Here is a 72,089-nt window from a genome sequence, read left to right on the forward strand (position 1 = left end):
TTTATGTGTAATGTATTCAACAACGATCATTGGGAGATTTATATGAGAGTTAGTGACATATTGTACAGACACCTATTCTATTACTTAAGACTATGTGTTGACCCTTAAAAGTCCTTGATTATATGACTCTATTGCTCTGAAGTCCATAAAAAATCATAAATAAGTCATCTAGTATTTATACTTATAATAGTAATTTAATATGTTTTTGCTCAGTTTGGATCATTGGTATATACATTAGGTTTCTTTTTTCTCATTATCATATCATACGTTTAAAGTTGTCAACAATGTCGAAAAAAAAGACAGAAAACAAGAATGTGTCCATAGTACACGGATGCCCCACTCGAATTATCCTTTTCGATGTTTATAGATCATATCATAGGGAACATGTATATTTAATAGTTCCAAGTTGATTGAAATTCAACTGTATCAAAAACTACCTTGACCAAAAACATTAATCTAAAAACTTTAGATCTAACAGACGGACAAACAAACGAACAAACGGACGCAAAGTCCAAAAAAACATAATGTCCATAAACGGGACAAACAAATGTGTATTTCATCTCAATTTCAATATTTTAGGACGTAATTAAGTCTGTCCAATACGAACAAAACATAAACTTCCCTGTTTTCCTTCTTTGATATGCATTGCCTTTTCGCCAAGCAAGATTAAAAGAGCTCCAGGAAAGACTGGTCGACACAAATACAGATTGAATCCAATAAAAGTCTAAATCAAACATTTGCATGTTTTACATTCTTAAGTTTATAGATTATTCTAAATGTATTTATCAGTGACACAGTTCTTTAACAACGTGTATGCATTATTCTTGCACCTACAATGTAAGTAATTTACTTCATTTCATACTGGAAGAATAGACTAAAAAAGTACGAAAAAGCTATAAAAATCATCGTTAACTTTAGTGGCAGGCAAACTGTTTCTTATCTTCTTTTGCCGTCGTAAACTGTTTACTTTATTTCTTGATCCTAAATCTTTGACATTTTAAAGCACCATAGTCCGCACATACTTAACACATCTTTCGTTGTCACATAAGACTCTTTAAATGATAGAATATCCTTTCCTTCATAGAAACGTCGCCCGAATGCAGCTGCATAAGACATTTTACATAAATGTGGTCCAGTTTTAAGTCCAGATTGATCAAGGTGGCACTCATACGAACAACTAAAGAAACAAGATAATTCTTCTGAAATTGAAAGAATAAGAAAAAATCATGAAATAAATGTTTAAGTTACAACCCGTCAAATTATTAATAATAAGCATTTTTTCCCCAATTGTTGGTACCCGATGACGGTTATCTTATAGAAAAATCTGAATAATACAGGTTTGTTACTGTTTGTTTTTAGGGGTCATGCTCATATTTGTTTTAGATAAACAAAATGTTAACCAAAATACAATTATAGATTAAAACAAAGAAAATAAAAAGTAGTGTGCTCAACAGAGGCTTAATATAAAAAAAAAAATAATGAGACACCGACAAAGTCATGGACAAAAACTCAAACAATAGTCTTAAAACACGACATAAAAACACACTGAACAATATGAACGTTAAGAAACAAGTGTTCATTTAAGAAGATCTTTGTTCAGTCCTATCAAAATAAGAAGATGTGGTATATGATTGTCAATGAGACACGACTCTTCACAAGACACCCAATGACACAGAAATTAACAAATATAGGTCATCGTACGGACTTCAACATATAAAGTAAAACCCATACCGTATAACCAGCTTTTAGACTAAATGGCCATGGTCACCAAAGAATGTGAATATAAGTTTAAACTAGTCTTAATTTCGCAAATGCCATCCACTTTACTCACCTTTTTTGTAATTCAAAACTACAGCTAATGCAATTACCAATGCAAAACAGACAAATCCACAGGTCAGGTGACACATCTTGTTTCATACTATAAGAAATATGTATCTCATTAAAGTGTTGGTTTCTGCTTAATATACTCGCTTTCTAACTTAGTCCTCCTTTCCCCTTTTAATTTTCCGTGTTTCATATCGATACTCTTATAATTTCACGTGCTTGTCCAGCATTTTATTATTAAAAAAGTAAGTCAGGACTAATACAAAGACTTAAGGGTCTTTATGTCCATAAAAATGACTGCATGATCTCCAAGAGTGGCTGAGTAATAACTACTGGTATTTATTTCGTAATATTTCTAGTGCTTTGATTTTCTCTACTTTTATTTTCTGTGCAGCGTTTTTGTGATATTTATTTCATGCACGCGTTTCCGTGTTCGGAACCCGGCCCCTTTACCATCCTCATACATGCAAAGCCCAACATAAAAGTAAACTTTAAAAAAAGATTTTAATTTAGTTATACCTGCAATAAGCTTAATTTGTATATATTTCAACGGTAAAAATCAGTCAGCCACGTGTGTGATTGCACAGAACAAAAGAAGATCAGTCAGGCTTCAAACCAGGTCAATTGTTTTCGTATATATATGTGTACCTAGTTTGGATGGATAAAGCTTCCATAAATCTGAAAAATTGCAAAACGTGTTTCGAACACTCCGTACTTTAAATTTGCATTGTAAAGCAGGAACATACATTTGTAAAGATCTGTTCAATATTCACTTGAATGCTGAAAATTAAAACGCAAACCTGTTTGTTTCAAATAAAATGAAGTTAAAGTTGCAGCTGTTTATAGAGACAGCCTTTCTGAGTTCCCTGTTCTACAAATGTTCAAAAAACAAAAACACACACATACATACATATACACATGTATTCTGCATAGTACATAACTAACACACGTATTTAATTTCATACTTACAAATCAAATCGATTGTAATAAAAACCGTTCCGTTTGATGCACTTGGATGAAAACATGTAATTTAACTGTTATGCTATGTATTTGTTGACTTGTTTTGCAAATGATTTGTTCTGCAAAATAAGGGTAATCCGTTATTTGTTAATCAGAAATGCAACGTTTACTGATAAACGTATTCTACTTTCTGTTCAAAATGGATATTATCGAATACCGTAACGGATGTTTGTATATAAGCCATAAATTTAAGAAAGTTATATTTCGGGCTATAAACCGGAATAACCGATATTGATTTTCATTCGTAAAATAAAGATAAACATTTAGGTAACAAGATGCAATATATAACAATTGATTCTTTGATCATTATTGTTTACTTAGAGTACAGTGGCTAATATTTCATGCATATTCAGGACGATTTATAATATTATATGATTGTTGGATTCGAATAAAGTTGGAAATGTGTTGCATTATTGTTGTTTTTAATTCTTTTGCTGCATTCTATGACCTGTTTGCGGGTTTTTTCGTCCGCTAGCTATTAATAGACACGGATGCGAGGTTTTTGTCCGCACAGTGTTGTATATTGTTGCGTGATATTTTTTGCCGCTTAGTTTGAACACTTATGCCTGGGTTTTGTACGCATAGTATTGAACACTGTTTCGTGGCTATAGTCCGATTAATACTATATACTGATGCGTGTTTTTTTTTCGCACAATACTGGACACTGATGCGTGTTTTTTTTCTCGCACAATACTGGACACTGGTATGTGGTTTTTTCGCAAAATACTGGACATTGGTGCGTGGTTTTTTTCGCACAATAATGGACATTGATGCGTGTTTTTTTCGCACAATACTGGACACTGATGCGTGTTTTTTTCGCACAATACTGGACACTGGTGCGTGGTTTTTTTCCGTCTAGTATCTGACATTCATGCTTTGTTTTTATCCGCACAGTATTTGACACTGTTGCGTGATTTTTTGTTCTTATAGTATATAGACACTGGTAGGCCGAGAGTGCCTATCGCATTTTTCAAACATTTGTTTTATATGTGAACTTTTGAATCTCTGAATATTTTTTTTTCCTAGATTGAAATTATAATTAACAGCATATTAGTCGATTTACTTGTATACTTTAATTTAACAAGACTACGCATCCTTTCATCGTATTTTCCATTAATGTACCTTGACCTGAAAGTTTTGTTATACTTAAACTCCATTTTATATTTTGTGTCTTAAGTTTGATACATCTAGAACAATTATCATTATGCGTTTTCGGATATTTAAACATTTGAATCCATAAATAACAAATAGTGACTTTGAATATTAAGAGAACAATTGATAACCAGATAGTGTTTCGTCAAGTTGTACTTGAATTTGTTACTGTAATTGAAGTCTATGACTATGGGATACACAAAGAAAACCAGAAAGGGGATCCGGAGTGTATCACTTGCTCCATCTGTGCCTTTCAGTCAGAACTTAAATTTCATCTTCCCCCCTACGAACGCCGTGATTTGCCTTAAGTTAAACATCTTGATGTGTAGGAGTAGTCAATTATATCCCCGAAAGTTTGATCACACTAACTTAAAGGATAAGTCATAGAAATTCTTGGAGTGAAGATAAACAAGGAGAAATGTTGCCGACTTTCTTGAGGGGAGGACAGCTGACAATTTTGAGGATCCAGATATTTGATTGATACATCGGTTCAGAAGTTAGAAAAACAGATTTTCCCCAAAAGAACTTAATAGAATCTACTAAAGTGAGAGATAAAACATCTGGTTGTAGATAGTGTTGGGGTCTACGGGAATGCAATTTGAACACTTGCAAGAGGTGGACATGGAGGTTCGTCACTTGACAAGCACGACAGGATAGACATGGACAATCTTTTTAAAAGCATTTCACCCTAGATATACATAGGCAGTTCGTTATAATGACCGACACACAAAGCTTTGAACGAGCATGCATTCACAAGTGCAAAATGTCTTGTGCGCACTTGAAAAGTTAGTGTAGCATTTGTTACGCTGCAATTATGATACAGAAACTTGAAGATGCAGCACGAAAATCAGATAGGATCGAGAGAAAAAGTTACAGCAGATTCCAACGAGTATGAAACTACAGTAGATTCTTTGGTTAGCTTCCTTGCTAGCTCAATCATGAAATCATTATTAGGTAAGGTACACAAGTCTTTGGGTGGAGTCAATAGTTAAACAAAGAACCAATCAGAACTGGTGACAGAATAAAAACATTGTAAAACTAGTTTTACAAGTTAGTTTAAAAATGAGTTTTCAATCTAAATTTAAAATTAATTGATAATTTTGAGCTACTCACAAGCATGGTGTAGGTGTGTTTGATTTGCCAATTTTATTTCAATCAATTACTCAGTTCATTTATAAATCCAGTTACAAATGTATGTGTATATACTTTACAATGGTACAATCTCGGCGGGAATAGTTTATGACCACTTCTGTAGCTTTGAATTACGAATTTTTCAAACTGCAATAGTATAAAAACAGCAAAGATAATGAATAATAGAGATGGGCCATTTCGTACATATACAAAGGGGAAACTTCGAGCAAGCATTATTATTTATAGTTTCATTGCATTTAAAAGTTAAACGGGATTTTGTGGCAAATAAACCTAGATTTTTGTAGAAACTCCACAGATATTTTTATAAAATTTTAATCATAGATTACTCACTTGATTTTCTATGATGTGCTATCGTTTATTGTTTACACAAAGTCCTAAACAACCTTTAAATTAAAAAAAAAGTCACGAGAGTCGAGCGCACCCTAGAAGGTGTACTTGAATTGGTCCATATCTTTATTTGTTTAAACCAATTTCTAAATTCATAAACTTGTTTTAAAGAAATCATTGCTAGCACTGCTTGCAATATCCTCTATCTATCAAGCACCAAATTGCCAGCTATGAGAGTACAAGGGGAAATGCTGTGGATTTTCTATAAAAGTTCCATTTGTTTAGCATTGAATCAACACATGGGTACATCCTCCTTGAACAAAACATAAACCGTAACTCCGCTTCTCATTTATTGTAATACAAATAATTTTTTAATTCATTCAAAGACTATTATAGGAAATGAAATTCAATTTGCAAAGTTGTTAAGGAAAACCTGTTTGTATGAAACATACATATTATAAATAGGCCATTGATATGAGTGTTTTCATTGGATGATGAATTGGTGCTATGCTCCTCCAAATTTTAAGGTAATAACCATTTCATGGTTGAGCTAGTAAGGAAGCTAATCAAAGAATATACCTGTATCTTCATACTCGTTGGAATTTGCTGTAATATGGGTAGTAGTCAAACATAACGAGCTCGAGGACGGACAAGTACAACAAAATTTCAGCAAGGGAATTCTAATTATAAAGGAAGAAATTTAAATTCAGGTCAAAAGATGAAAAGCCAATTTGTCATTATTGTCATTAAATAGTCCACATTAAACGGTACTGCGATTCAAAATGTAGTGTATTACAACAGCAGAGTTGAGGTAGACAACATGGTTGAAATAGGTACGATCTCCAGACCAATTGTGCAAATAATAAACTCTCATTTATTAGGGGGGGGGGGGGTTGTTATTAACTTAATTACGACAAAGTGTCATATATTTAACTTTTGAATAAAATATAGATAAAAAGAAACATATAAATTCCAGATTGTTATGTCATCTGGTCAGTCTTTTATTACTACTATTATTATTGAAGATGAGATAAGTGTTAATTCTGAAGTGTCCATGCATACAAAAACTCGGTTGCTACCATTGGAACTGATTTAATGAAACAGATGGGAATACTAGTGATTGGTTTGAAAGATGAAACTGCTTACTGGAACTACTATTAATATACATGAAAATTGTGTTATATAAAGTTCTTTGTTCTGGGTTAATTTGACTCATTTAGTTGATATTTCAGCTAGGTCAGAAATGATTTGTTTAAGTCGAAAAAATGTAAAAAAGTAAAACGAAATGACTGGAATTGTTAAAATCAAGGGTCAAATAACTGCTAAATACAATGTTATACCGACTCAAGCTTGAGAAAAAGTACTTCACAACGACATTGCGTTAAAAGTGTTGAATCCAACATCAGTTCAAATATTCCACACACAGAATTGAGGCATTTGAGGAAATGAATAAAGTGTGTTAGATGATGGATTTAGTTCAGATAATGTAGTTCGTATTTCTTTATTCTTAAATATTTGTGTGAATATTCATTCAAAGAAAGGATGTAGGAAGTACAAATTGATTTGGGACATTTTATATTTCATTTTTAATTCATGGAAGGTAAAATTAAGTGAATTGTTAATCGACTTGCGGGATATTTTTTCAAAATTGAAAATAAACAGTGATGCAGCTGACAGCTCTCCAGAAGTTATGTATGTTGACCTAACTACAGTGATGTTGTCTCAAATGAGAAAGGATATTGACAATAGTGATAGAAGTATGATGACAACCCGAGATAAGATGTCCATACCCGGTTTTCAGGTTAATACAAATGCAAATTAAAAGCATCGAATGAACCTTTAACAATGTGAATTTCATCATTTATGGTATTCATAGTAATATTTAATTTCTTAACTCATCAAAGAAAGAGTATTAAATAATAAAAAAAATAACAGAAAAATAAACGAGAACATATTACTATTGTTATATATCATATCAGTATTTCTTACACAACTATAACTTGTACTGAACATTTTACACAACATATTACACTTTGTTTTTTAGATTTGGCAGCGTATTTTGTTTACTATAGTTTTAGATCCTAAATCTTCGGCATATTAAAGCACCATAGTCCGCACATACTTTTCGTTGTCACATAAGACTCTTTATATGACAAAATGTTCTTTCCTTCATAGAAACGTCGCCCGAATGCAGCAGCATAAGACAGTTTACATACATGTGGTCCAGTTTTAAGTCCAGATTGATCAAGGTAGCAATCATATGAACAACTAAAGAAACAACATAATTCTTCTGAAATTAAAAAGATGAGAAATTATTGTAAAAAAAAGGTTTTAAAGTTAGAACCCGTAAATTTAAGAATTTTATTTCCCAAATTGATGGTACCCGATGACGGTTATTCAAGAACAATCGGTATTAATCAGGTTTGTTTCTCTTTGTGTTTAGTGGTAATGCCCATAATTTTCTCAGAGAAACAAAATGTAAACCAAAGTATAATAATAAATTAATATAATAATAATAATAATAATAATAATAATAATAATAATAATAATAATAATAATAATAAAAAGTAGTGTGCTTAAAAGTGGTGGGGTATAACAAAAAGGACAAATAAAAAAGACATCGACAAAGTCAAGGAAGAAATTTTAACAACAATAAAACACGACCTACAGAACTAGTATTTTCGATCTATAAGTTTGACTGTCTCTCTGGTATCTTTCGCCCCTTGTTCCTTAATAAAACACTTAACAATATGAACTTAGCAAAACATAATATTTCGTTACTTTAAGACTTTTATCTCAATATATACTAAGTAAAGTACTTTGCAATTCCATTTTTGGAAACTAATTTCATTTGTATTTATTCGTGTGTTTTTTAGTTCTTATTTCCGATGTGCATCTATGATATTACTGTGTAAACATAACATTTATTTTCATTTTACTTCTTATACACCATAAGGATATCATTTGTTCAAAGCAAACACTTTGGAACTGTGCATGTTTAATACTGACTTTATAATGTTGTAGACAAAGTGTAACTGTACCAGATGTCGTCTACGACTTATTGATTTTAACTTCGAAGGTACTAATTTAAAAGTAAAGTCCTTGATTATGTTAATATCAAAAGGCCCCGAAATGACATATATTGATTCCTAGCCCGTATTTAAAAATTAAGCTTAAGACTACATGTTAAAAACAAATCTGAATATAGGTTTAAAAAAGTGTTAATAACGCATATAGTATCCATTGTACTCATTTTTGTGTAATTCAAAACTACAGCTATTGCAGTCACCAATGTTAAACAGACAAGACCACAGGTCATGTGATACATCCTGTTTTATACTAAAAGAAATGTCTATGATGAGTTAATATATCTTACAAAGAAATATTGGATTTTCCTCAATATACTAGCTTTCAAACTAATTACTCCTAAATAAAAAAAAGGTACAGTGTAGAAAGAAGTCGAAAGATACAAGAGGGACATCCAAACACTAGTATCAAAAATAAACTGGTAACGCCATGGCTTAATAAACAAAATACAAACGTATAAAAAATAGTGCACAAAACACAACATAGAAAACAAAAGACTTAGGAACAGAAACTCTACAAACAAACCTGTGATCTCAGGTGCTCCTGGAGGGTTATCAGATCCAGCCCCACATGCGGAACCCATCGTATTGCTCATATCAGTACGAATCCAGTAACAAATTTAATTCGGTAGATGGCATTCGTGAAATGGAGACGTGATTGTAGTTGCGATATGGCGTCCATAAAATTTACGAAGGGATACTTTCAACTTCACCATTTGGAATTCATGATTAATTACTACAATTTGCACTGAGCTAAATTCAATCCTTTACTATATATAGAAAATATAAATATGACTCGACTATTTATACTTTTAGAAAATACGCTGTGATACCCGATGACAATTCGGGAAATTCCTAATGGACGGACCTGGTAATAGATTTCAATATTGTTTGAATAACTGTTAGTTGTTGAGGCTTGTATAATTTCCTCTTCACGAATGTATGTCGTATATTTATATAAAAAAAAGAAGATGTATTTATATGATATTATGAGACAAATCTCAACAAGATTCCAAAATGATACAAAAATTAACAACTATAATAGGTCACCGTACGGCCTTCAACAATGAGCAAATCCCATGCCGCATAATCAGCTATAAAAAGCCCCGAAATAGCAATGTAAAATATTTCAAACGAGAAAACTATAAACCGCCTTTTTTATGTAAAAAATGTAGTTGTTCCTTAGCAGTTCGTTAGGCTATGTTTTATGTTTCATTTTACATTTAAGTAACCATTTTTTGCTTCTCTTTTTATCCATACATGCATACGCCAAATATAAAAGTTAACTAAATTATTAGATTTGAATTTAGTAATGCATACAATTAAGCAATATGCAGAACTTGTATAATGATTCAATGCCAATGGTACACATCCTGCAGAAACGTGTGCAATTGCACACAACAAAAGAAGATAAGAAAAGTTTCAAATCAGGTCAAGTAAATATTATCTGTTCACTTGGACATGTTGGATAAATACAACTTACATAAATCAGACACAAATACCAAACGGATTTCAAAAATTACATATACTTTTGATTCTCCAATTGCATTGTAAAGCAATTACTGCATTACCATGATTATCGAATTGTTTAAATACTCACTTGACTTTACTATACATTAAATGTAAACTTATTTGTTTTAGACATGCAAGATGAAATATGGTTTTAAATTGCGGCTACCAGTAACGACAGTTGCGATTGCATTGTTCAAGTTATATAATACAAATAAAAACATAACACTGGCTCTCGGAACAAATACCTCTAAACACACACACACACACACACACACACACACACACACACACACACACACACACACACACACACACACACACACACACACACACACACACACACACACACACACACACACACACACATATATATATATTTATACACATACACAGACATACAACATAACTAAATTGATAAACAACACAAGTATTCAAGTCAATACTTACAAAACAGATCTATTCAGTTTGAAGTACCACGATAAGAACCTGGTATGTGCTATGCTGCGTTTACTATGTTTACTGATACATAGTTTTGTACTTTCTTTAAACAGGGAGTATTATTAAACATATGTTAAATGCGGATGTTTATATATTTAAAGCCATAAATTTAAATGAAAGTTATGTTCTAATTCGCCAGACTTAAACGAACATAAATTATTTATACAATAAAACTCAACACATGTATCAGAAATGAGCTCTCCTTGTGAGGGTAGCATACTTTTATTTACGAATGTAAATCAAATATTCAATCAAACAGTTCGTTTCAAAGCCATCCAAGGCTTGAAGCACACAACGGATTATTCTCATTATTGAGACACTACTAAAAAACAGTCATACTGGCTCAATCACAGTCAGCCATCCATAATATATACAAAATATACACCAATCTACAAAACAAGAAATACAAGTTAAATAAATCATTGTAACTAAATTACTGCTTTCATCATAAAAAACAATAGATGGTCTAGTTGATAGTGGGTGGGGGTGGGGGATGGGGGGGGGGGGGGTAATACAGGCAATGCAGAAGTACGGCGTATGTTAACCGGCGTAAGGCAGAACTTCGAATAATAACATTATAAATTTCATTTAATTTATATCAAACAACAAGCACAAGAAACACGAGCCAAAAATCATACGATACCTAGAATACCTGTTTTTAAGTCGCAATGCGACAAAATATTGTCCAATGGAATATATTGTAAACATTACAGGTATTCTAAAAACACGTGTTGATGTAAACAATAAACAAACACACGTGTTTTACCAAAACAAATACATGTGCTCCCGTACTATTATTAAATATATTTATGTTCTAATTCGCCAGACCTAAACGAACATAAATTATTTATACAATAAAACTCAACACATGTATCAGAAATGAGCTCTCCTTGTGAGGGTAGCATACTTTCGAAAGTTACAAAGAAAGAAAAGGTGGGGGGGGGGGGGGGTCATATACCAAGGTTTTTAGAAACTGTTAATTTTTCTGATATGTTTTCCTGAACATACCCATCTTTTGCAGTTTCAGAAGCCCATCTTCCATGTTTCTTGAATAACCTGTCATTTAAACCAGCAGAGGCTGCAGCCGTCGCACCACCTGCTCTCAGACTGTGTAGACCAAATTTAGATTTTTCTAGACCTAAAGATCCAAGAGCGTCTAACAACAACTCTCTCGCCCTTGTATAAGATAGAGGAACATTTCCCCTTAATGCATAAGTGTTAGTTTTCTTACGAAAAGATACTGCTCTAAAAATGTATTCATTAGAATCGATTGCTATGTTAGCTTGTGATAAATATGTGTGTAGCATAGATACCGGACATGTTATAGAACTAGTCTTCGCAATAAATACTCTACTACCTTCTCTGTGTTGGTCTGTCTTACTTTTTTCGATAAATAAAGACACATAAGTAGAATAAAACTGTATATCTGATCTTTTCAAATTAACAAGTTCGGAAAATCTTAGAAATCCTGCATAACTTGTAAGACACATACAAGCGATTCTTCTATGATTTAAATTGCTGAATTTGTTACCGTATTTTTGTACAATCTGGTACAGAATTTCAGGTGTAATAGGCTCTTTCTTTTTTACAATGTAATGTCCGATTGACCTATGAACTCCCTCTTTAATAGATGTACATAAAAAAGAATTACAAGGATCGGCAAATCCGGCTAGTTTATGTGACCAACTAATTTCATAGTAAGCTCCTTCAACAACAGATGCAGATTTGTGTTTTTTACATAAATGAATCAAGTATAACGAAACATCGTAGTCTGATGCTGGTAAAGATTTAAGAGTAAACGAATTACACCATCTACAGAAATTGTTAAAGGCGTACCTGTACTTCTTTCGCGTATTTGCAGCTCTAGATTGTAGACAAAACTCTGGAAGACACTTTGCTAAATTTTGTAGGTGCTGGTGTTGTGTAAGAGTGTCTGATGACCACCTACCAACGCTGAAAATATCTGAAAAATGTAAAAATTCAAACAAATAGTAAATAAAAAAGTATAAACATGGCACATGCATTTCATATATAATCATTTCTGACCTTGCTCTGTACTATAGCCTTGTCAAATTTCTAAAAAAGACCTCGCTATCATTCTATAGCCTTGTCAACGTGTTTCATGTGTATATCACAGAAAATCAAAAACAGTTATGTACATATTGTACTTAGCTTAACTGCTAAAATATCAGAATTAAATTTCTTTGAGCCAAAAATGGAATTCTTGTTGTTCCCTTGAAAAAATATGCATTGCTCACTTGAAAATTCAATGACTTCCAATACATAATGACGAAATTCCATGTTTTTTCTAAATAATATAGTCCAAAACGATGAGGACGGCCATTTTGGTACTATCAGGGTACCTTCTGCTTTACAGAGTACTAAATGGTTTATACTTTTAGAAACTAAATCAATTGGAGGTACTATCCAATTATTTTCATTTTTCCAATTTTGTGTAAAAGCATCAATAGCTTCACTCCCGGGATTCCAAAATTTTGAATTAAATCGCTTCAATTTTGAATTAGCAAAATTGGCAAATCTATCAACGGTATAAGGACCCCATAGATTATCCATGAATTCGAAAAACTCCGGAGATGTTTGCCAGTCATCTATATCTATCATTTTAGACAAAAAATCAGCTCTACAATTTTCTGATCTAGGTACCCATATTGGTTGTACAATGACTCGTTCCTTTGAACAAAATTTAAAAATGTCATATGCGAAACACTGTAAATGCATTTTTGTGCTACCTCTATTGATTATTTTTACACAGTTTTGATTATCTGGGTGCCATTTAACAGTATTATTTTTTAAAACAGATTTAAATGAATACAAAGCTAATTGAATAGCCCTTAGTTCTCGCCAAGTCGAACTCATGTTTTTCTCATACTCACTCCATGTGGAATGAAAAACTTTTTCATTCACTTCTACAGTAAAAGCACCTGCGGCTACATTACTAGCATCTGAATACACCACTATGTTCGGTAAGGTGTCATTCACAAATTTTTTCTGATTAAGATTGGTCAAACTGTCTGACCAAAATCTCAACTCTGCTAATACACACTCAGTGTAAGCAATATCTAAAATACTATCCCATGACTTTCTGTTCTCAATTGCAAAATATAAATGCCTCGTCATCAGGCTAGTAACATTTCCCATAACTGGGGACATAGAAATAATTCTACCTGTGAACTGTGCTAACTGACGAGCGCTTATAATGGGAATTTTTTTCAAAATATTGTCAAGCGATTCTTTTGCATCATTTAATCTACGTTCGGACACTGCTAAACTAAAGTTTACCGAATCCCAAATTAATCCGAGCCATTCCAAGCGTTGAACTGGATCAAAGATAGATTTTTGTTAATTTATCAAAAACCCAGCTAATTCTAATGAGGACTTTATGAATTCAGATATATTTTGACATTCTGAATAACCTTCTGACATACCTAAACCATCATCTAGATAAAGCACTATATTTACACCATTTTCACGCCAGTATTTAACCATGGGTCTTAAACATTTTGTAAAAATGTAAGGCGCTGAACTTAAACCAAAAGCTAAAACTGCAAAACAATAAAACTTTCCGTTCCAAGAGAAACCTAAATATGTATGTTGCTCTTTGCAGATATCCAAATGAAAATATCCAGATCTTAAATCAAATTTTATCAGGTATATATCTTTCTTAAAAAATTGCTGAGCGACTTTCCAATCTTCGAATTTTATTTTATTTTTCAAAACGTAACGTTCAATTCAGATAGATCTAATATCAATCTCTTTTTCCCTGACTTTTGAATGGCAACACTTAATGGATTTACTACAAAAGGCTGGAATGGTACTTCGTGTACGCATCCGTTTTTCGAAAGTTCGAGAACAGCTTCGTTTACAAAATCAGTATTATCAACTGCAGATTTATTATTGCGGAATTTCATAGGGGTGGTAAACTCACAAAAGAAATCATATATCCTGATTTTATAGTATCAATAATAAATTTGCTTGCTCCAATGTGCTCCTAAAATGCTACATTTTTCGATAAACTACTTTTCTCATATATGTTATGATGGTATGATACTAAACCCCTAACGGGAAGGATTGTGCCTGATGTTCATATGATGAAATCATAATCTTTCAGTCAGTTTAATTGAAGTCTGGAGCTGGCATGTCAGTTAACTGCTAGTAGTCTGTTGTTATTTATGTATTATTGTCATTTTGTTTATTTTCTATGGTTACATCTTCTGACATCAGACTCGGACTTCTCTTGAACTGAATTTTAATGTGCGTATTGTTATGCGTTTACTTTTCTACATTGGTTAGAGGTATAGGGGGAGGGTTGAGATCTCACAAACATGTTTAACCCCTCCGCATTGTTGCGCCTGTCCCAAGTCAGGAGCCTCTGGCCTTTGTTAGTCTTGTATTATTTTAATTTTAGTTTCTTGTGTACAATTTGGAAATTAGTATGGCGTTCATTATCACTGGACTAGTATATATTTGTTTAGGGGCCAGCTGAAGTACGCATCCGGGTGCGGGAATTTCTCGCTACATTGAAGACCTGTTGGTGACCCTCTGCTGTTGTGTTTTTTATTTGGTCGGGTTGTTGTCTCTTTGACACTGTCCCCATTTCCATTCTCAATTTTACTTTTGACACCTTTGGCCAATTTTGAAAAATTAACTTTATCAAAATACTTCACATGTTCTAAAAGTATATTCATGTGCCCATGCAACAAATATTCATCTACTAAATTAAGATACTTATCTTTTATCTTATGTGGCTGGGTTGTTTCTTGTTGTAAATTGCTTGCTGCTTCTATTGGGACAGTTTGTCCTCCAGTGACCGAACTGGTGGCATTCATAGCACATGTCATAGGAAGTGGCCTCACGGCGACTGTTCCTCCGAAAGGGCTGGTTGTACTGTTGATAATACATATCTGTAGTATTAGTAGGAGGTCTGGAAACAGTAGCTGAAGGCTTAGTGTAAGGTTTTGTACGACCCTTCTTCTCCTTGATGGTTTTGAGTGCTCTGCTTTCAGCTTGACGTAGTCTTTTCTCGTCATCGGAATCTGATGCTATTTCGTCACTCTCGTACTCAGCAGGAGATTTATCGGCTATTCTGATGAGCTTATTTCTTTTGTTCAATTTTAAGATAAGTCCAGAAATTAAATTGATAGAAACGAAATCTTCCGGCATAAGACGTTTTTGCAGCTTATGCAGGTCAGCAAGGACTTCGGAATTGAAAGTAAATTGGATTTGGTTACCTTCACTCTTTTGTTTCACAGAAGCTTCCTTTTTCAACTTGGTGGCTAGGGAGTCGTTGCCCGACACTAACTCGTTCTTCAGTGCTGAAATCTTAGAGTCGAAGTACGACGTAATCAGTTGAAATGTGCCGTCACTTATCTGTGGCTGTGATGCTCTTTGTTGGGTTGCTGTCGACGGTACTGGTACTGGCAAACTAGAACGTGCAGCTTCTCTGTTAAGAACTGAAGGAGTTGAGGACTCGTGTAGTAACAATTCGTCTTCGTTTTCGGAACGGTGGTCTGTCATTGTGGTAATACAGGCAATGCAGAAGTACGGCGTATGCTAACCGGCGTAAGGCAGAACTTCGAATAATAACATTATAAATTTCATTTAATTTATATCAAACAACAAGCACGAGAAACACGAGCCAAAAATCATACGATACCTAGAATACCTGTTTTTAAGTCGCAATGCGACAAAATATTGTCCAATGGAATATATTGTAAACATTACAGGTATTCTAAAAACACGTGTTGATGTAAACAATAAACAAACACACGTGTTTTACCAAAACAAATACATGTGCTCCCGTACTATTATTAAATATATTTATATCGGGTTGTAAATCGAAAGAACCGATATTGACTTAAGTACATCTTTTAAAGTGTATAATATGAATAAACATTAAACAATATGTAACAAATGTTGATTGGTGTTTGTCTAACGTCCAGTGGCAAATATTTCATGTTAAGAACGATTGCGTTTGAAAGTAGAAGCATATAGTAGAAAAAGGAAGAATTAAATTATCACATAATATTCAAGATGTACAGACAATTGTAGCGTAATACCGTCGACTATAAGGGTTTGTTGTTAAACAAATATCATTGCTAATAATCTTTTCGATAAACAAGTACCCGGCCACGTTCACTCTGTGTAGTGTTTCTATTTGTATCCATCTCCGGTATCCATCTGATGAGTTAATATATGCCTTTTTCAACTAATTTTTATAGCTCATTCTTACGTTGTACTTTAACACCACTGTCCCAGGTAAGGGGGGTAATTGGGGTCTCACTAACAGGTTTTACACCGTCACACTCTGTATGTATGTGCCTGTCCCATGTCGGGAGCCTGTTTGTTCATTTTTTGTAAACAGATTAATGTTGAGTTCACATGCATTGTGTGCACACAAAAAATGATAAGGAAATGCCTTTTCCTAATCAGACATCCGGATACGTCACGCGGTAAACCTGTCACCGAGAGCAACAGAAACAGTACCATATGTTTAAGATCTGTAACGAATATCGACATATATACTCGTCAGGGTGAACATGGTTTACGTGCAAGACGTTCTCTATTTTAAGCGGTACTAAGACGTAGGCATCGACTTGCAATGGTCCAATGGTGCCACTTAATAAGGATCTGGGCATGCACAAATCAAGTGTGAACAACCAGGTCAGTAAAATATATTGTATAGTCAAATCAAACCCGTTCAAACATTTGAGGATATGATAATCATATTTTTAGAATTTGTTAGCCTTAATGTAACCAAAAAGTCAAATATCTAACTTAAAGGTGTTTTCATTCTAAAACATTATTCAATCAAAAACTATCTGATTGGAAGAATGTTCTTTTTTTGCACTTAAGTGTAAATGATTAAAGACATGCATTATAAAAGTCATATATTGTGTATGATGATTAAATATATAACAGGGAACATTCATAAGGATTGTCATACCCCTAGCTGTCAAATATTTGGGTTTAAGCGTTCCTGACGTAGGTGAATAAAATTAACGGTACCAATGTTCTTGCACCAGATGCGCATTTACAAGTCTCTTCAGTGATGCTCGTGGCCAAAATATTTGAAATCAAAAGCTTTTATATAAGATGCAGAGCTATAATCCTAAAGGTCCAAAAAGTATAGCCAAATCCGTAAAAGGAATCAGAGCTTTGCATGAGGGAGATACATTCCTTAATTTATAATAATTTCTATCATTTTGTAACAGCAAATTTTTATAACACAAAAAATCCGTATTTTCATGCCAGTACCGAAGTACTGGCTAGTGGGCTGGTGATACCCTCGGGGACTAAGAGTCCACCAGCAGAGGCATCGACCCAGTGGTAGTAATAAAATTAACGGTACCAATTTTCTTGCACCAGATGCGCATTTCGAATATATGTAAAACAGCTTTCGATGCACATACTTTATGAAGTTATATCTATCAATAAATTACACTGCATTTGACCGAGTTTTGTTTGTTTGTGTTTGGCATACTGAAATCTCCAATATGATTGCTATTTGGAACATGTTTGCATACGTACGACGTATACTTTATACTGCATTCAGACAAACTATATATATGTCCAAATTTTAAATGTTTTTACTCTTCACAGGTGTCTTTAAAATCTTTGTTAACAAATAATGCTTTCATTGAGTCTAGATGTTTTGTTTATCAACCGGTAAAAGTTCGAAGTAAATTTGTTTAATACATCTCAACTGCATCATATTTTGCAGTTTTGGGAGAATTGGATATGATCCCATGTTCTGTAGATGACATTAAACTTTGTGTATGCTTTTGGCATCATGTTGTCAATTCAAATCCAGACAGTTTGATGAATACGATTTACTCATCAGGTGATAATAATAACTCAGATTGGTATAGTACAAATTCAAAGTGAAATTGTTATTTGAAAAATTTGTATTTAAACATGTCTTGGAAAATCAGAATACATTTAGTAAAATATGTAAAAATCGTACAACTTTTGACCCCTATGTAAATTTTAAGTTAAAGTAAATTACACTTTAACTAAGAATACACAAAGCTATTTGAGGAATACATTTTCATAATATTTCAGATATATTGTACCATCTTTCAATAATCGTTTAGACATTCTATTTCATATTTCGAAGTACTGATTATGATGACAGTGAATGTTGCATAAAAGGTATTGATAAGATGTATTTATTCAGACGTTCACTAACTTGAGTTATGTTATGGAATATATTATATATACTGTATTACTTATATCAAAAGCTGTTCCTCCTCGGTCAAAAAGATATACAGAGAGAAAAAGTATTGAAACATTACAAGATTTTATATACATGTCTTTACATATTTTTTTATATTCTGTATTGATATATAATTGATTGTAATGATTAATGGTTGTTCTTTGTTTGTATGTTGATTACAATCAATATTTTTGATTTTATATCAATAAAATCTTTGACTTATTATCCTATATTTAATATAACATTTATAATTGTCAACCCGATAACATATTAACTTTTACATTGATAACAATTATCTACCTTGATGGCCTTGTCCTGCACAAGGAAATTGAATACTATTTTTAGCAACGAAATCAACACAAAATGTCAAATGGTTTTCCGAAAATCGTATATATTTATTTTGTTAACAGCTGATTTTCTCCTATTCATACCAGGTAAATGTGTTTTACTTATTTCAATGTAATTCTTATATAATGACATATTCTTGTTGTCAAATACTTTATTCTGTTAACGTTTTTTTTTTTTTTTTTTTGGTTTTTGCAATAAGTATATTATTGTTTTAATGACCTATTTGGATGTTGCAAAGTAAAATGTTGGTATGTTTCAGATGCCTATATTCAAGTCTGTTTTACGCTTTATGATGTCAAACGGTAAGATTAAGTTTATGTTGATAATGTTTATTAATATATTATACGACGCATATGTTTATTTAGTTGTTAACATTGATTCATTTTCACGAGGTCGTGAAGTATAAGGACATAATATTTTCCGTAAGTACTTACTTTCAGTTGATGTTTTTTGACAAATATACCGAAACTGATCTTAGTTTACATTACAATGGGAAATGTTTAGATATATATTCCTAACATCGAATAAAGGATAAAACAAAAAGACATTTAGTTTTGCGAAATATTATTACCTGACAGTATCGATTAAATCGATTAAAACATAACAGTCAAACCAATCTCATTCAAGTATTTTTTGATATGATAATTATATTTTTAGGGTTATTTATGAATATTATAACCAAAAAGTTAAAAAGATCGATCAGGTGTTTTCATGTTTTACATTTTGTACAATCTCAAACTATCTGAAGTGAAAAATAAAGCTCAGGCGGATAACAGTATATGGTAAAGTGTTTTTACTGATATACGTAATACGAAATGCATTAAGAGTCACATGTTTTCTATGATTATTACAGTACATGTGTATTATGAATTGAATTGATGCTTTGCATATAAATTATTTCAGATGATAGTCTTGAAAGTCTAATCAAAGGTATGTTGTTATATGTTAATATTTGTTATTTAAATTTAGCGAATCACATGTGGATACTCAGAAGTTCTAAATATACGTTAGAGTATTTACAATCCTAATATCTTTCCTCTTGCCTTTGATTTTGTTAACTTTTGTATACTAGTAATTACAATATTTAACGTAATTACAATATTTAAGCAACACGACGGGTGCCACATATGGAGCAGGATCTGCATACCCTTCCGGAGCACCTGAGATCACCCCTAGTTTTTTGGGGGGTTCGTGTTGTTTATTCTTTAGTTGTGTCATGTGTGCTGTCATTTGGTTGTCTGTTTCATTTTTAGTCATGGCGTTGTCATTTTGTTTTAGATTTACGAGTTTGACTGTCCCTTTGGTATCTTTCTTCTCTCTTTTAACAAATGACAGATTGATTGATTGATCCCGTTTTGCTTCATATACAAAAAATACCAACGTAGATTAAGTTATCTCGTTTTAATAAATCCACTCTATCAATAAAAATATATGATTCCTATCATGATTTCTTTGAATTAGGGCTGTTACTTACAACATGTAAATGGAAACGATCAAGACAATGGTTTCAAGTGGTAATGCTCAAGTCATTTTTTCGAATATATAACGGTTGCAATTACTACTTGGAAGATAGTTGTTGGATATATTTGTCATATATGACCACGGATATATTTCAAGTATCGCCCGGAGCACCTGCAACCACACTGGTGTTTGGTGGGGTTCATGTCGCTCGTCTATGAGTTGTTTTTGTAGCGGGTTGAATAATGATGTTTGACTGTAATGCTGTTTTGTGTTTTTTATTGCTCTGTGTGCTTTCCTTGAAATAATGAAATTTGAATGTCATTTGATATATTCCTTCTATCTTCAAAACTCATTTAGGACTATTGGTTTCGATATTTGAATTGCTTTATTAGTTCATGTTTACATCGATATGACTATAAAATGACTAAAATTCTATCTGTTGGGCACAATTTTGCAGCTACACTATATATACCAATAGTAGTAGTCTCTGCATATTAATCGAAAGAAAAGAAAGAAATCAACAGTTGGTGTTTATGATACTCGAATATGTTGGATCATAGAATGAATAGAACATTTCTAGTAGAACGATTCTGATGTTAATTTGTGCAGGGTTTAGTTCGGATACTATATATTAGAAATAAACGGTTCTGTATTTGTCAGATTCATTTCTTTAAATAACCAGTCCTGTTATTCGATATACAAATTACTGTATTTCGCTTGATTACATTCATACATGGCACAATTGCCATTCAACGTCCAGTATCTATCATCAATTGATTCAATAAGTAATTTACCTGTTTAACGTAACCTTTCATGTTCTTCAAAAACATGTTTTTCAGCATTTTGAAAATAACGCTTTGAGTTGAAAGACATTCTACACTTTCAGGCACTGCACGCATACGGATAAGGCAAAACTTTCGCTGTCTGAAAAGGTTTCTTGGAACTACAAATATAAACGAAATTATTGAAACATCATATCGAGAACAATTGATAGATCACGATATATACCAAACTATGAAAAGTTTGCATGGAAGTGTTCTGCAATGTGAAAGCATTCTTAAACGAGTGTGTGAAACAGACGAAGCAAAATGTTGGAAATTTCTGAACCTTCTTTCAGGGTTTAATATAAGGACATTGCTAACACCAGGTAAAGTAATCTAATTCAATTAAAGCCGTCAAATAATATAATTGAATATTTGATGTTGACTTTTGTGAACTGGAATCATTTAGGAAGGCATAACGTCCGATTAAAATCTAGCATAGAAATGCATAAATAAATTAAATATATACGGAAGGAAAGATGTTTTCAAAAACTCGTTATAATGAAACCATGTTGAATTAGAGCAAAAGATTAATTGCACAGATAATAGAAAAGATGAATGTGTCAAAGGCACAAACACCCGACATAAGAGCAGAAAGCAGCCCATTGCCACCAATAAATCTTTAACACAGCAAGCAAATCATACATCCTTAGCAGAGCCTCAAATAATCCTTTTACAATAATGTTTACATTTTACTAGTTCAGCTGAATTGAGGCCACACTAAACTCCACAAAATTATTCAAACTTAAATCAACGCACAACACGGACAAAATTCAGAGGTTCATGACTTGGCCATTCGCAAAAGAAGTTCGCATCGAGTCCGATATTGGAACATATAACAGTACGGAAGGAAAGATGTTTTCTAAAACTCGTTATAATGAAATCATGTTGAATTAAAACAAAATATTAATTGCACAGAGAATAAAAACGATAAATGTGTCAAGGACGCAAACACCCGACATAAGAGCAGAAAGCAGCCCATTGCCATCAATAAATCTTTAACACAGCAAACAAATCATACATCCTAAGCAGAGCCTCAAATAATCCTTTTACAATAATGTTTACATTTTACTAGTTCAGCTGATTTAAGGCCACACTAAGCTCCACAATATACAAATTCATCAAAATTAAATCAACGCACAACACGGACAAAATTAAGAGGTTCATGACTTGGCCACTCGCAAAAGAAGTTCGCGTCGAGTCCGATATTGAAACATATAACAGTAGAAACTTAGTAAAATGACAATGATAACATATTTAAAAAAGGACTGCTAGCAGTAACCGACATGCCAGCTCCAGACCTCAATAAATTATTTAAAAGATTATATCTTCCATCATGTCAAAATCTATTACAAAATTTAAGTGCAGGTCAACTTGACATAGTTCAGATTGTCTTTTTGTCTTGTCGGTAATCAATAAAATACATTTATATAAAAAAAAAAAAAAAAAACCGAGCGATTGCAAGTTTGATTCATAATGCAGAAACATAACATGCAAAGTAAAATACAATATCTTTTAAGGTGTTTTAAGTTTTTAAGTGATTGGGTTGGGTAAGAAGTGGGGAAAGGCTATCGCGGTTTTTGTTTATGCAATCCATTTATTTTTTTTTACTCTCCAACAAACGTTTGTTTTTGTTTTAGGTATAGTACAATATATAATTATACTCAAATGAAGATAATATGTGATTTGATTAACGTAGTTGTAATTAATTTTTTTAGTTCATTTTATTCCCAGATAATGCAATTCCCGAAGAGGCAAAGCAACGTTATCAAAATGTGACCAAAAGCTGTCTGCGGCAACACATAGAGTATATAAAAGATCAGTTAGAAATTAACAAGACCCTGGATACAATGCTTGAATACGACGTAATAGCGGTCAGCGACCATGACGAGATCCAGCTGTCAAAAGGTCGTAGGAAAAAGGTCGAAACGTTCATTAACTGTGTTTTTAGAAAAGTACAAGTGGATTGGATTCCAAAATTTCTGTTTGTTTTGGAACATGAAGGATATGCCAGTTTAGCCGAACAATTAACAACAACACGACCTATTACACCTTTTCAAGGCAAGCTAAATTGCAAAAGTTTTAAATGCATGATCTTTCAATTTGTTATCTCGTCGACGAAACAAAGCTAAAAATTCCCAGTTTATTAGAAAAATTTTCCTTCGAAAATATATTCTACTTTAACACTAAAATAATATTTAAGAAAACACTATTTAAAACTTTAAAACTTTTAAGCAATATGACAAACACTGCATCTCGGATTAAAAAAAAATAGTATTGTTTGATTTTTAATCATCAAAAGATGAAAGTCTACTGTTTTTTGTATTTGCTTTCGTTTGGATGTTTGATATGCATCGATTTATGGTATATTTTTATTGATTTGTTGATACCTTCTCAAAGTTGTTTGCATTTGGGTATTCTCTTGCACAATTTACTGATCTTCCGACAATCATACCGGTAGACGGGATTTTTTTTGAAGACCCTTAATGACCAGATCAACATGTAGTGAAAATGCAACGTCAATAGAATTTGATTACACAACGTCATTAGCTAAACAGTTCCATAGCTGCAACGTCAACTGCTTATGAAATTGCTGAATGCCATTTTGCACAGATTTATACTCTAAACGTTTCGCCAAAGAATCGACTGCAGAAAAAAACATTTAAAGCCTTAAAGTTTCAACTGCATATTTGCCAAAACCAATTGTAATGGGTGGAACAACGGTAAAATCAGAAGGTGCAAAACAAAAACCCAAAACGCGGCGAACAGAATTGGTTGACCTTCCTGACAATCATTTTAGCCTTTGTTACAAGCAATCATTGCTGTTGACGGTGACACGTTCATTGGTAAGGGGACATCAAGGTTTCAGTGTATACCGGAATATTTGAATGTTGAAAATGACGTAATCAATTCAACTACCGAATTTGCATTTTTTTTTAAATTGAAGTAATGAAAGAACTTTCTGTTCATAAGTTTGTTTACAATAAGTGCATGTTGGAAATTGAGAATTGAAAAGAATAATCTAGTGTTGCGTTTCTAAAGTCGGTCAGTATATTGGGTCAGCTGCAGAAAAAAAAAACAGCTGTCAGATATCCTTTAGATTGCCGATCTGAATTAGCAAAATGTGGAATAAACTAAATGTTTCGGACACGCGTTTCTTTTTTTATATTCTGAATTATTTACTTTTATACGTAAAATCGTCACTGATAATAGAACAATATGCTACTTTTAAAAAATTATAGATTTTGCGCAATAAATATCAACAATTTTATGTTGTCGATCGTCTGTCTCAATGACGTTCACCTAACATTTTCCTTCATTCAAAATGCAAACACTATTCAACCCTTTCTTAAGTATTGTGTTGTTTTTTATGTTCATTCAATTTTATACAAAAGTGTCAAACGTAGCCGTTATAGTAATTGACTTTAACATGTTTATAGATCTCTTCATTCCAAGTGGGCAAACATTAAGATTAACTGCTCGTTTAAGAGCGCTTCCAGCAGACACTGAAAGAAGCTTGCTTGCAAATGACGGTGGTCTTCTCGATCAAGCTGTTCAAGACGTATTTAACAGTCCTCTTCTTAATTTAAGAGAGGGGTCAATATATCTCTTACTCAACATTTCAAAAGACAAATCATTTGAACTACGACAAACTGAAACCAAAACGATGACAACCTTTGTAAGGAAGATGCTTCAAAGTGACAAAGTAAAAAACAGCATTACAGAGAAAACTTCTGTTCTGGTAGAAATTGATGAATTGGATGAAGATACATTTCTAAATGAAACTTTTGGTAAGCAATAACTACACGTTGAAAAGTTTGTATACATAGAATTGATTGGGAAAACCCTTATGCTGACCTTTAAAATATATTTGCTTTTCCTTCATTATTCAACATACGTCCTGCCTTGAAATTTTTTTTTTATATGAACGTATTGGCATGTAATCATATGTTTTGCAAAGAGCTTTTGATTTTTTTTTCATACTTATACATGTTATCATTAACATGAACTTTATTGAATTTTGTTACTTGTTTATTTAGTGTTCAATAATATAATCACGATGTTATGTCTACCAAGTAGTTTTTAACGCACAAAAAAAATGAAATTAGGGATAAGTTCTTACATACCGTAAGAACTGCCAGAATAAACAGTTTGCCATACAACTGTTCTAAAACCGTAAACTATGAATGTTTGCTGGGTAGAACTGACAGAAATATATCTAAAATAGAACTGTCAACACAAGGTTTTCAAAAAGAACTGTTCAAAATTGTTGTTTGGTTGTACTGTCTGAATTAGTTTACAGATCTATACCAATAGTTTTATGCTATTTTACTGTAAAAGATGGTGGATGTTATCTGCGATACATCTTATAAAAATGCATATTGCTTTTTTTTTTATGTAGATGAAGAGCTGGTTTTGACAAATGTTGGACCAAAGTATGCAACAGATTGTTCTAGTAAGTAACATAATGCAATGAGTTCAAAGTTGAGCTTTTTTGTACCTCTAAAAAGTTGTATTTGAAAGTAAAGTCGAATATGTTCAATACCCAAATATGGATAAATATTATAGAATTAAAACATAAAATGTTCTCTCAATTATTGTCAAAAGAGAAAATGTAGATACCAATTCAAATGGACATTTAAACATTTTAGAAATACAAAAACTTTGCGTAATATCGCCATGACAAAAAAAATATATATAGTAACTGTTGTTCTCTTTGATCATGTTAATATTTTTAGAAAATCTCTTTATTTTTTATGAAACATGATTAAATAAAATCAGCAAAACGTAAGAATTATTCATTAGTAAGTAGCAATGACCTTAAAGTAATAACCTTATGAAAAGTAGAACAGCAAATATACAAAAATCCAAAGAAAATCCATAACGCGCGTCTGGCGTAAATATAAAATTTCATCCTAGTATCAATGATTAGTTTTTGTAATCAAATGCAATAAATGCTGGACTTAAACTTTTTTCGACCTTGTTTAACCTGAAATTCACATTGTAGGATGCATTCAAAAGACAATTATAAAAAACTATGATATGATATTGGATGAGATCGAAACAGATGCTATTACAGAAACCTTGAATAAGACGGAAACTGTGCCTGATTTTATTCAACACAAGTGTTTAGACAATATTGGTAGTATATCAAGAACACAAAGAGCTGGTATTTTTCTTCAATATGTTCTTACACGCGAAGATATGCTTATAACATTCATGCACATGTTGACTGAACGCGAGGTAGACGTAGAGAGACAAATGTGCCCTGAATGTAGTGGAATGCACGTGAAGCGTAAGTGAGAGAAGTTTTTAATTTGCATACAAAATAATTAAAAAAATAAAAATATATGTCAAATTAAAGAAAACAAAAACTAATTTGTAATGGAACATGGCATATGTATAAATGTCCTTTTGTGTTAATATTTTACCGTTCGTGTTGTTCATACATGCATCGTCAAAAATCTAACGGGGTATAGTGTTGATTTGTTGTCTTTAAAAGGCACAAGAGGTATGCATATTTTTATGATTTGATATGTTACCATAGCCTAATGACTATATTTTTTCGATATTCTCGATCGAACTATTCCAAAAGTGTTACTAATTGTCGGGTTATGGCTTTCAGTGAATAGTTTTCCAACTAGAAAACTGAATTAGATGTTCTTAGTTTTTATAGTAAGCAGCGGTCATACATAAAACCTACGAGTAACACTTTATAAAAATGTAACCATAACGCTTCTTTGGACTAACCTTCACCAGGAATGAACAATATCATACCGTATATGCCGAAGTTGTTAAGGTTATTGAATACGTGAGAAGCTATAAATGATTTTTGACCAAAAACACAAAAAAGATAGAATAGGATAATTATCCATCTTATGGAATTCGAATCTTTGATTCTCATCAACAATGAATCATAAGGCGTTTTAACTTTTGTTTTAGATATACATGGCACATACATGAAGTGAGTATATTAGGGGTTATATGTTATTATAGCATAGACATGTAACATTGTTTTTACTCTAAAAAATCCTTATTTTAAAGATTCGTCTGGAGACAAGCTGAAGAAAAGAACATTTAAATTCCAAATAGAGAAAGATGAAAATGGTAAGAACATGAAAGTATATTTCGTTTGAAGCATTTTTCTTGATTTACATTTACTATAAACGTTCAGATAAATTAATTTCAATGACTTGTAAAACGGTTAAAATATGAAGATAAAATGAAAAAGAGATGTTATCAAATGATGGCACAACCAACCAAAGGTCGCCTTTGCATTAAGGAACATTAACTATATAATTTTATTCAGAACCACGAAAATATAATACCATTTTCTTTCTAATAAGAAACAATGAATATCATATATAATTTCACGCTATGTAATATTTTCTGTATTTGTTATAACTGAAAATTAATGACAAATGATATTTGATTGGATGAGATGATATAGTCTTATACGACATTATAATATTCACGATGGTAAACATTGTCCAAAAATAATTCCTTCAGTTGTGTGGGAATTGAGTATAATGAAAATTAGTATTATCTTAATACGTACCTGAAAGTCACATATAATATGTGTAACGAAAGACTTTTTTTTAATTAAAACACAACGAGTGCTAAAATACTTCCAAGAAAGGGCAAATAAAATAACATCCAACAAAGAACACAATCGACAAGTAATGATCGAGAAAGTAAAACAAAAAATAACATTATAAGGTATTAATCATTTATTGTGACACTTGGTGTATATTGATGTTTATATTTCTATAAAAGTTAATTAGAAATATTATTATATATTGTGTGCTGTATATCACTGACTTTCTTAAAAACTTCCATTCAATTATCGAGTCGGAGTGAGTATAAATGTCTTGAGTAGTGTTGCTTACACATCAGTATATACAAATTATTATCCAGTACCCTGTGCAATGTATACGTATTTCCTTTTGTGGTTCAAGTAGTAATAGTTGACAACGATTGATGTTTATCATTCTACCTCCATGCGAAGTTCTTTTGTTGTGTTTATATTTATTATTATTTCATATACCAGTTCAGTGTTAAGTGCAATAAATTTTCCATTATATATTCTGTATACTATTTTTCAGGCGAAATTATCGTGCAGTTTATTGATACATTTCATGAAACTGGTGAACTAGATTATGGGTAAGTATTCTTATATTTCTTGTTTTGTTTTTCTTGAAACTTTTAAAATAGTTTTAAAAAAGATTTCAGAATTAGATATACGGACCACGGTTGCTATGGATGATTTGAAATTTGTTTTAAATTTTGGCAGAGTTCATTAAAAGCTACTAGTAAAATGTTCGAGGATATTGAAAATAAGATATACCAAATGCCGAGCTTCTAGAATTATTATACTCTCTTCTATAGACATGGTAAACAAGACGAATATGTTCCAAAGGAAGTTACAGTTGTGGCAGCTATTGACATTGGGACAAGCTACTCAGGATATGCATATTCAACTGTTAAAGCCTACCAAACTGACCACTTAGATATAACATGTAATCAATCATGTAGTTCTGGAGGGAAACAGCTTATTTCGTCTAAAACTCCTTCTTGTATTCTTATGACACGAGACAAAGAATTAGTTTCCTTTGGTTACGACGCAGAAAAAGATTATGAACATATAATTGTTGAAGGGAACGCAGACAACTATTATTTTTTCGACAAATTCAAAATGGCTCTTCACAAATCCAAGGTATTTATTCACCACGTTTTTAATGTGTTAGATCAGGAAATGTAGCAATTGACAAATACAGTTTGACTATACCTTTTTAAATACTAACCGGATAAGAGTAATAAAAACCCGTATTTTCTTACAATGATCATGTTGATATGTTTAAAACAAAATGCGCTCATTTTCACATGTATTCAACTTAAAAAAAGTTCCAAATGCCATCGTTTAGTTGCATACTTTTTTCTTAATTTATCTTAACAAAAAGATAGTGACAAAGCACTCTGCTATGATAATTGTATGCGTGTTTTGTACATAACCAAACTAATCTCAACATTGTATATAAAGCAGTAAAACGTCTCTATATCGATTAAGAAGGGATTGTGATTATAGTCTTGTGACAGATCGATCTATCGATAGCATGTATCACGTTATTCTCTTTGTCGTATTCATTGTATACATTTATATTTTTTAAATTCTGTTATTCAGGTCGCACCTGAACAGATCGAAATCAAAGATATTCGAGAACAGACAATTGCAGCTATAGATGTATTTCCGTTGGCTATTAAGGCTTTGAAAGAGGATTTTGAACAGCATTTAATTGAAAGAATAGACTATTCTCAGGAGAATATTTATTGGGTTCTTACAGTCCCTGGTTTATGGGATTTCAATGCAAAAGAATTCATGAGAAAATGCGCAGAAAAGGTTTGCTATACGCTTGTTTATTTGAAAACATAATGAAGTTTATGTGATTGTTTTAGGTTAATTTTCAAATTGTATAGAAGACTGTTAAACCGGATAACTTACCTGTGGCTTTCTGCACTGATTTTTACGAATTCGTAAAGCCGTGTACGTAATTAATGTTTATAATTAGTTGAAAATACTTCTTATTCTAAATATGATGTACTTTTTATTAATTTGGTTTTACGGGTTGGCATAAACAAGGGACAGCTTTCAATCGTTCTTGAACCAGAGGCAGCATCGGTATACTATTTAAACCAATGTGTTGCAGCGAAAACTAACAGTGAAGAGAAGTATATGGTTATTGATATTGGAGGTTAGTAAAAATACCTAGTTATCACAGGTACCAGGATTATATTTTAATACGCCAGACGCGTCTTCATAAGACTCATAAGTGACGCTAAGTGACACTCAGATCAAAATAGTTATTAAGTCAAACAAGTACATACTAGTAGTTGAAGAGCATTGAGGAACCAAAAATTCCAAATACGGCTAAGGTACTTGTAATTTATTCCTCGGATAAGAAAATCCTTAGTTTTTCAAAAAAGTCATTCTTTTGTAACAGGAAATTTATAAAAATTACCATACAACTGATATTCATGTCAACACCTAAGTACTGACTACTTGGCTGGTGATACCATCGAGGACCAATATTGTTTTTCGTTTGATTGATTTTTAGTATTTGTCTGCCCTCCGACGATAGTAGGGGCATAATGTTTTCTGGTCTGTGTGTCCGTTCGTTTGTCCGTCCATCTTTTCCCGATTCAGATTAAGGTTTTTGGTCAAGGAAGTTTCATATTGTAATACCTAATTAGAGTTTTGACCCCCTGTTTCACGGTCTACTGAAATTAGAATACGATAGTGCGAGTGGGGAATCCATGTACACATTCTTATTGCAACATATAAAGTATACTTTTGGGGCACTCCTTTCTGATAGATTTGTCAACTAGAAAGATAAAATGAATACAAATGTTTACTGAGACTAATAAGAGACGACTGTCATCTGAATTGTGAAAAAAACCTTTGTTTTAATTGACCAACCACAACATGGAAACAAAACTGTAGATTTTTTTCAGGTGGAACTTTTGATGTCAGTGTGCATGAGAGAACAAATGAATATCAACTACGAGAACTATGTCCTCCTTCCGGTGGTCCATTTGGTGGAACAACTGTGAATGAAAAATTCCTGGAGATATTGAAAGAAATAGTAGGCCCAGATGTCATTCAATCACTGAAAGTTGAGCATTCAGGGAGGTATATGGAGCTTATACGAGAATTCGATTGCGCGAAACGTCTACAGACCAAGAACAACACAAGAAAAACAATAAATTTTACGTTCCCTTTTATCGTATTTGATCAGTTATGTATAAGATATCGCAAACTTTCTTTTCGACAAATGATAGCGCAATCGCAGCATGAACACAATATCTCAATAGTTGGGGACAAACTTCGAATAGCTAAAGATACAATGTATGCATTTTTCCTCCCGTCGGTTCATCAAATAGTTCAAGAAATAGAAAGAAGTTTGAGAATTGTGAACGATGAAGTGACAACTATACTTCTAGTTGGCGGCTTCGCTGAATCAGAAATATTACAAGACAGGATAAAGAAATCGTTTCCTAGAAAAGATCTAGTTGTATTTACAGAATCTGATCTTATTGTTCTGAAAGGGGCAGTCTTATTTGGTCATCAACCACACATTATTGACAGAATTATATAAAAGTGGTGTATGAGATGTTGCTAAATCGAAATACAGGAAACTTTTTGTGTCTTAAACACATCACATAATAAATTAACCATATTAACGTTCAAGCATATATGAGTACATCATTTACATATTACACAGAAATATGCATACTAAAAACATACAGAAAAATAAAATAAAGAACAAAGCTCAGATTATAATGTAGTATTTCAATGTGTTGCAGATGAAATGATTCAACGTTGTTTTAAGAATTCGATATAATTCATAAAATAGTCGGTACTAATACTAATAGTAAATGTTAGTGTAAAACAAGCACATCTATCTGAACAGTTCCTGATAATCTGATAAAATAAATTTCCAGTCTTTTAGTCATTTCAAACTTATCTATTACGGTTGCAGTTAACTTAGATTTGTGCATCCAATGTTCAGAATTTTCAGTAGTTATTGACTTCCTGTGAATATAATATCTTACTGAATTGTCTGCAAGAGATTGTCTGAACTGGACATTCTTGTGAAACACTGAATGTGACTGAATAATGATTTTTAAGACTTTTCAGATACCATTACGACCAATAAGACCTTTTATGACTAACATTCATTTAGTAGTGTAAAGATACTTTTAAAACATGAAATTGAGATAGAAGACGGTAAAGGAGCAAATAGGACAACTCGACCGGTACAAACGCAGAAAATAGCCCAGCGCCAATAAATCGGTCTCAACGCACGGACACGACCTTATGCTTGCCCCTTAACAATCAGTTAAAATAGAAAGGGAAGAGGACACAAAAAACAATCCCCGAAGACTAAAAATTATATAAGATAAAAAATGGAAGACGTTTGGCTGAAATTTTTGAGAAAATCTGGGAATTTTGTTCAAAATTGAGTATCGAAAAATTACAAAAAACGGAAACAAGTATCATTTTGGTTGTCATAAACACAGATACATGTATTTTTTCAAATTCAAGATATTTGATCACGAAATAGGTTACTTTAAACAACTAGAAACATCGCAAAATATCAGAAGAAAGGTTTGACTGAATCGAGGATTTTTAATAGGATTAAACATGAAATGTTATTTTTGTTCAAATCTCTTAAATCAAACACGAAAACGTAGCCTTTTCTATTCTGTGTGAGATTTTTTGTATCAAAATATATTTTTTTGGGGTGGTTAGGCCGGTGTAATGACTCCTTCAATACTGATGAATTATAATATACATTGCACTCAACTCCCTTTATATACTTTAAACTTTCCATTGTGTATTGAAATTATGTCTTTAATAATACTTTTAAAATGGACATCCGGTATTATAAGCAAATATATACTCATAATATCTTAAAAATGAATCCTTTTTTGAAACAAAAAATCCTAAATCCAACTTTTATGAATGAAATACACATATATTTTCAAATAATGTTTAACGAGTAGCACGTAGCAAAAGATCTCTCAACCCGAAATATAATGTAACAAAAATGAACATAACAAAAGAACAGAGAGAAGTGCTATAAGATTCAAACTGCCTAATGAATACAGGTAGCATTTGTACGAAAAAATATAGAGGATAATTAGATATACATTTGTACATAGATATATTGTAATTATGAAAATAAATGTCAATTACTTTTAATGGAAGTTTATTGCCTTCATTTGCTTTTTCTATGACAAACGAGACTGTTTAAGTTGTGGGTCCCCTTAGTTGATCCCCTGGGTTGATGTTACAGGTGATAACTTATGAAATATGTGTTAAATAAAAAGAAGGGAAAAAAAGAAAAAAAAAACGCACCAGACAAACACAGAATGAATGTTTCAGACTTTGGATATGCGCACAAATGCAGTGGAAATAAACATGTACCCTGTAAAATGTATAATCCCTAGGATAGTTGTATGGTTTCTTATTTTGTGGAATTTGTTGTTATACAAACCGTACAAATTTCGCGGCCATATAATAGTGTGACGTCGCCGTCGTCATCGTCGTTGTTGTAGTCGTCCTTGTCCAGAATCATTCGGTTTGAAGACTATTACTTACGTATAAGTGTATGGATCATTATGAAATTGTACCACACAATTCAAGATTACAAGGTAGCTTTGGATCGTTTCGATTACTAAGTATGAATTACTTATTTCTTTACCAATTTCAATATTAATGCGGTATATTGTACGATTTTGGGGTTTCTTTAATATGCTAAATACACTTGTGTCTTTAGATTCTTGATTTGAGGCCCCGTTCTTATATAATGTCACATCTAGGTAAACAAGCTCCAATATTAAGATTTGATTCGGTATCAAAAATTGACTGCTTGGGGTTCTATTATAATCCAAATTTATCCCCGTATTAAGACATTTGATATTTGAGGAAGTACACCACTAATTCATGGTTCCATTACTTTCTATATTAAATTCCTCCATTTCAACCAGGCACACCTCTTTCATTTTAATTTCAAATAAAGTGGCAATCATTGCATGTCAAAGCAACACTTTATGGTGTCTTCTACTGAAAAAATCAACATACCTTTAATGGCATATAAGAAAGAACTGGTTCCCGGAACTTCGGATGTACCAAAACAGGTACTTCAGATCTGACAAACAGACAAAATGTACCCTCTTTTTAAAATTTAGTGCAGTTTTTTTAATATTTAAAATTTAAAGTCCAAAAGTGTTCTACAATAATTACCAGTCCTTCAGCTTTCATTTGGTGCCAAAAATACCTACATATCCTACATTCTTTTGAAAGTTACACTCATGTGTAGGAACTATTTTGCGTTAAATATGTACTACTTTCTGGTAAGTGCTTTCTGGCCGGGAACGAATTAGTGGTGTTACACCTATAACAGAACCAAACTTCCTATATTGACTTGAGCATTACTTTATTTCATTCTATGACCTATTTGATGCAATAAAAACATATAAAGCTTTAGACCAAATACTATTTTACCAATTTTAAGCTCAAATTAGACTGGTAGTAATATATAGGTTATTCAAAGAAAACTGCATATGGATATTATATTTTGACCAATATACTTTTTTATTCTCAATATTATTGTTTTATTTAATAATATCTTTTAGGACGGCTATGTGCTTACCAATAGTCATATTTTTATCAGAGGTTCTTTATCAAATAAAGATATATTAGTCCAAAGTTCAGACATAATTGAGAATATTGTCCCCCCTTTTTTCTTCAAATTTGAAAAGGGCATTTTTTTTTATATAAACCATACTTCTGTGGTTAAACATAGATTATTAAGAGCAATTTATATATCCCTCAGATAGATAACTTGCTAAACTGGTTCAAAATTGCATGTAAAGTAAGATTTTGGAATTCTTATATGAGTATATACCATTTGCCTAGATTGTAAACGGCTACCATAAGAAAAACAATAAAACCTAAAAAAAATCATAGGATTATTTGACCAAGAGCCTTTTTGTACCATACACAAGTCATAATATACATGTTTTATTGATTTCAATCAAAAAAAAATTGCAAAAAATGAACTTGGAGTCAAGTCTTAACTACAAGCATGTTGTATGACCATAAAAGGCTAAACTATCTTAGGATGCCAATTTAAGAGCTGAAATTTCCTTTAAACAAAATTGTTAACCAAAAAAAGATGACTGAACATGATTACTAAAATCAAATTTGACTTATTTTCATTGGAATAGGTACAACTTCTAAAAATTGGATTTCTGATGATTCTCTGTAATAGGAAGTACACCACTAATTCATGGTCCCATTACTTTCTATGTTAAATTCCTCCATTTCAACCAGGCACATCTCTTTCATTTTAAGTTCAAATAAAGTGGCAATCATTGCATGTCAAAGCAACACTTTATGGTGTCTTCTACTGAAAAAATCAACATACCTTTAATGGCATATAAGAAAAAACTGGTTCCCGGAACTTCGGATGTACCAAAACAGGTACTTCAGATCTGACAAACAGACAAAATGTACCCTCTTTTTAAAATTTAGTGCAGTTTTTTTAATATTTAAAATTTAAAGTCCAAAAGTGTTCTACAATAATTACCAGTCCTTCAGCTTTCATTTGGTGCCAAAAATACCTACATATCCTACATTCTTTTGAAAGTTACACTCATGTGTAGGAACTATTTTGCGTTAAATATGTACTACTTTCTGATATGTGCTTTCTGGCCGGGCCCGAATAAGTGGTGTTACACCTTGACAATGATAGGTTAATTTAAAAAAAAAAAATCTTAGATAAATTTACACCGTGTCAAACACCTACAATGTATGCTGTTTCAAATATATTATCACAATCGAACCTCTTCTTACAACCATCCATTGTTTTTATTTGAAAATACAATTTTAATGCACATTTACGGATGTAGTCAATTAAAATTTAAAGGTGTAATACCACCAAATCATGATACGTCACATCCGGTTGCATACGAAAGTAGGTCTAAAAAAATATTCCCTTGAATTTGACAGTTGTAGAAAATTAACCCTGCATTTCAATGCTTTTAAATTTTTCTGAGTCATAAACATGTATGTTGGGTGTCTGAAAGCATCACTCTTTTTTTATTTGATGGTCTTATAAAATATTTTGGAAAGTTAAGGTTACATAGTTACCAAAGCAGGTAACCAGTAAATAACAGTGTAAAAATTGGGTTGTTTACTTCCGATGCCGGTTACTTTCTTATATTCAATGAAATGTAGTGTGAAATTTTCACTGTAGCACTGGAAAGGATTAAACTTTATTCATGCAAAGTATTTCTTTGGTTGAAATAAAGGTAAATACTGTACAATTTTTTTATAAGTGCCAATTTAACAAAGACTAATAGGGGAAATCAATGGTGGTATTACACCTAAAAACAGATTAAGAGTCAAATCTGTGAACATGCATTTGACAGTTAACATTACTTTCAATGACGTTTTGTATAAAATAAGACAGTAATAACAATTTTGACGTTTGATACACTGCATTACTGTCTTGTTTATCCATGTACATATATTCGTATATTATTGATTCTGTGTAGTTCTATGTTCAAAACCATATAATTATGGATTAAAAGTGCTGCAGTCTCATGATACAGATAACACCGGATTTCAAAAACATAACATACAGAATATAATATCTTAAATATGCCTATCTTTTTTTTTGTCATCAAAAGTTGATCAAAGGTAAATAGAAAAATGAAGAAACAAAAATGCTACGCAAGAATAAAGACTTAGTAACATCCCGAGTAAACTCAATTTAATAATATAGATATATTTTTATAATACAGTCTTATTAGAGTCAACAAGAACTGTAAATTGTACATTTTACACACCACTGACCAATTCACAATTTAATTTTTAACATCTAATATGTACTTAGTTTTTCATACATTCAACATGTTCAGTATATTCAGTACAGATACTTCTTCATTTAACTATTCATTAGGGTATGCATTCATTCGATTAAGTAAAAGCTCGGACGGTAAGAGTAACTTTCTGTTCTTCATTCTTGTCAGTTTTTTGTGGATTTGAATGATACATTTATATGGCTATCATTTAATAATGAACAATTCTATCTTCGATTTAACAGTGTTATATTTATTTTTCTAAAAGTGTTAAAAATACAGGATTTGAAAATGATTTACATACTATTTTATATGATTCGACATAGGTATAGCAAGGTATGACAATTTAAGTCGTTAAGTTATATCGAAATTAAGATATCGAATAAGGCCATTACATAAATTAACAAAAAAAAAAAAAATAAGTTCTTAAAATATCAGACTATCAATTCTGGCTGAATTACTATTTATTTTAAGAGCTTGTCTATGAGAAAACCATGCAATATGCCAAAAATCGTCCGGAAGCTAGTTTTTAAATGTTATGTGACATGTATATGGAAGGCTACCATGTAGGCACTCTGTGTACACCATCAAAAGTAGTAATTTTCTTTGACAGAATGGAAGTTAAACATGTTTTCACCTGCACAAAACGGGTTTTACTGACAAATGACATGAATTGGCATCATGCCAACTTTTGAAAAATGATTGGTACAGAGAGGTTGATGCTGCTTACTGTTTTCAAAATTTAATAATTTGCAAGATAACACCTGAATTTTGTTTCTGTTTTGCTTTTTTTGTTTCATAAGGTTGATAGCTTCAGAATCTGTAAGCTTTTGCTTTGCAAATAAGTATTAATGACATTTTGAGCATGTCAAAAAATCTAAAATTTTAACGAAAAAAAAAGAAGAATTCAGACAGAATATACTATTTACTTGTAAACAAACTCCTGAAGTTTATCTAAAAGTTACTGGTATATAGAAATTAATTAAAGAGAAAAATTATAAACACAATATTATTTTTTTAACATCATAATTGAGAAATTCAAGGGTTTTAGATAAATTTAATTATCAAAATATTTTTCCTATCTTAATCCAATATTCATATACTATAGTATTCATCAGGACATTACAGTTCTAATTTCAAATATTTATTTGGTAGATATATTTGATTTAATAATTTCAAACTTAATCTTAAATTTCTGTCTCTACAGAAAAATTAAGACAAAACCTGCATGGTGCCCCAGTAAAACATTGATTTACCTCCCCTGATTGTACTCTTTAATGTTTACATTGGAGACAAAATGGAACCACATCTTCTGCTGTATTATTTCATAGACAATCTGTAATTATGTAATTAATGCATAACTATGCAGTATGAGAAAAAAGAATGAAATGAAATGTACATTTGCTTATAAATCTGAATGTGGACAACCATTGCATTATGCTTCAAATGTCCTGTGTATCCCTTATAACCAAATGTAACAAACCCACAAGTACCCATTTACGTAGTCTTGGGTGTAACTCCATGGACTATGAACTACCAGAAGGGCTTTTAATACTGTACAGAAGTGGGATATATTCAATAGACTGTTCGTCGTGTGACATTTACATATGCCCGAAACACAGGGATGATTTTGGAATATATTGGAGGCGTCAAACAAGAAAGTGCCAGTCACCTACACATCCAAACCAGAGTGTTGCAAAACCAAGCAGAGGCATACCAGCATCAGTATGCAAAGAGCTATGGATGACAAAGAGAATATCTCTGCCAGTTGGTTCAGGTACAAATTCCTAGTATGATTTAAAAGTGTGATAAAATTTCTTTTTTTTAGATAAAACTTTGTATGGGAAAAGGGGGGGTGGTTATACATGTAAATGCACTTCATGTGAAATACTCAATTTAATAAAATTATTACAAAACATTAAATGTCATGCATAAAAAAATATTTGGGAGATATTCTGAGACAATTTTTTTTTGGGGGGATGGCTACATTGACTATGCATATGTCAACACAGATTGGTACAAATGTACATGTACTTGTTAACAGTTAAGCTTGAATTGGTCTGGCAGAAAAAATCAGTATATATGCATGGCAAAGAAATAAAAATGTAAAGGAACAGTGCTGATATTCATCTTATAGTCATTGCTTAGGCTATATGTATCAACACAGATCAACAGAAACTATCACCACACTGCAGGTGTAAGATAGCCCGAGCACTGGTTAGATCAGAATCATTTGAAAACTGACTCACAACAAATGTGAATTAATGAATTCAGCCATCAAATAATATTGATAAAAAAAACTGCCAAATAAATCAAAATTTTCCGATCATAATTTAGTCAACAATCACAAAGAAGTTTACAAAATGTTACGCACGTTTAGCATGATTTGACTTCCACAGGGCACTTTAAGATATATTGAATTTCCAAATATGATATACTAGAAACATTTACATACATGTAAATACACATTAATTATCAAAATGTTTGCATATGTACATGATCTACAAAGTTTATACATGTGCAAGCTTATATTAAGGTCCCTATATAAAATAATTATACAATGCATGATTTTTAAGTTACTGTACATGATTTCTTTTTTCTACTTGCATGATTAAGTAACATTTTTCCTTTGTTATGGTATGAATTGTTTTAACTGAAAAATTACTTGAGACAAAGTTTGTATTTTATCTTTCAAGCCTACAATTTATATTTAAGTTACTACATATACTCAATGGAAGTCATCTGCTTTAGAATTAAAATTCTAGATCTGATCTAAAAACAGTTAACTACAGTTTTTATTAGAATTCTTTGTCTGCACTACCTACTTATCTTTGGGTACTATGTGTAATATGTATAATATACATATATACATATATATGCATCTTTGTAAAATATTTCTCTTTCTTTTAGGAATATGTTACTCTTGCATCAGAAAGTATCCTGTATCTTAAGACAGCAAGCAGGCTTTGATAACTGATATTGGTATGTATATACTTGTAGAATAAAATGTCATTGTGCACCTCTTGTTTAGATTTTTTTTTGTCCGAATCATTTTTGGGGGTTTCCAGAGGCAAATCATTGACATTGCATTTAGTTCCTGTTATGAAGTATGTTAGTGGTTCATTTCATCTTTAATTGATTATTGTCTATTTGGCAATCATACCACATCTTTTAATGTTTATACATTTCACATTTGACTTAGTTTCTAGGTCCAATTTTTGCAATAACCTGGATGGTAACTTTATGAGATTTTGCACAAACTATTCTGTTATTGACACAAAATCAAGGTCATATGCACCTTAATTTACATTTGGTTTCTTGTTGGTCAATATTTTATTGGCATTTTAAAATAAGTAAGTAGAATGCTAGCTTCATATGTGTAATAATATTTGTATTTGTAATGTTTGTAATATGGATATCACTTCTTGTAGGTTGAAGAGCCATTCCCAATCTTGCATAACAACAAAGGTTCCTTGACAATCCTCTCTGTAAGATATGACGAGCAAACTATGGAAGAAGTACCAAGGAATGGTGACCATGAAACTGATCAGTCAATTTCTGCACCGAATAACCAGTTGTATCCATGTCCTGATATGTCTTGCTCAAAAGTGTATACAAAATTATGTTATCTGGAAAACCATTTGTCTTGGTAATCATGTGTACAATAATAAGAAAGAAAATCAGTTTGACTCTATTAAAAAAGCTTGGGCTTCACAGTGTGTTGCTGTGGAAAGAGAACACAAAGTGCTTGTACAAGCTACAGCACCTTAAACTGTTTTGGTTTCTAACAATAAAGACTGGGCATTGAAAACTTCCAAATCTGTCAAACGTTTCTCAAAAAAAGTCAAAGACAACATATCTTTAATACATCAATATTTTAACACAACAGGTAAACGACCAAGTTTTGAGGATATAGCTGAAGAATTAAAAACTAAAAGGGATGATGATGGGAACAAAGTATTTAAGCAGGAAAAATGGCTTTCCCCATCACGAATAAGAAGTTTGTTTTCAAACTTTGTGAGAAAGAATGCACAGTCTATTGAAATTCATACTGGTACTCAGAAAGAAACCAAGAATGATGAAGATCTTCAACAAGCCCTAGCTGAAATAGATGCGTTTGAATATCATGCTGACGTGGTCAATGTTGCTTTGGCATCTGAAAATGATTTTTTATAAATTAAGACAAACTATATTGCTGTATTATAACACAGATATTGTTGTTCACAATTATCCATTTTAATTGTAATTCACTTGAAAATAGAAGATGTATTTAGCATAATTGATAATGGGACACCTCTCCTGGTATGTTAATTCTCCAATTGATATTGTCAAACTAAAAGCTGGAAATACTTGATTTTTTGCTAATTATTTGACTTTTGCCCCATTTTTCTTTTCCTCTACTGATGAAATATCAAACAAATGATAATTTAATAACACAAATTAGTATGAGTATGTTAAAAGTTTTATGTGAAATAAAAGGAAAGTAACTAGGGACAAAAACAGCATATTAAAAGTAATGATAAAATTTATAGAATCATTTTTTAAGTGTTCAGAACAGTAAACTTTAGTAAGCATGGTAAGTACAAACAAATGTTGTGTTTGGATAAGAAAAAATTGCAATCCTCAAACTAAGGCATGTAAGTAGGTAATAAGTGTTAGTGGTCTTACATTGTTCTATTGATTTTAACTGTTGTAAATATTACCATGGGAGATAATAAGAATTACAGAGGACCAGATTTATCTCTTTGTTTTCACTAATCTTCATTTGATTACATGCAGGTTGTTATTTTATGTATGTCAAACACTATATTATTTATTAGTTTGAATACGCATTGTAAACTGAAAACAGTTTTAAATAAAGGCACTGGAGAGTATAATATTTAACCTGTCAATGGGCCAATGCTACATTAAGGGAAATACAAAAACTTATAATAAAATGTTAGGGTCACTTATGTTTTTCATGTTAAAAAAAATCATACTTTCTGTAGAAGAGGGGCGAGTGATATCAGATAGACATGCCCATCGAGACATTTTAAAAGAATTATTTAATTTAAAGTAGTCTCTTGTATAATCTGAGTAAAACCCTACTTCCAGTGTTCATTTTTAATCAGTCACTGTTTGCTTTATTGAATCTGGAATTTTATCAATTTTTCAGGTTTAAAAAAAAGGGGGGATAGTAGATTGGAAATATTTTTTTTGATATTCAAATGCAAAGCCAAATCTGTTCTATGGTAGCAAGTAAGACTTGAATTATTGTAAAAAAAGCAAAAAGAAAGAAATAAAAGTGTTATCTTTGTATGTACAACCCTATGAACTTTGGCATTTTTTAGAAAATAGGAAATTTGGAAAATTCCAAAATTTACAGAGTTATCTGCCCTTGGGTAACTTCAATTTTTTTTTTCATGGCAGATATGGCTATGAAAAGGTCTTTGTATTATGTTTTACAATTGATGCCACTTTTGTTGATGATATGTTTATAAATACATTAAATATTGTTTCAAAATATGCATATTTTGTGTATTTTCTATTGGTTTTCATCCGAAAATTTCCAAATTACAGGTGGCGCGCCCTACGGCCAAGATATATAAATCAGATCAAAACATTATATTTATTTACAGTAGTTATGGTAAGTTTAACCTACAAACAAGATTTCATAAAGATTGGCAAATATTGATTCCGGACTATTTTGCATGTTTTTCTCATGGACAGGCTCTTACTGTATATCTCACTGAAAATTTTAAAGAAATGCCAGAAATAAACCAATATCGTTTGAGAAATGCCTCTTGCAAAAATTTACAAGTTCCAAAAGCCAAAACAGAGCTTTTTAAGAAATCTTTTATATATTCAGGATCTATTTTATGGAATAACTTACCAATATCCCTGAAAAAATCAACATCAAGTACAAGCTCATTCAAAAAAGATTTAAAAAAAATTACTTGATGGAACATTAAGAAGCTGTGCGTTTTTTATTTGCATAATAATTTTCACACACTTACTCAAACTTATGATATTGTTGATGCCAATTCTATACATGTCATATATGAATTTGTAACTTTCACCTGTTTTGAAAATTGTATATTTCATAACAATTTTTATTTCATTATTCATGTATGTGTGTCTGTTTGATATTTTGTAATTGTTTGTTATATTTCATTGTATTTCATGAGGGCCTCAGGGAAGATTAGCTTTATAGCTAACTGTGTAACCCTCTTTAAATAAAGAATTATTATTATAAGGGGAGGCATCTCCTTATCATAGTGGTTTTATAGCTAGCTAAATCTCTTACCTTACTACTGACTTGTAATTATGTTTAAAAAATAAGGATACAAATACGAATTTCTGTGAACTAGGTTGATTTATAAAAGCAACTAATACTGTGGAACAACAAAATTTCCACTATAAATATTGCGTGTTTGACACTTGTGTATATATACTTTCTTCTATGCACTTCATTTAATATTTGATACATTGTTGCCTTAATAAATATTATGTTTCATCTCCGTATTTTACATGGTTATGACATGTGATTTATCTGTTTTGAATTGTAATAGAATGATAACATACTATTGACTTAGTTTGCATATCTACAAATCAATTAATCAAAATTTAAAGCTCTAAACTATAGTAATGCAGCAAAATGTATTATGTTGCTGTTTAATGTAATTTTCAGGTATTATGACAACATCATAGAAACAAGTACCAACAGTGAACCACCGATCATCGGTACAAAAACTGATACGCCTAATCAATAAGGAACGTGTACATAGGCATCTACCACGAGAGTGTCAACACTCACAACAACAGTCTAGTAATCACGTAAACGAATTTATTTGACCACCCAGCCACCAAGGCCTCTATATATAGATAGTCACTTGAATGAATTGATCTTGTTTTAGTCTATCTCAATCGGTATATTGTTTTATGTATCCGGTCTTTCATTCGTGTAATAAACAATTATTCTGTTTAGATATATAGATTTTACCACTACATCGAGTGAGATACGATATTTATCCACCCGAGACAGTTAAATATATAAAATTGAACTGTCAAGAGTAGATAAATATTGTATAACACGAGATTTGGTGAAGGAATCTGTTTCTTTAATAATCATTAAACATTATGATGTTAAACTCATTCCTTTTTTCTATTAATCTGCACAAAATATGTGTTCTTTTTATGCGACGTCATCAAACAAGGTCGCCTTTTTTCATGACGTCGCAATAGGAACTTCAGTTGAAAGCAAAAAACACTTGACGTCATAATTGAACTTTGACCAAAGAATAACTGAGATCAAACGAACCACACGTTGATTAAAGAAAAATAATCACCAAGTAAGGAAGATGATAAATGATAAATAATTAGGGAAATTATTGGAACACGATTTGTTTTCTTATGTAAACACATGGCTACAAGTAACCTATATATCTATTACAAAAATGTATTACGTGAGAAAACATCTTTTCAATAATTAAAGAATTTGAATTCTGAACGCAATGACCATTATAAGGGAATCAAATTGATTAACAGTCAAAACTTCAACTTATTAATGAGAATTAATTATGAACTATTATTAGTAGTTTACTGTTATATATTTGTTAGATCTTTATGTACTGGTCAAAGACTAAAAACCCGAGTCACAGTAGTTGCCATAGAATATTCATTTTTTATAGAAAATCAGTAATGTTGTGTATCATGTGTATCTATAACTACATTTGGGTTATTATATCATGTATATATAAAACAACTACTAAAATAACATGACTGCTTCTAGAACTACATTTTATTTAACTCAATTATTTCATAGACATGATCGATACATATACATAGAAAAATATGAATGATATAAAGCGGTAGGTTAAAAACTGCGTAGTATTAATAATCCGTTAATTGATAGAAGATAATATAAATAATATAAACACACATAAAATGTCAAAACACTATAGTTTATCCCTGCTCATCCCATACGTGTGTGCGTGATAAGAATTGTAAATGACCTTGTAAACTGAAAACAAATATAAAGGATATACATATATATATATAGAAAGACAAGCTGCAGTTTCAATTTTATGCAAGATCAGACCTTGGTCACATTTCGACGACTAATCCTTTCTGTTGATTTTGTTCTCTTATTGGATTTCGTCGCGGCATTGTCATTTGATTGCTTTTGTTTTGCTCCGGTGATTTTGCGTACACATGTTGTTGTGTGCTTACCTCCGTATTGTCAACTGAATGTTATCATTTTCGACTGATTGTTCATACGATTTTGGCATTTGAGTAAACTTTAATTGATCGTATGCCTTCTCCATGTGTCCCTTGTCGGTTGAAACTTTATACATGAGTGGTCCTTTATGCTCGCGAAAAATTCCTGCTACTAAGGTATATTTTCTTCTATAGCCATAAGCAATAACTCTGTCGCCTACTTCAAATTGTCTGTCCTTCTTATTATTCTAATTTTCGCAAATTTTTCCGAGCTCTTTCTAACGGTGTTTCGAAAGTTTGGTTTTAACAAATGAAGTCTATGTCATAAGTCCTTTCCTACAAATGGTAAATTGGTACCGTTAATGTTATAATAGTTGCTGTTATCGATTTCATTTCGAAAACCCCCCATCCACAATTAAAAACAACATTCTGTTTATAAACGGTCCGGCGTAGTCTATATGGATTGGTGCCATGTAGTTTCGGACCACTCCCTTGGGTTTTACTCTGTTAGTGTTGGTGCTGTCTGGTATTCAATGTCACTGTCTATGCTAGGCCACCAGACATGTCCTATGTGCAACGTCTTTTGTTTTACCACTACTGACTGAATTCCGTTCCTAAATATAATCAGAATTATGTCTCTTATTCCCAATTGTTTATTGTCGGAGGACATACATTGCCATATGCATGTAAATATATTTGCTATTATCTTACCTCCTATACATTTCTAGGAATACGATTGGTTAAAAGCGTCCTCGTGGAAACCGTGTATATCTAATATTAGGTTATAAAAAAGAAGATGTGGTATGATTGCCAATGAGACAACTGTCCACAAGAGACCAAAATGACACAGACATTAACAACTATAGGTCACCCTACGGCCTTCAACCATGAGCAAAACCAATACCGCATAGTCAGCTATAAAAGGCCCCGATAAGACAATGTAAAACAATTCAAACGAGAAAACTAACGGCCTTATTTATATAAAAACAATGAATGAAAAACAAATATGTAACACATAAACAAACGACAACCACTGAATTACAGGTTCCTGACTTGGGACAGGCACATACAAGAATAATGTGGCGGGGTTAAACATGTAAGCGGGATCACAACCCTCCCCTAACCTGGGACAGTAGTATAACAGTACAACATAATAATTAGTTGGGAGGCGGGGCTTATTTCATACACGGTTAGTAGGGGAGTTACGTCCCTTTATATTCCATATAAGGTAATAAGGAGGCGAGGCTTATTTCATACATGGTTAGTAGTAGTGTTACGTCCCTTTCGAAAAACAAAACAGTACTGAGAAAAAATCTTAAAGGTTTCAACAGATGATGACACATTTAAATCTAACAAGTTTTCATTGTTGGTATCTGTTTTTGTAGGATCAAAGGAAGTAGTTTCTCAATCATGTTAATGCTAACTGTATTGAAGACTTCCTCATTTTGATAGGTCACTAGTCTAGATTTTACACGTTAAGATAGTAGGCAAGATAAATTCGTTACATAGTATGCTAGTGACGTAATACGGTATATATCGGGTCAGTAAATCCATATGGAGATTCGAACTTCGCTCTCACCACATATGGAATTTACTGACCCCATATATACCGTATTTGATCACTAGCACACTATGTAACTTATAGTTTCCACGACTCGTGATCTCTGTTGCACACATTAACAATCATAGTACATTTATTCATTTAAATATTATCATATCAAAATAATAAAATATAATCGTAGCAGTTCACTGTTCAAATCTTATACTCTCATTTGTGCGAACTATTTTCAAGATCTTATATTGTCGATTGCCAACCTGTAACAAAAGAAACTATAGGTTAAGTTGTTCAGATAATGAAGTTGAATAAACATTCTTTGGTAAAACAAATAATATAGGTAAGAGACACGTAATATTTACGCCTTTAAAGTTATATATATAAATTTTTTATGGTATCTTCTTAACTACATTGAACCGTCAAATAGATAACGATTTACGTCTGTTTTGTTTAAAATACGTTTATTAGCTAATGTGTTGTTCGGAAACATGGCATTTCTATTTTAATGTTGTCAGATTATTCACCCCTTGATTTATTTCCAGTATTGTATTATGTGAGTGTTCATTAGCTTTACGTTAATTTAATTGGAAAACATCAGTAGGATGATAAAGGTACTACAACTGATAATTGTTTTAACATGGATGACAACTAGTGCAAACAGTTGTTCATGTGGTCAACAGCACCCTCAAGATGCATTTTGCTCAGCTGATTATGGTAAGTGTAATAACATGTTCATTAAGGGCAATGATTATTATTTTTTGTTTCGAACTGATTTGCATTTTCGGTTAATGTTAGTTTAGACTATTTTTTTATGAATGAAAGAGTTGTTCACAAATGAATTTAAAAAAGATGAATTATTTGCCCTATATCACTTCGTCACAAACAAACTATACTTTCCCTCATAAGAACAATCAATGTGTTTTTGAAATATTTTTGTTATCAAAAACTTGCGTTATTGAGACATGAAAACGTGATCATGGTTATTATGTTTAGATTTCAAATAATGTGATGCTTATTCATGTGTAAATTATAAATTGACAAAGAGCCAAAGTGTACTTTTTGCACGTTACATGTCTTTTTTGGAGGAATATTATGTTCCTTAAAATGTGTTTCGTAGTATTTTTTAATAAACAATCGACTCATGTTTTTGAATGTCCTTTAGATATTTATCGCTCAATTTTCTTTAACGAGACTTGTTACCATTATTTATGAATTGATTCATGGACGCCATAGATTTGTTGGAAATTTACACATGGCCTGGGCCGTGGTATTCGAATTATATCCTGAGCGTTAGCGACGGATAAAATTATAACAAATATCACGGCCCATGCCATATATAAAATTCCAACAAATATATGGCTTGCATGAATTATTTCGATTCTGATAGGGCAAATACGGTCATTATAAAACTGAAGCGAGGGTAGGTATACAATGTATGCGGTGTTGTGGGGCCGTTTTTTTTAACTGCCTGTTTATTATTTATTATAGCATGATTATCTATTGTCTTAAAAATCATAATATCTAATAAAATTAGTAGATTTAGCTAACGAAGTCCTTATATTTGAATAAAGTAACATTCATTTGTAGTGGAAAATTGTTTTAATGTAAATAAGCTATAATTAAAAATTCCTAAACCCTCTCTGTGATTATTGTAAGATAACTCTGGTCAATTTTCACAATCAATCGTTCATTAGAGGGAGATAATATATTTCGATGTTGCAAGTGTTTAACTACCTTGACTGGATATACATCACTCACACGACCGTTCTGTCCATTTATAGTCTTTTTTGAGAAAAAAAAATTCTTTATGTTGGTATACATTAATTTTCATCATTACAAAACAAATAAATGAAATTATATATATATTCATAATTTTTATTTTATAAACCAATAAAGAATACTAAAATCTAGTACATTTATAAATTTTGGAGCAATTTAAAGCTCAATAAAATAACTAGACGTAAAGATTGAATTATTACCAGTTCAAGGTAGACAATCAACATTGACTTTTTTGGAATTTTACATAGTACAAAGGAATGCAACTCTTGCATACAAATGATACTTCAAAAGAATTATTAAAAACGAATTCGTGCGCCACCTTCACTGACGATTCTGAATTATCATTATGACAAACAGATGTATATCTATAGAATAGTGACAGCTAATGAAGGCTATCCCACAGTGAAATACATTTGTTTGAAATTTTTAAAACCTTCTCGGAAAAATGCACAAACTACTTGATTTCCATAGCTCAAAATTAACATGTTTACACATTGATAAAATATGGTGGTTAAACATTATAAGTCTATAACAGTATAAGATTCAATATGACCTCGTATGCTTTCATCAACTTACCCAAATATATATTTATTAAAAGCCAACTCATTTTGTATTTGTTTACATTAAAATCCATCTTGGAAATTTTAAAATTATCACAAATCCCGGTTGCGATTTGCCTATATACCAACATCCAAATATGTTCAAGTAAATATGCTACGGCTGTTAGATAAATCTAAAATATTTTTATAAATCTCTATATTGCATAAATCATTTCGTGAATAACTGCTAGACAAAATGTGATTAATTCTTTCAATTCTCAAACCCAACATTTTTAATTTCTAATTTACATGTTTTCTCGTGAATTAGCTTCCGTTAAATTCAAAGTTGAAATTTCGTTACTAATGAACCACCATGTTGACGTGTTGAAATTAGTAAATATCAAAATAATGCAATAGAAAAGAAAATAAAATAACACCTATCTCAAACATTCATTTTATTATAATGTTATACGAATTAGGATGGTTCTCGTAACTGGAAAACTTTCAGCTTTAACGTTTTCATTTGTATAACGTCATGTTTTGAAATGACTTAAACGTTCCAAAATAATTAAATAGTTGTTTTTCAAGGTTGCATTTCGTGTCCCAAAAATACGCCAAATTGGCATCTGTCACGTCAGATGTCTAACAATAACGTCATTCGATATATGACGTCACGCCAAAATGACCGCCAATTTTGGACTCATTAAAGAAAAATAAAACTCTTTTAAATTTTAGATCTCTTTTTTTTTTAAGTGATACAGCAATGAGGGGAAGCTTGCATAAATTAAAACATGGACTTTTGCGGACTTTTCTTTAATTTTGATTTTGTAGATTTGTTCGAGTTGTTGTGCATAAATCATTTTTGTTATGCATCCGAATAAGAATAAAAGTTCGGTAGTTTTTTAATTTCCATTTTTTAAACAATATAATCGGCACATCGCTTGCAAATTGGTTCCGATACATGTAAATTTTATCCTGGAAGGTATATTGTAACATCCATTATTATGTATATCTCTGAGTCACGCTAAGTATAGATACGTATATCGAAATTTTATCACGGTGTTTGTTACAAAGCGAAAAAAGCACGTCATATTGGAATTGCTAGTTATGGAACATTATTGAAACATACCACTACAACCTGGTTGGTTTCATGACATCACTCAATGCATATCATTCATTTACACCAAAAAAAGAAAGAACAGATTTTAGATCATGTGAACTTTTTGTTAAAGAAAGATCAAGTTAATCAAAAAGGATATTCCAACTTATAAATCACAGAAATGATTGTTCAGTAAAAATCCTCGATAACGTTATAACATTACATTTATAAATTGAACTGTTTACTGGTGAAATTAATAATACGATTACAACCTCGAATAGTTTCAGCGTTTTAAGATGTGAAACAGCATAATACTAGAAACATATGGCTGCATACAACATTATGCAATGTTATGTCAATATGCATATGTTTGGTTTCGTAGTAAAATACACCTAGTTATTGGTTTAACACAAATGTGAATTTATTTCACATGTAAGCAGCCAATGTCGATAAGCTGACTAATCGTTGCTATGGAAATACGGAAATCTGGAATGATGGCCAATGGTATAAATATTCACCAGAGTCCAACGCCAAGGTCGTAAGCAATTTAATAACACCATACGTCTGTCATAAACGGATTGACAAGACAAATTATCAAATTATTAACATGATAAAACAATTAGCCTGAATTATGATAAATCAACTTACAAATCAAATATTTTTAAAAACCTTCTAAGAATCGTATTTTCCATACGTCTACGCTTGTACTTTTAGCGTTCTTAAAATCATGGTATTTTCCCATCCCAGTGCATTTATCGGTGTGTTTAACCCCACCGCATTTTTGCGCCTGTCCCAAGCCAGGAGCCTCTGGCCTTTGTTGGTCTTGAATGATTTTTAATTTTAGTTTCTTGTGTATAATTTGGAGTTTAGTATGACGTCCATTATCACTGAACTAGTATATATATATTTGTTATGGGGCCAGCTGAAGGACACCTCCAAGTGCGGAAGATTCTCGCTACATTGACGACTAATTGGTGGCCTTCGGCTGTTGTCTCTTCTATGGTTGGGTTGTTGTCTCTTTGACACATTCCCCATTTCCATTTTCAATTTTATGCATGTATATGACTATTTTATAATCTTATTAATTGTTATACAAAAACATCTTTTTGTTAACAACATTTTATTCTCTTTCAGTTTTCTATGGCAGAGCTATCAGGGAGAAACTTATACCAGGTCAACCAGATGATGTTCACAATAATTTTGCGACTTGGAATTATACATTTGAAATAATTTTCAAAATGAAAGTAAGTATTAGCATTTAGATGATTTTAAGAATTCAAACTCATTGAAATTGTAAATAGAATATAAAAATAAGAAGATGTAGTATAATTGCCAATGAAACAACCCTTGTTTGATTGCTTTTCAAAAGGTTTTTTTTTTTGTTTATTTTGTTTTTGTTTGGTCTTGTGTTTGTACTTTACTTAAGATATCTAGAAATTTGCGTTTCAATGGCTCTATCATTGCCAACACATTTAAGTTTGTGTTTTTAGCATATAAACCAAAGTAATGTTGGATATTTACATTATATACTACGAAAGTTTGCCCTTGAATTAGAAAAAGTAAAATAACAAAAATACCGAATACCGAGAAGATTTAAAACTAAAAGTCCCTAATCAAATGATAAATTCAAAATTTCAAACGTATAAAATGGATTGATAACAACTGTCTTATTCCTGACTTGGAACTGGCACTTTCTCATATAGACAATGATAGGTTCAACCTGGCTGTTTCAATAGCTAAACCTCTCATTTGTATGACAGTAGCAATAGAGTTGTTGTTATTATTAACACGTCTAATGGAAAGAAAGGTGCATATACACGGTGGGTATGGTTGTCCTGCGAGAGAACGTTCTGTGCTGGTGATTTGGTCCTGTCAGGTGCTGGTGGGTCCTGATTCTGTGCTGGTGTGTTTGTTTACATTGTATCAGAACGGCAATAAAACAACCATTTTTTTCCTTAATTTTTCTCTGAAACGTCATTAGTACCATTCAAAGAATATTACAATAATTTTTTGTTGCAAAAGTCGTGCAAGTTCGCAAAATGCAATTGTCCTGACGATGTGCTGGTGATTAGAAAAATGGTCCTGGTTCTGTGCTCCTATGTCCTGGTTCTGTGCCTTTATATTTTAGTTAAAAGTGGCATATATGGAAGATCATTGATGCTGTACTATTATTGACTAATTAACTAACATTGTCTGCTTTCTTGAAATTGACATTGTTGTGAATCTGTTTACTGTTATTATGAGAGAAAAAATACCCCTATTTTTTTTATTTTTTTTAAATTAACTGTTATCTTATTTATTGGCCTGTTAATGGAACCCTTCTTGCCCCCTTTTAAGATCAAGACAATATGTTTACGATTTTCGGGATTACGATCATTTTGCAAGATCACAAAATACGTTGTAATTTATACAATACTTATATAAAGTAGATGATGTGGTATGTTTGTTGTCAATGGACAAATATCCATAAGAAACCAAAGGAAGTATGTGTTAACTGCCATACATCATCGTACGACCTTCAACAATAATCCATAAAATGAAAATGAAAAAGGTTTTGCATAAAAATGTAGAGCAAAAATATAGAACAAAGGACTTTCTGAGCGTTTGAATCATATGTCTTTAGCAGCTTAAAACACATTTGTTTGTGAACAATTTAGTGCTGACTATAAGAATGACAATAGCTAGTATGGCGGGTTTGTTTGTTTGTTTTTTTTTGGGGGGGGGGTGGGGGATAAGTTAGAGCGAGGTTACAGTGAAAGTTTTAAGCTTGGAATAGTTTCCCGTAAGATTTAAAAGTTGTATTTTAAAAGAAAAATGTATTTCATAGCTATTAAGAATCACTTGCTGTATCTGTAAGATTTTTTAAACATAATTTTTTTGTCTGAACTGTTGTCAGGTATTTTTTTCGAAAGTTCGAGAGAACACTAAAAAAAATTCACTATTTTATGAAAGGGCAGACTAGAATATGTCAGAGAATGAAGACGAGATAACATAGAGAACACTAACAAAATTAAGATTTCTTAGCTTTCTCATTTCAAAATTCCAAATTCAATAAATATTTTTGATAAAGAATTACGGGGGAGGGAGTGAACAATGTGTCCTACTTTTCTATATTTAAATATTTTTATGAATAAAAATCAAATGTGCCTTAATTCTAATTGAAAATGAGTAAATGGAAAAAATACCCAACTAAAATACACTTTTATTTTAATATTGGTAATATCACTAAGCTTTTAAGTTTTGTGTGTCAAACACACCTTCTCTGTAGTAATGACTCCTTACTAAGATATTTCACTTCATCCATTTTTTGTTCTGCATTTTTTGATATTGTAAATTCTTAGTATTATTATATTAAAATGTAGCCTTAATTTATCTTTAAAAAAACTGAATCTAAAGCCAGATATATCAAACATTTTAGTTTCCATCTATCCGTTTTCGGGACTTTAACAATCAACGTAAACACGCCTTGAAAGTAAAATGCGTACTCGGCCGTCTGTAATCGACCATTTTTAGACACCCTCCTAAAAAAAAAAAGCCGGGGTGGGTGGGGGGGGGGGGTTTCAGAGATGCAAATTAAGTACTTAGATCAATATCTTTTCGTGTATGGTTTATGACCCCTTCTGTGGCCTGTCAATTACGAAATGTGCAAACTGCAATAGTATCAAAACAGCACAGACAATGAATAATAGAGATATAATTTTGTACATATATCAAGGGGAAACTTCTTGCAAAGAATTATTATTTATAGTTCATTATTGTATTTAGTAGAAAAAGTTCAAGCAATTAGGGCAAAACTTACCGATTTAAAAAAATCAAAAGGCCAATGTCTATCTACCTTGCACTTTTCAGAAAATTCAGATCAGATAACGAAACTGGATCCAGCAATATTTATAAGCAATTTAAGATTTTGACCCTCACAGTTTCCATTCAGCACAAATATTCTCGTTACAACGAATCATTTTAAATACAAAAATACCAGTTGCAGCCTTTTGTTTATCTATTAATATATGTATACAGATAAAGTTTTGAAAGGCAGCAGGGTCACCAGGGTGAGGAGTCCATGTCATCTGAAATAAATGCTAAGCATAGATCTAGAAAGCGACAGATAATCATGACATTAAAAAAACTCTCTTCTTTTCGACTTTTTTTTCGAACAAATTGACACATAAAATGAATTATATAGTATTGTAAACTTTTAACTTGTGTTCAATTCATTGGTTACACCTTTTACTAGGATAACAATCCTGTCAAGTATGAGTTGGGTAAAATATTTCAGAAAAGAAGATGGAAATGTGAAAGTTTACGTGCGTCAGGTGCAACAGCATACGAACAGCTAACATGCCTCGTCAGGGTGGAAGCTAAAAAGTCCACGAAAATTTGATTTAAAACCTGTATTCGTTCCAACAAAGTTATTGAGATTTTGTTGAGGATTTAACCATCTACGACAACAAGATTTTTTTTTAGAATTTACAGCTCTTCTATAAATATATGCAAAGCAAACCATTGATCAAATTGCTTGCTATGATTGTTTGGATGTTTGTAAACGACAGGTAAGTAGGCCGTTACTATATACATGATATACTAGAATGTGTTTGGACAATAAACATTAACTTCAATTCCTGTCAGTTTGTATTTGTCCAATCAAATCCCAGTATGTATTGAAATTCCGCCTACCTATTGTTTGAAAACATCCAAGCAAACATAGCAAGCAAGTCGATCAAAGTTTTTTTTTGCATGCTTTTATAGAAGAGCTGTACTATATAATGCAAAGAAGCGTTGAAGTCTTTCGCCAAAAAAATACTATCAATTTCTTTTTGTCCTATGTAAACTTCCGTACCTTTTCCTTCCATTCATGATCATTAAATTGAACTGTAAAATATTTCTTGGTACCTTCTTAATTCCTTTATAAGTCTGATGTATACATAATTAGGATAACAACTGTTGTGAGCACAGGATTCACTGCACACTTTTAAAGTTCTGCTTCATCAAACATTAAAATGTAAACTTAAGTTTTGAGACATGTTTTTATCGACACGATTGGAATTTTTGTATATGAGAACATGGTTTATCTATTAGTTGAAAATGCGGCTTTGAACTAGCTTTCAGTACCTGCGAGCATTCGTTGTTCAATAATGTTTGTCTTTGTGTTATTATTTTATGTGATAAATTGTTATGTTGGTACACCACTGTAACAATGAAGGAGGAAATGAGGAGGGTTGGTTGGGTGAAAGTGGGGAGGGGTATGTGGAGCGCAAACAGACATGTGTATGCGGCATGGGCTTTGATCCTTGTTGAATCATCAATTTAAGGGGCATTTGATATCTTAATAAAACTATTCTTATTTTAGATAATATATATTGTTATCTGATATTGGACGAAAGATTGTTGCCCTATTATGTAATTATGTAATACAAGTTACGATCATTTGAAAACACATATTTAACAGCCAAATGGATGCACAAAAGCTAAAATAGGAGTCATAGATCCTATTGACAACAATTATCTGCCCAATGTTATTGATTTTGTAAGATTTGTTTCAAATATGACCAACTTCTTATCCAAAATCACCAGCACCGTATCAGGACCCACCAGCACAATGACAGGACCCACCAGCACAGTATCAGGACATGAATAAATTGAGAAAATGCTAAATTTTAATAAATTGCTATGTTTTTTCACAAAATAGTTTTGTCGTTTGGATTGCGGTATAGAAAGCGGACTCTATGAGCATTTTTGTTTTATTTTGTCAGTTCTAGATTTTCTCAAAATGAGCACTTTTGTGTTACGCTTACTGAAACATTTCAGAGGGTCAACTTTCTAATGGTTTACCTATGAACCCATAAGAAACAAAATTGAAAAATCTCAACTGTTTCCTTCCATTTTTTATTAGTCAAAAACGTTAAAAATCATCATTTTCGTCTTTGTTTACATTTTTTCATTGATCACCAGCACCCGTCAGGACCGAATCACCAGCACAGAACGTTCTCTCGCAGGACAACCATACCCACCGTGATATAACTACACCGCGCAAAAACGATTTCGAAACAATGTTAACACAATAGGTAAGAATCTGCAAACAATAATACTTTTTAATTTAGTACACAAGCCTAATTTAGAATTATGGTATTGGATAAAAATCTTTTTTATTGCAATATTTTTTAAATGGCGCGTAAAGAAAGTGTGCATACAATAGTTCCAAATATGGCACTAGAATGTCGAACAATGTGAATATTAGTGTTACGTCCTGTGAGCCTTTGTATAAGATAAAAAAAACCCACCTAAAGATGTGCGCATTGAAAGATCAGATCACTGTATACATGTTTTAGAGAGTGTCTGATACTTCTAGTTCAAGTGTTGTGTATTTTAATATCTTTGCTCTGGAATTTAAAGATATATTTGTTGATCTTTCGTTACGACTATGATACTTTAGAATGAGTTGTGTGTTCAATTCCTTTCACTTTGCCTTTAAAATTATCTTAACGGTATCTACTGTATTTAGATGATTTTTTCATCTACTTTAGGAATATCCGGTTGAAGAAAAATTGCTGGAAGCAGTGCCCTTTTGTTCAGTTAAATGTTTAGAGATTAGTAAGAGATATTGAAATGTCGGTTTCATGAAATGAATGCAATATATATTCGAATAAATATTTTGAACAAATTACATTTTCTAATGTAGATAAATTGTATCTACAAATTCTTTATTGATCAAATGGATTTACATACAAAGAATATTTGACAAATAGCAGTATTACTTTTTTTGTCTAACGAGTTAATACTTCATATTTAATCGGTGATTTTTAACTGGGTATACTCTGGTTCAAGGCGGATTCCCATAAATTAATGAAAAACTGCTTAAATCTGTAACATGACCGTTGAAACAATAAAACTAATCAGGATACATTTATAATCGATTCCAATTGTGAACCAATGTACTTAAAATGATTGACAGATTCTGTTTCATTTTTAAAATAGTCTGTCCATTTAACTTCAAAATATCTTCACTAACTTAATGTTACATAATACTATGCATTTACAACACAGGGAGTGACCGAAAGAGTTGGACAATTTGTAGTTATAGAGACTGCAGGAAATAGTGCACGCTGCGGGGTACGCTTTATCGTCGGACAATCTTATATCTTAATGGATAAATATATATAACATGGAACATTTTTAATTACTGTAAACTTTTCCATATTGCTGTATAACGTTGACGTTAATATGAAATAGTAACGCAAATCTTCCAAATTGGTTGATGGAATATGTAAATCGGTACATAGAGGCAAAAGTAGAATACCGGTGTTCTAAAATCATATAGAGGAAAAAACAAACCCGGACCACAAACCAAAACCGACCGAAATACATAAACTATAAGGAGAAAACAAATGAACAAGAAACCAAGGAAGAGCTGTTGAATATACATAGTTTCTGCAGTAACGATAAATCTCACACTTAAAACCACCTACATTGTATTTTAATAACACATATTAAAAAAATAAGGTTAAATCGACATGAAGCGAAAGCAAAAACCGGGATGAACTTTGACTAGCTTACAATTCATGATTTCAAATATAACTAAGGTGTTCATTAAGTAAGGTGTTTTACGTCCTCCACAACAACTCAATATACTATGAACCGATTCGTAGTTACATTGTTGATTTTTAATTATATTCGTATGTAAAAACTTATACGGACATTTCATAGTTTAACATTGACAATGTACCCTTGTGCAAAAGAAATTTGATGCTTTTCAGCATGCATATATAAAAGAAACACTGTTAATTATACGATATCAAAATTAGTTTTTAGTACAATATTTGAAAAACTATAGCAAAAGGACAAGTCAAAGGAAGACATCCCATCTGGATACTGACGCCACCTGAAACAGGAGATTCAAGTAGAATTACACGAAGGGTTATCCATTCTTCTCTTAACATAATGGCGTATTTTTAATGTTAAGAAAATCAGCAAATATTTTTTGTTCTTTAAGGAATTAAAATCAATGGAACAAAAGAGATAGGATTCTATGATTTAATAAGTCAACTTAGCAATATGTCGCCATATCAGACGTTTTACCTGTTTACAAAATTTCGTTATTCGTACAATTATAATTGTAGAAGGGGATGTGTAAGTATAAGAAAACTAGGTTTTGTCTTTTCTCCGATATATTTCTAAGAATATTTGAAGTTAAAAGTGACCGTATGGCGACCGTGTATTTTGCCATCTATTGTTAACATCTTTTACTACTAGTCTACTGAGCTAAGCTGCATTTTCCTTTGCATATTTTTCTTAGCTCCTTACGGTGGTACCTAACACTACAGGGAGATAACTCTGTAAAGTCGGCTAAACGTTTAAATTACGTTGTGTTGTAAACTAAATATTAAGCTTCTCAATGATCAAAATTGGTGTTTGTCAACTGCTATGTAACCAGTGTAATTTTTCTGACTAAACGGTTGGTTCAAAATTTTTGAAATGTTTTTTTTATATTTTTGTTAAAGGGTCAAAGTAAATACTTTGACAAAATTTTATGAAATGAAAATTAAACGAGCTAAAATATTTTTAGTGAAAGTGTTGTGTACCACCTTAATTTACAATTTAGACAAAAATCTCTTTATCATTTGTCATACCTTCATTTATATTGTAACTAAGATAACTTGTTTTATCTGTCAAATCTATAACATTTTCTCCATAATTTATTAACAACATTTTGACCATTTATTAATAACTGGGTTAGACTATGTTGTTCTAAAAAACTTTTTGTTTTAAATCTCGATCATCACTGATAAAAAGTACACACTCGAATAAAAAATCGAATAAAAGGATTAAGAACTGTTGTCTTTGCTCGGACTTATCTATTAATGCTTCGCATTTTCTTTATTTTAGCAGAGGCATTCAAATTCGTTAACTAAAAACAATATTCGATCATTTTTGTTTTCTAAAATTGTCTGCTAAACATCATGTAAATTGATGATCACAAACTAAATATAATGAACATCAACCATAAGTTTGTGTGTTTAAATTGTTTATATAGTTTTCATTTACACAATTAAAAAGTGTTACACATACAGATAATACACTAGTGTGATTATTCCTAAATCATAATATCGTGGATTGCTATGAATAACCAAACCAACGACGATTATAAAAAAATAAAAATGACGATATAGTACTTGTTTTTTACAAAAGGTACCTCAAAATAACTTAAATTGACTATAATTGTATATGTGTCGTACTAAACTACTGCAGCAATTGGAAAGTTCAAACCTTATAAAACCCTTTTCATTATGTCTCCAGAAATTGAAAATAGGAGAAAAGTTTCAAAGTACTGTATACAAAAACTATTCAGTGACACTAAAATGTTACTGGGAAACACTGTCTATTCCACATACCGTCGTGGCACACGGATAACACAAGAGTAGAGGAACAGAGTATTGTACAACAATCATTTTATGTTGTATCTCTAAAGTATATTGTCACTAGCGCTTTCATGCCTTCTGGCAATCTTCAGGCGACGTTTTAACAATGTCCTTGACGACACTGCCGTTGGTAACGTTTATTACGTTATAATAACGGTAAGGGAAGATAAATCAAACGTGTTTACGTAGATCCGTTTAATTTTGGCTGAAAGGCCTTTATAAAGTGTGCTTCCTTTGCCAGTCTTTTATATTTGTTCGATTCGTTCATTTTATAGAACGGATATACGGTAAATTTTCCACTACTGCACGTTTCGAAATGTTCGCTCACATCTTGCATTCGTGTGGATGGATCTCGTATCTGTTGTTTGTGAACACGAACTCTTTGACAAACTGAATTACCAGTCTGTCCGATGTATCATTCCTTGCAAGTGCTGCATACAATACAGTAAATAAGGTTTACCGTTTTGCAATTTATGTCTGCATTTGGAACAATGGTTTGGCCGTTTTTCAATGTTATTTGTGGGCCGGTTGCCATATATTCACAAAGACCACATCTAGGGTCATTACATTTTGAAACGTTGTATTGTATTCCATTTGGGTCATAAAACTTAGCCCTTGTTAAAATCTTTTTAAAATTTAAAGGCTGTCTTTTACTTTTCAGGAATTTATATATATACCAGATTGAGCATATATTATAAAACGACAGGTACAAACACTTTCTTCTTTCAGAAAATTAGTCCCAATTCAGAAGGTTGTAGATATCAGGAGGAAAATACAGATTATGCGACTGACAATTGCCTTGCTACAAAAACACTGTGCCAAAGAAAAGGACGGCGGTCCCGCTGGGTTAATCATGAAACCTGCTACCCTAATGTCAGAATGTCAGAATGGAAATCATTAGCTTTCAGATCCACGAGTTTATAAGACAATTTATTAAAAATGTTTGACAGTGAAGTTGTCCTCAGTTTTAAAATGAAACTTATTACAAAGAAGATGATGTTTATATTGAATCTGTATATTTTAAGTAGCATATTAATTTTGGTAGACATAAAACATGTCAAACAATTTATTAACAACGTTTTGGTTTCCAGTTTATACAATCAGAAATATTTAGAATTTAGATAAGAATAGATTTATATATGTGATATATATAGATATGTATTTAATGGTCAGTTGTTGGTCAAATTAAACAGTTCTTAATTTATTGCAATAGTTGACATTGTAACAAATGATGGTACTAAATTATAAAGCATTTTGTACATATAATGCGAAACGGTAAACATTGTTTCATGGTACGAAATGGTACAAATTTCTTACAATATGGTACAAAAAGGTTTCTTATGGTACGAAATGGTACATGTTCAAGGTACAGAATGGCAAATTCATGCTAAAAAATAGTAATTTTGAGTAGGAAAGGGATTTGGTACGAAATGACTGGATAACGACATATATAATTTAAAACAATTTATTTGGAAAATTTCTATGAAATGTTGCGGTGACCTTAACGTTAAATTTTTGACCTAAAACAATAAGTACCCGGCTATGTCCACCTGTATTTTTTGTCCATCTGACGAGTTAAGGAATAGATAACCTTAGCTGTATTTGGTACAACTTTATGGAATTTTGGGTCCTCATGATCTTCAACTTTTTGCCATTTGATTTGGAACTTTCCTTTTTGAATTTTCCTCCGAGTTCAGTATTTTTGTGTTTTTACTTTTTTTGTACTTGTTTGGGTTTATAACTATTTTGATATGAGCTTCACTGATGAGTCTTATGTAGACGAAACGCGCGTCTAGCGTATTAAATTATAATCCTTGTACCTTTTATTACTATTAATACCACTTGGTCGCTGCCACTGCTGGTGGACGTTTCGTCCCCGAGGGTATCACCAGCCCACTAGTCAGCACCTCGGTGTTGACATGAATATCAATTATATGATCATTTTCATAAATTTTCTGTTACAACACAATGAATTTTTCAAAAACTAAGGATTTCTTTATCCCAGGAATAGATTACATAAGCCGTATCTGGCACAACTTTTTGAAATTTTGGGTCCTCAATGTTCTTCAACTTTGTACTTGTGTGGCCGTACGGTGACCTATAGTTGTTAATTTCTGGTCTCTTTTGGAGAGTTGTCTCATTAACAATCATACCACATCTTCTTTTTTTATAATAATAATATCTTCAAACCTATTTAACCATCAACAAGCCAGTGACATATGGTTCAACAGATGATGTCAAGAAACATGAGAAATAATAGTTATCCAAGGTACTACGCTTATACATGTTAAATTAAATTCGCCAGAGGCACGTTTTGTATACACAAGACTCGCTAGTGACGCTCAGATGAAAATAGTTAGAAAGCCAAACAGGTATATAGTTTAAGAACCAGCAAGGTTGCCAAAAGTTAAGTCTATTCACCTTGGCATTTGACAATTATACCCCAAAATCAATGTGTGTCTTTCTCTTTCCATCGGAAATCATCATGCAAAATTGTCACTTTAAGATATTCTGTATGGTCGAAAATAAAATGTTAATTTCTAGACACCAGCAAATCGGAACGTTATTTTTCATGTTATATGTCAACTTCAATTTTGGCACAACTAGCATAAAATAGATAGTCATCTTTATGTACATTTCTATTAAATATTAAAAAAGAAACGTGGTATGATTTCCTATGAGACAATCTGCACAAGTTACCAAATGACCATATTACATTTTGGCCTACTACTCAGCACATCGTCATGAAATAATGCCATAAACTTGAATACAGCAGTCAATATTGTGTTGTAATCTTAATTATTAAAAAAAAATTAAAATGACACACACAAGAAAAAGGACATACGCAAAAATAAAAGACAAAAATACCAAAAAGTTAATATAGAACCACAAAGGCGGGATGAATATATACTAAGACATATGAAAAATATCACTTTAAATGAACTTAACAATAAAGGTTTGAAATGTACATCGAGAAATAAAAAGAACACAATAACACATATTCGATATGACAAATTTCGTTACTTCCTTTAATCTTTACTTGAAAAATATAAAGTTTAATATGTGAAGGTTATATATATACGCACTATTTATTAACAAGGTCTTTTTTTTTACTTGCGATGATTTTTGTTAGTAAAATGTCGTTTTTTGAACTAACCCTGATTCACCAAATTTATATGCAGAAAAAAAAGATATCACTTTAAATGAACCTAGCAATAAAGGTTTAAAATGTACAACGAGAGATAAAAAGAACACTATTACACATATTCGATATGAAAAGTTTCGTAACTTCTTTGAATCTTTACTTAAAAATATAAGGTTTCATTTGTGAAGGTTATACGCATTATTTATAAACAAGGTCTTTTTCACTTTCGATGTTTGTTTGTTAGTAAAATGTCGTTCTTTGAACTAACCCTGGTTCATCAAATTTATATACTTAAAAAAGATATCACTCTAAATGAACTTAACAATAAAGGTTTGAAATGTACTACGAGAAATAAAAAGAACACTATAACACATATTCGATATGACAAGTTTCGTAACTTCCTTCAATCTTTACTTAAAAAATATAAGGTTTCATTTGTGAATGTTATACGCATTATTTATTAACAATTTATCAATTAAATGGCAAAATCAAAAGCTCAAACACATCAAACGAATAAACAACAACTAACATATTCCTGACTTGGTACGTATACAGACATTTTCTAATGTAGAAAATGGGTTTTTAACCTGGTTTTATAGCTACCAAAACCTCTCACTTTTATTACAGTCGCATAAAATTCTAATACATTGACAACGATGTGTGAACAAAACGAACAGACGTACAGGTATAAATATCAAAAATAGGGGAACAGCATTCAGCTTCTTATCTTAATTACTATAAAAACAAACAGATATATACACAAACATTTACCAAGGCACAATATTTATTAGAATATTGTTTATCATCCACATAATTGGAATAGATTTATCATGACACGTTACATATCAAGTATGAATATACATAAGAAGATGTGATATAAGTGTAAAATATAAGGTTTCATTTGTGAATGTTATACGCATTATTTATTAACAATTTATCAATTAAATGGCAAAATCAAAAGCTCAAACACATCAAACGAATAAACAACAACTAACATATTCCTGACTTGGTACGTATACAGACATTTTCTAATGTAGAAAATGGGTTTTTAACCTGGTTTTATAGCTACCAAAACCTCTCACTTTTATTACAGTCGCATAAAATTCTAATACATTGACAACGATGTGTGAACAAAACAAACAGACGTACAGGTATAAATATCAAAAATAGGGGAACAGCATTCAGCTTCTTATCTTAATTACTATAAAAACAAACAGATATATACACAAACATTTACCAAGGCACAATAATTATTAGGATATTGTTTATCATCCACATAATTGGAATAGATTTATCATGACACGTTACATATCAAGTATGAATATACATAAGAAGATGTGATATAAGTGTAAAATATAAGGTTTCATTTGTGAATGTTATACGCATTATTTATTAACAATTTATCAATTAAATGGCAAAATCAAAAGCTCAAACACATCAAACGAATAAACAACAACTAATATATTCCTGACTTGGTACGTATACAGACATTTTCTAATGTAGAAAATGGGTTTTTAACCTGGTTTTATAGCTACCAAAACCTCTCACTTTTATTACAGTCGCATAAAATTCTAATACATTGACAACGATGTGTGAACAAAACAAACAGACGTACAGGTATAAATATCAAAAATAGGGGAACAGCATTCAGCATTGCTTCTTATCTTAATTACTATAAAATCAAACACATATATACACAGACATTTACCAAGGCACAATATTTATTAGGATATTGTTTATCATCCACATAATTGGAATAGATTTATCATGACACGTTACATATCAAGTATGAATATACATAAGAAGATGTGATATAAGTGTAAATTAGACAACTCTCCATGTCAAACATAATGTATTTACAGTAGGCAATCAACAAGGAGCCTTTGCTTACATCGAACAGCAAATATAATGGGCACGACAACGTATTTAAATTACCAATGTATCACAGTCTAATTTTGTCCTAGATTTACAACGAGTCTCCAATCGGACGATGACTATATCTTACCACGATATACTCTAAGAATGCTTGCTGCTATCCAAGCTAGTCTTTCTTTACACGTGCTACAACTGTCTTTAGCTGAAATATTCCTTATATTTCTAAGCGGTCATCAGGTAACTTTGTAATAATTGAATTGAAACTTGAAAGATAGAATGCCTGCAGTTATTTTAGTTCAATAGTAACATAAATATAACTCTTTTAATTTCAGGATGATCAAATTTCAATTTAATAAACATTTATGCATATTATAGGTATAATTGGGGACTTAAACTCTTCAGCCATCTTTCCGTGACAGTCTATAACCTTTTTTCTTCTTGCTACTGACTAAACGTATTAGTGAAAAGGAAATGCATTTGATTTTTGCGTTACTTAAAAAAGATTTTTCATTGAAAAATAAAAGAAAACGTTTCAGGATACTTAAGAACACTTCTATAATTTAAAACAAAAAGTTGTAAATAAAAAAATAATATAATATTTGGTTAAATAAAGTAAAAGTTGGTATCCAATCTGATCTTTTTTGTTCGATAACCAAAGCAAGGCGAAACATTCGAAAGGCGTAATTATATTATGAGTAAAGACTCGAAACACCATCTGATATATGCATCATTGTCAATATCATTAAAATGTATGAGACTGTCGTACTAGTGAGAGGTTTAACGCTATAAAACCAGGTTCAATCCTACGTTTTCTACTTTTGAAAATGCCTTTACCAAGTCAGGAATATGACAGTTGTTGTCCAATCGTTTGATGTGTGTTATTCTTTTTGTGAATTATTTGGGTTGATAGCTAAGGCTTTTTTTTAAATGAAATGGCCTTTAAACCATTTATTTTGCTAAAATAAGTATAGTTTTTTGTGACATTTTTACCTGTTTTGTTTGTTTAGTTAACACATCGTTGTCAATTTTAAAGGAATTTGATGCGACTTTAAAACAAGGCTAAGTATACCATTTTCTACATAAGAAAATACAGGTTACAAGTAAGGGATATGATAGTTGGTATCATGATGTGCTTGGGTTTAATGATTTTGACATTTGAGTAGGGACTTTCCGTTTTTAATTTTCCTCGGAGTTCACCGTTTTTGTGATTTTAAATTTTTCAAATATGCAGGAAATTATTTATATCAAAAACCATCAATATCAACGAAAATAAACAAATAAAAAAATTATGCGACAGATAAAAAGAATGAGTAACATCTACTCATATGAATTATTCAATAATCAGTCTTAGTATAATCAACAAGAACTGTAAGCTGTAAATGTTACTAATTCTTGACCGATTTACTCTATAAGTCTAAACATCTGCTAAGTATTTGAGTTATTCATACATTCAATACAGCACCTTCTTCATTAAACTATGCATATAATTTTTTTCAACAATTCACAGAACTTGATGTTTTGATGCGATTAAGTAAAAACGGGGAAAGTCATGGGTTAATTTCGTTTTTCATTCATGCAAAAGTTAATTTTGTTAAATTTTGCAAAATAAGGCGCTTATTATAAATCGAACAATTCAAATTTCCCCCGATTTTACACTAAAAAATTGATTTTGATTCAGGTTTATAACAACTTGCAGCCTTTGTGAACCCCTCATACACGTCTACAGAAGACTTTGCAAAGAAAATGTATTTTAATACATAAACAGATGAAAACATTAATTTACGAATAAGTGAAGATGGTTGTGAAATTATTACTGCTTATCCTTGTTTTTGCATGGATGACTACTGACGTATACGGGTGTTCATGTAGAGCCTTTGGTCACATTCAAGGACATTTTTGCTCATCAAATTATGGTAAGTTAGGGTGAATGGATATACCACTAATGAATTGCTTGTTCTTTAAGCACTTTACCTGAATTAACTTCACCAGAAAAGCTCAAATTTAAAATTTAAAACCAAATGTGTAAAAATCGGTGTCACGTTAAAACTATATGACATTAAGCTTAATAGATGTTGTCAGTTATTAAGGTGGGAAAATTTTATCTATTTCATTACAATTTGTAAATGTCTGTTAAAAAAAATGTTAATACCTAAACTTTAAGATCCTCTAAGAACTAATCTGCTAATATAATCGAAACCTAACAGTCCTTCGGGAATTTCACACCTCTTTAATCCTTATAAAAACATATAAAACAAGTTATTCATTGTAGTTGTTTATTAGACGTGTTAGGAAAGTCGATACTACTGTTGGTGCTCGTGTTGGATGGAAGATAAATACAATAAGATTTGGGGGGTCATCTCCAAAATTATAAATACTCTATTTTTTATTACCTGTATGGCCACTGAAATACGTTATTTATAGTGTGCAATACATGACCGATCGGGCATTGTTAAGAACCAAAATTAATTTTCAAATGTGATAATTAAAATAAATTACGTGGTACATTTGTAAATTAAGGATACACATGAAAAAGAGGGGATGTTTTTGTTTTATTCTCAGAATCAACAAAATTCCTTCAAAAAAAATTTGATAAGGGTTTTGGCCCGCTTGATCTCTCAATGGAAGCAAACTACTAGTATCGTGTTGCTTCATTCTGGTACGATTTAAAAAAATAATAAAAAAAAAAAAATATTTTGGAAAACACAAATCCCCTTTTCACAATATGAACGCTCGATGATTTATTTTATAATGCAAATTTGGGATTTTGTTGTTCACTTGCCTAATAACTTTTAGCATTGTATGATTGGGTAGCATTTGCATTGTTTAATGTCTCCCGAAAAGTCCACCAAACAATTCAACTGTTTGTTTTAGTTCGTTCCTTTGCTGTTCCCATAAGTTCACAAACGACTCTGACTGTCTCTAGACGTCTTATTGCGTCAAATAATTCCAACTGTGACCTTGACCTTTGTCTTCAAAAATTAATAGGATTCTAGATTTTCATAAGGACTAAAAACGAATCAAGTACGGTCAAATTCATAGAACGTTATTAAATATAGAGTGTCAACAAGTGTGGTACGGACGGAAAGGCGGACTGAGGGTAAAGAAACCCTCGAATTTTGTAGGCGAGAGAATAAACTTGAACCCATTGGAATCGGAAATGCAGACAGATGTTATTTTACACGAAGACAATGGGGTTCAAATCGTCAAATGTCAACTAAAGCAAAGTTTGTTTGTATCGTTCTTTAAATGTCGTTTAAACTTTTTGTTTCTAAAATCAGAATTATCAGAAAAGCTTATAACGATCTTTCCAAAGACGTATGCTTATGATATAGAATCAACAATCGTGGACACCTTTTTATAGTCTTATAACAGATGAGAAGTGTGTGTGTGTGTGTGTGTGGGGGGGGGGGTATTTATTTTTGTGTTTATTTGTTTTGTGTTGTACTTATTTTTATTTGCTGTATACTACCAGTGTGCGCATTCAAAATCTAACTTCAATTACTGAATAAGAGGCTGATGGTGTGTGACCGGTTCATACATAATATTGCGGGGTTAAATATGTTCGTAAGAGCTCTTGACGAAACCCTTTTCTAACATCGGACAGTCGTGTAATTGTAACAGTAATTCATAAGTACATACTATGCAAATCGATTGAAAATGGCATGACTCATTATATCGGCAGGAATCGTTAAAAGAAATAACATAAAGACAATAGACACAAAGTACCAATATCAAAGTACTTGCAGTTACTGAAAGTAAAAGTATTGATAAAATAACAAAGGCTTACAAGATGTTAAAACAAGATAAATTATTCACAAAACTAATATTAATTTGTCTAAAAATGTATTTATTGAATCTTTTCTGGTTCTTAAACAAATAATTTGATCTTTTCCTGCGTACTCTAATAAATACAATTGTTACAGATTTGTCTCAGCGGTATCAAACACGCCCAAACAGGTAACAAAAGAGTTCAGTTTTTATACTCATTGAGAAGGTCCCCAATCATATTGTATATTTCTTCCGACCAACACGAGCGCCAGCAGTAGTATCGACTTTCCTAACACGTCTAATAAAACGTATTGATAAATTGATTGCAACTGTTAAAATTTTTATCAGGTCTCTTTGATACATCAATGCTCTTCAACTTCGTATTTTATTTGGCCGTTTTAACATTTTTTTTATCCGAGCGTCACTAATGAGTCCTTTGAAGACATCTGACGTAAATATATAATTACAATTCTTGTATCAATAATGAGTTTATTGTATATCATGGAGGCTAGACGATGTATGGTAAGAAAGCAAATGTGGACGGACTGAACCTGATTACAAATTTTTGTCAATGCAACTAGCGATCCTAGGAAAATTTGACAACAAAAGTTATGTCTGACACCAATTTATACATTTAACACGGCTCCCAGACAACAAACACATAATTCAATCTACACAACGTAGAATGCTCAAGAAAAAAATATTGAGATAATATTTTTTCAGCAAATTATATTATTGTTCTTGGTGACGAATACGTTATATATACAATGTATACAACAAGGAATAAAGCCAACAGCAGAAGATCGTCATAAATTAAGCAACACCTTTTGTTTTTTCCAGTCTTATACGGTAAAGTTATTAAGGAAAAGATTATACCAAGCCCAGATGGTGTTATTGCATCAGCTAGAGCAAGAAAGATATATACAGTTAGCATAATATTCAAAATGAAGGTACACTACATGATTTTGTTTGTAAATTCTAAAATGCCTTGCATTTTCATTTAGGAATAGAAGTTTATTTCCCTTTTTTGTGGATATTGTGGTACTTAAAAGTCAGAAATTTTCGTGAGGGATTAATTTTTGTTAATATCATAAATAATCTGAAATTTAGAGAAAAAAAACACCAGCCTGTAAATTTCCTGTGGAAGGAAAATCAGACAATTATAAACGAAAGTATTGGACACAAGTTCTGCATATACAAACGGGAACTTTAAATCCTGCCTGAATGAATGGCATATTAGGAACCTTAACAAAATTTAAGTCAATTAAACATGGTGTATTTAGACAGATGGTAAAAGAGGTGCGAAAGATATCAAAGGGACAGTCAAAATCATAGATCAAAAATAAACTAACAACGCCACGACAAAAAGACAAACAGACAAATAAAAGTATACAAGACACAATATAGAAAAACAAAGACTAAGCAAAACGAACCCCACTAAAAACTGGGGATTATATCAGGTGCTCTGGACGAGTAAACAGATCCTACATCACATGTGACACCCGTCGTGTTGTTCATGTTATTACAAACCTGGTAAATAATCTAATTCGGTAGGTCATATTCGAGGTGAAAAGGCATGTGGCTTGTAGTGACGACATGGGGAACATATCCGATATCATGTGTGAAACGATAATTCCATAACTGTCAACCAACTCGTGATGTCGTTCGTAAAATTTTCGAAGGGATGATTTCAGTTTGAAAGCTTCTTTGTGAGCAGCAACCTTCTATCAAGGGAATCATGATAGGAAATTCAAGCTCGGAAATATCGTATCAATTGGGAGATATATACTCCGTATGTAGGTACTGCTGGGATTTTGCTACATAGAAATGGAACGCTCACAAGTGGGAATCTGAACTTATCTCTTTTGTCGTAAAGTTTTGTTTTCAACCGCCCCTCATTGTCAATTGCTAGATGTAAGTCAAGATATGAGGCAGACTTAACTGTAACTATTGTATCCTTTTTCTCTAGTCGGATAGATGTGGTCGATATAGTCACCACATTTCTAAACATTGAGTTAGATAACATCATCTATATAGCGGAAAATAAAGTTGTAGGATATTGCAAACTTTTTATCTTTCTTCCTTAAAAGTTTTTGTAAGACGTCATCCCTATAACATTAAAGCAACAAGAGGCAAAAGGAGGGCACACTTGGTTCCGATTTGAATGCCAACAGTCTGCAAACAATCAAGCATCTTAATAATGTCAGTTTCAGAGAATGTTTTGTTTCAATGAGAGTGAATGAAGTAGAATTTATCCCTTCCCAATACAAGATACTTGTATCTACGAATGTCATCCTTTTTTTATGAAATAAAGCAACACTAGTTCCTCCTATTTGTCTTTAAGTTTGTAATGTGGAAAACTTGTGTAAAGTGTAGAAAATTCAAAGGTTTTAATACTATTGCAAAATGAGAGAGTCGTAGATTGTACGTACTCTATATAAAAAAAGATTTTTGGAATGTTTAAGTATTCACATCTGATTCACGACACCTCTAGAATACGCAGATTCACAATAACTGTGAAGCCCGGCTTTGACTGCTGATACAATTGATGTTAACAATTTAGAAAGAGGTTCCGTGGAGTACTTGGAAAACCTAGCAATATACCGTTGTTTGTAAGGACATTTATGATAGTTGTTGATTTCATAAGTAGGTAGGTCTGATGATAAGATGCAAAATTAAAACCTTTTACGTCAAATGCATAACATAACATCTGACTCCAATATTAACTATCGGTATCTGTTTGACAAAAGGCATTTATATTTATTTAATATAAAAAAGAAGATGTGGTATGATTGCCAATGAGACAACTGTCCACAAGAGACCAAAATAACACAGACATTAACAACTATAGGTCACCGTACGGCCTTCAACAATGAGCAAAGCCCATACCGCATACTCAGCTATACAATGCCCCGATAAAACAATGTAAAGCAAATCAAACGAGAAAACTAACGGCCTTATTTATATAAAAAAAATAACGAAAAATAATAAATAAAAAAAATAATTATGTAACACATATTGTTACATGCATAAACAAACGACAACCACTGAATTACAGGCTCCTGACTTGGGACAGGCACATACATAAATAATGTGGCAGGGTTAAACATGTTAGCAGGATCCCAACTGTACCCCTAACCTGGGACAGTGGTATAACAGTACAACATAAGAACGAACTATAAAAATCAGTTGAAAAAGGCTTTTCTAACATCATACTTAACGACAAAAGAGACGATTTTTCTTTTCCTATTGTTAATTTTCCTTTTTTAGACGGCGATGTGCCTTTGGCTCCATCATACGGTGTTTATATATCCCAACTCGTTCGGTTTGCCCGTGTGTGTTCTGATGTCATAGATTTTAACGAACTTAATCAATGCATCACTGGAAAATTGTTGTGTCCGGAATTTCGATACCATAAATTACTTAAAACTTTTACTAAATTCTTTCATAGATACAAAGATTTGATTAGTAAATTTGGCTTATTAAAAATGGTATTTCACATCGTAAATTTTATGGTAATATTGTACTTAAAGCAAGGAGATCACTATGTGATCCGTGCAAACTCATTGAACCTTTAAACAAACACTTATAAGTAAGGGTTATCGTACCAATATTGTAATTATATATCTGAATATAGTTTACATTGGCACTAATATCGATTTTGTCATTAGCAAATTAAAACATAAGTAAATTGTATCTTCTTTTGAGGCGGGATGTATAGAGACACAGATACGTTAATTTTTATCTCTAGAGCAATCACTCCTCACTATCCTACTACCTGTCGATACATTTATTTTTGGCATGGCACAAGTCATGTCTTCTCTGACTGTTCATGACGTTAAAACACT

General features: G+C 31.8%; 2 protein-coding genes, 4 long non-coding RNA genes and 1 pseudogene across 8 annotated transcripts; 4 read left to right on the top strand and 3 right to left on the bottom strand.

Annotated features, from left to right (window-relative positions):
- Positions 1 to 7,323: 7,323 nt before the first annotated feature.
- Positions 7,324 to 10,625, bottom strand: LOC143074547 (uncharacterized). The gene is made up of 2 exons (XR_012977929.1): positions 10,521 to 10,625; positions 7,324 to 7,765 (listed from the first exon to the last, which is right to left on the bottom strand). It is a non-coding gene; the product is annotated as an uncharacterized LOC143074547 (long non-coding RNA).
- Positions 10,626 to 11,521: 896 nt separating this feature from the next.
- LOC143074046 (uncharacterized) lies at positions 11,522 to 14,500 on the bottom strand (annotated as a pseudogene).
- Positions 14,501 to 15,329: 829 nt separating this feature from the next.
- LOC143074048 (uncharacterized) lies at positions 15,330 to 16,398 on the bottom strand. The gene has a single exon (XM_076249598.1). It carries the CDS (start codon positions 16,104 to 16,106, stop codon positions 15,330 to 15,332), a length of 777 nt encoding a protein of 258 aa, XP_076105713.1. The 5' UTR covers positions 16,107 to 16,398.
- Positions 16,399 to 19,159: 2,761 nt separating this feature from the next.
- On the top strand, positions 19,160 to 23,520 carry LOC143075900 (uncharacterized). 2 transcript variants are annotated; one of them, XR_012978456.1, is made up of 4 exons: positions 19,160 to 19,241; positions 20,059 to 20,085; positions 21,503 to 21,763; positions 23,172 to 23,520. It is a non-coding gene; the product is annotated as an uncharacterized LOC143075900 (long non-coding RNA). The 2 variants fall into 2 exon arrangements; XR_012978455.1 differs by lacking the exon at positions 19,160 to 19,241 and adding an exon at positions 19,329 to 19,457 and having other exon boundaries at positions 23,172 to 23,519.
- Positions 23,521 to 24,846: 1,326 nt separating this feature from the next.
- LOC143075902 (uncharacterized) lies at positions 24,847 to 29,883 on the top strand. The gene is made up of 7 exons (XM_076251482.1): positions 24,847 to 25,228; positions 25,840 to 25,893; positions 26,446 to 26,733; positions 27,483 to 27,545; positions 28,544 to 28,601; positions 28,827 to 29,154; positions 29,620 to 29,883. Exons 1-7 carry the CDS (start codon positions 24,868 to 24,870, stop codon positions 29,866 to 29,868), a joined length of 1,401 nt encoding a protein of 466 aa, XP_076107597.1. The 5' UTR covers positions 24,847 to 24,867; the 3' UTR covers positions 29,869 to 29,883.
- An 8,600-nt stretch (positions 29,884 to 38,483) lies between these two features.
- LOC143074548 (uncharacterized) lies at positions 38,484 to 40,417 on the top strand. Its single transcript, XR_012977930.1, has 3 exons — positions 38,484 to 38,646; positions 39,780 to 39,851; positions 40,301 to 40,417. It is a non-coding gene; the product is annotated as an uncharacterized LOC143074548 (long non-coding RNA).
- A 6,702-nt stretch (positions 40,418 to 47,119) lies between these two features.
- LOC143074549 (uncharacterized) lies at positions 47,120 to 60,503 on the top strand. 2 transcript variants are annotated; one of them, XR_012977931.1, is made up of 3 exons: positions 47,120 to 47,337; positions 51,175 to 51,284; positions 60,183 to 60,503. It is a non-coding gene; the product is annotated as an uncharacterized LOC143074549 (long non-coding RNA). The 2 variants fall into 2 exon arrangements; XR_012977932.1 differs by lacking the exon at positions 60,183 to 60,503 and adding an exon at positions 57,082 to 57,188.
- Positions 60,504 to 72,089: the final 11,586 nt, after the last annotated feature.

This window comes from Mytilus galloprovincialis, chromosome 5 (assembly GCF_965363235.1).
Source record: "Mytilus galloprovincialis chromosome 5, xbMytGall1.hap1.1, whole genome shotgun sequence".
In the NCBI taxonomy this organism is placed as follows: domain Eukaryota; kingdom Metazoa; phylum Mollusca; class Bivalvia; order Mytilida; family Mytilidae; genus Mytilus; species Mytilus galloprovincialis.

Bases quoted from the DNA above. Each gene is read 5' to 3' on its own strand.
- LOC143074048 (XM_076249598.1), bottom strand. From the start codon at position 16,106: ATGACAGACCACCGTTCCGAAAACGAAGACGAATTGTTACTACACGAG.
- LOC143075902 (XM_076251482.1), top strand. From the start codon at position 24,868: ATGTTTATAGATCTCTTCATTCCAAGTGGGCAAACATTAAGATTAACT. The intron at 25,894-26,445 runs GTAAGTAACATA...TTCACATTGTAG, and splicing joins GTATGCAACAGATTGTTCTA to GATGCATTCAAAAGACAATT. The intron at 29,155-29,619 runs GTATTTATTCAC...TCTGTTATTCAG, and splicing joins TGGCTCTTCACAAATCCAAG to GTCGCACCTGAACAGATCGA.